The sequence below is a fragment of the Aedes aegypti genome, chromosome 2, assembly GCF_002204515.2.
Source record: "Aedes aegypti strain LVP_AGWG chromosome 2, AaegL5.0 Primary Assembly, whole genome shotgun sequence".
Classification (NCBI taxonomy): domain Eukaryota; kingdom Metazoa; phylum Arthropoda; class Insecta; order Diptera; family Culicidae; genus Aedes; species Aedes aegypti.
This window is the reverse complement of record NC_035108.1, coordinates 225,336,700-225,391,113: the sequence shown is the minus strand read 5'-3', so window position 1 is coordinate 225,391,113 and position 54,414 is coordinate 225,336,700. Positions and strand designations below refer to the sequence as shown.

At 36.8% G+C, this 54,414-nt stretch overlaps 1 protein-coding gene across 1 annotated transcript; it reads right to left on the bottom strand.

Annotated features, from left to right (window-relative positions):
- Positions 1-11,348: 11,348 nt before the first annotated feature.
- On the bottom strand, positions 11,349-38,892 carry LOC5574830 (cilia- and flagella-associated protein 45). Its single transcript, XM_001661606.2, has 7 exons — positions 38,589-38,892; positions 38,328-38,523; positions 32,580-33,101; positions 30,709-31,140; positions 30,453-30,588; positions 12,374-12,479; positions 11,349-11,539 (listed from the first exon to the last, which is right to left on the bottom strand). The coding sequence occupies exons 1-7, from the start codon at positions 38,696-38,698 to the stop codon at positions 11,425-11,427; spliced, it is 1,617 nt and encodes a 538-aa protein (XP_001661656.2). The 5' UTR covers positions 38,699-38,892; the 3' UTR covers positions 11,349-11,424.
- Positions 38,893-54,414: the final 15,522 nt, after the last annotated feature.

The window sequence follows — 54,414 nt, the reverse complement described above, 5'->3', positions numbered from 1 at the left end:
CGGCGGTATTTTCTCAAATTCGTCACTTTTCGGAAAAAACACTATACTTACGCCGAGGTGTAAAATTCACTATTGAAATGCACGCACTTACTGGAAACTGTTACAATTCACTAAAAATCACTATTCCATTTGGATACCAAATTATCCTCGTCACCACTGTAACGTTTAGCTTATGGGGAATCAGACTACTTTCAGTCAGCGTAATAAAGAACACGTCTTATCTTCTTGCTAGTCCAGACCAAACTCTTTATTCCATCAATCTCCGAATACCATCCAGCTTCGAACTTCTCTTTTTCCTACTCTTCCTCTCTTATTCTCATTTCAGTTCTTCTTCATTCAGATCTCGCTCTCGCTCGACTGTATCTATAATTTAACCCTTACGTGGACATCACAGTTAGCACTTAGCAAGAATATTCTTAAGAAAATGTAGAACAATATGAGTGTGTGCAGAAACCCGAAGAACTGAGAAGAGTGAAAAGTGCATTGTTTTAATTTAGGTTTTATCAATGACTTGTTAAAACATTATAAAACTTTGAAACTTGATTGATTTAATAGTTTATTCTCGTGATTTCCATAATAAACTTCAAAGTGAAACCTTTTCAATCCTACAGGTTTGTTCACAAAAAATTGCATCGTCAAAACTACGTTTCTAGAAAAAGCGCTTGAGAAAAATTTGCTTAAATAAGATTGAATTGTTTAAAACAAAGTGATTTAAAATTGAACTGTTTTTTTTTTTAATTGAAAATTAATAGTAAGTTGATCGTATATCAGTAAACTCAAGAAAATAGCTCCTTTGAATTCATGAGGATTTGCACATATATTGCTCAAATTTCCAAAATCATTAGTTTTATTTGTGCCACATACTCACTATGATACTATTAAATACCTTCTATTTGCAGCACATATAAGTCATTTGAAACATTTTCAAATTATGTGCAAGTTATACATTCTTCTGAAGCACATTGTGCAAACAAATATGGCATCCGTTAAAAGTTTCGTGGTAGTGATCTTGATAAACTGCATTTTTATTTTGTATCTGAAGGTAATATTGCAAAACAAAATCAATACTGTAATATGGTTTTGACTTATATTTACTTCTATACAGATGGAGATAATGGATTTCATCAGATTAATGATACATCATGGATAATTACCGATCGATGAACCGTCAACCTCGCTGATCACAGAGATGAAATGCATACCAATATTGCCCAAAGAGATGGTAATTTCTGGATCATTTGCTTCTACTGCTTTCTCTGATTCATTGTTTTATCCTACCACAAATAAATATTGAGTAATGTCTATATGCATCTGTAAAATAAACTTTTCTTTATTTTCACTCATTATTGGATTTGAAAACAAGGAAATCCAAAAAGTTCATTAAAACGATTTGTTCGATCAATATACTCCATTTAAGGCGCCCATGTAAAGTATGTGTCTGGTTTATGGATAGGATAAGAAGTAATCATACATTCAATGGAAATAAAGATTGGCGACAGTCAATACTTTCCATTTGTAAACCCACATTGCAAAAATCCATATGGGTTGGCACATGAATCAAATGAGGACATTATCTTGAGTGTAGTTTTATCATTTACTGTGTTGAGTGAGGTAACTGATCGTGTCTATTCGATTCAGCCAGTTTTTGTCGAAAATCGGTGAATTATTTGTGTTATCCTGGGAAAAAGGTTGATCTGGTTTCTTCAACAGGTTATTTGATTTGTCGATTATCGTCAGTAATAACTGAAAAAGAGTGCACTTCAGCCTGTTTAGCAAAAATGAATAGTACACAATTTTTTAAAGCAAAATGAGTACTTGTACTCTAAAAAGAGAACGTCTGCACGGAAAAAAATCTGTTGCCGGATTCATGAACAAAAAGTCATGATTTCATAAAATTGTATGTTTCATGATATCATGACTAAAAGTCATGAAATCGTGACTATTATGCAAGAATTCGTATGCTCAGGGCGTTACACAAATCAAACTGTCACTTTCTTCACCTTAGTTAACGTGTCTCATGGCGATCGGTGATCTATTCTTGTGAAATAATAAAAAAAAGTTTTGTTTTTGAAAAAGTTTCAATTCTTCGGAACCTTGTCATCATATCGATGGCATTCTTGGTGAAATTCTCGTGAGTTCCCACATTGTTTCACGACACAATCAATGTACTTACTTAATCTTGACTTTGCAGAACCGGGCAATGTTTGACTTTGAGCGAAGATTTTGCTTGACAATCTCGTCGGCGATTTTTACTGTTCGGAAGCGATGCATTCCCGACGTCCTATAATAGAGCAGGTCACAAAAGGCCTTCGGCAGCCGGATGTTCCAGTTCTGCTTTCCACATCCGCAGAGTTGTTAAGGAGTGTTCCATGACTCAGGCAATCCACCAGCCCAGGGACCATTTACCAATTCAATGGATCATTGAATGTAATTTTTGTCAGTGCTCACCGCATCAAAACAAAGGAGCCACTGTATATGGGATTTAACATTGTGACAGCATTGCTGTTCTGTCAAACACACAAGGCTACGGTGGCGCTATCTATGCTTTCCATAGCGGCCGTTTTGGTTATTTTAATGATCCATTGATGCTCGAAACAACATTTTGCGTACAAACCTAGCCACCGAATGTTCGTGTTCCAGCTAAAGATGTCACACTCGTTAGGTTGACATTTGTGGAAAGTTTTCACGGTTTATTACGAAATTATCGGCACAAAAGCAGTAACAATTTTAATCTTCATTTTATTTGTTTACCAATGGCAAATATAAACTGGGATCTTAATTGACGTATAATGTTTCGTTTTCATGAACTGAGTTCATGATTCAGGGATCCTGCTTCATGATTTCTTGACTCAACTTGCCACTTTTCGGCACCAAAATTGGAATCATAAATGACAGGCATCTGAAAACATGGAAAGTGCTTATGTTTTCATGACCTGTGTTCATGATATCAGATTCTGCTTCATGATTTCATGACCGAAATTGTCACTTTTCGTATCAAAAATAGGAATCATAAATGACAGATGACTAAATCCATGAATAGTGCTTATGTTTCCATGAATTTTATTCATGGTTCCAGCATACATGCTTCATGGTTTGAGGATTTTAATGGCCATTTTTCTTCGCTAAAAATTGAAATCGTAACGTACAGCCGGCGTTACGGTAAAATGCTTCATGATTTCATGACTTTAGGTCATGGTGTATTTTCATAACATGAAAACACACTTTCCTCCCGAAATCATGACTCTTTCTCCTGTTTTAGAGTGCCGCATTTTTACCCGTGTGGTAACCCTAAATCCAATGCTTAAAATTGCACATGTGGGAGCACATGAATGCTGACGACACTCGCGTAGATGAATGCTTTTTTATCATTAACGAATTTCCTGCTTTGGTTCGAAGCATAAACAATCATTGAACTGCAAAAGCAGTCCTGAGCATGGCAGCAGTACCATGCAAAAGACGTGCCATGCTCAGAGCTAGCAAACTCAGCGTGAAAGGCACTCACAACCATGAGCCAAACGATCTGAAGGCAGAAGTCTCGGAGTTTCGGTCTAAGCTATACACAAGAGCAGCTGAGAGCAACGAAAAGCCGCAAAAGGTTATCCGGGCTGTATCCGCAGAAACATCAGCTGAGGTAATTTGGTTTTATGTAGTTTCGTTATTTTTTTCGATATCGACTGTTTTTTACCGCACTGAAAAACGATGTAGAAGCGTTGCCGTATCATCTGTTCTTCCGAACTAACTAGAATGTTTTTACACTACTTCTAGGTGCAATCTACAATATCAAGAAACGCGTAGCAAAGAACTGTACAACGATCTCGGAAAGGCGATACGCCAAAAGAACCTCAGGACTGCGAGGACTTTGATGCTATTGAAGAAAAATTCAAGCAAACGTTTGACTGAGAGTATTTTCCTCAACAAAACTATGCAACCGAAAATGGTCGCATCATGTTGTTCACGACAAACGCACATATGAAGGTTTTGTCGATGGCAAAAATGTGGATCATGGATGGGACGTTTTCGACAGCACCAAAACACTTTGCCCAAATATTTTCTATCCATGGGAATATTGGCGATGGTGCTTGTTGTACCTGGCGACTGGTTCTTCCTTTTGGGTAGCCTTTGGAGTGGACTGTAGACTCCTTCCTTGGATAGTGATGGGCAACGCTCCTTGGGTTTTCTTCGGTTCGGGTAAGTAATAAGGCTTCCTTTTTGGCACAACACGACACAATACAAGTTTATTACACTTATCACATTATTTTTAAGACATTAAACACTTTATTGAAACACACTACACTACATTTTTTCTATTAACCCTCTAATACCCAACCCCGCCTTTAGACGGGGTACACTTTGGAATTTTGTGTATTTTTTCGTAGCTCGGAAATCAAAATGATTTTATTTTTGGCTTATAGCTTGACTCATAACACGCATATAAGAAAAGTTTTTTATGACTTTTGAAACTTATTTGTATTTTTAGAAATTGTTTGAAAAATTGCATTCTTATATAACCTACAAATGCCTGAGCTTCATTTAACGTGTAATATAAAAAATCGTACCTTTTATATTTTTCTACGATCAACCTATCACAAAAGAAGAGCCTGGTGGTATTAAAATCATTTCAAACCTCTTTTTCCGTTAGTTACACGGAAAATAAAATACGCTCCGAAAAAAAATTAAAAATTTAATATTTTTAAAAATACCGTAACAATTTAAATTTTTATTATTGCCAAAAAACAACAACTAGAAGACGCTTCAAGAAAAAATGAAAAAAGCTAGGGATGTTCAAAAAAAAAAATTATAAAAATCAAAAACCAAAATTTAAAAATTTGAGAATAAAAATAAATATATGCCCAAAACGTGTTTAGAACGATTTTAGATAACGAAAAATAATACTTAAATCGAAAATAAAAAATTGGGTATTAGAGGGTTAAAACTAAATTACAATTTTGGTCCCTGACCACCTATCGATCTGCCTGTTGATCGTCTTCTCACTATACTAAACTAAAGTTTACATTGGCACATTGTAAACAAAGTTTACAAAAAATGCATTTCTCCTGCTAGTTCTACACTATTCGTCGCTGTCTTCAGTATTGGTGCTGATGAGCTATCATTGGTGTGGTTGATAACCATATCACACCGTGGTAGCAGAACATGATCCACAGCTCCAAATAATATCAACGGGGGATAGTGGATGGGGATTATGATTCATTCCTCGACAGTGCTGTTCGACGATACGTTCCACTGGTATATACGTTGCTTCCTAAGAAAACCGAAGGCACTTACGAGTCTGCGTTCAGTAGCCTTACTACAATAGCAAACAAACTAAACTGCCAGCTTGACCCAGACATGATTTTGATAGATTTCGAATTAGCTTCCATGAACGCTGCTCGAAGAATGTTTCTTAAGGTGACCAGACGTCCCGCGTTTCGCGGGACAGCGCAATATTCAACATGATATTACGGAGTCAAATCTAAATGTTTGACATAACTGACGATTATGTCGATGGTTTGGGCCCAACATGAATCCAGTATGCATGTATAATAAAAGTAATGTTTGAGAGGAAGCGAGATCTGACCAGGTGTCCCGCTTTTTGCGGGACATATATGGTCGCTTCCAGATGCTAGTTTCCATCCATTCCACTTAACGCAAAATTGGTTTAAAAAACTGAAGCAAATTGGGCTACAGGCGGAGTATGGAAATAGCTATCGATTGCAACTATTTCACAAGAAAGTTGTTGCAATGGCATTTCTTCTGGCTAATGATATACCGGAAGCTTTCCAAGAGCTCAAGAAAAACAGTCCAAAGTCCATGAACGAATTCATGGACTACGTTTCTGAATTCTACGTGATCGGACGTAGAGTGCACCGTGCACCCATATTTCCACCAAAGCTGTGGACATTGTCAAACACAGGTTTGACAATGTCAAAAATAATCTGCCTCGGACTTCGAATAATATCGAAGGCTGGCATTCGAAATGAAATTCGCTCTTGAAATGCGGCAATCCACCGTGTTATTCCGTTCTTAAACATTTCCGCTAGAAGAGAGAAACGCAAGTACAGAAATCCTTCGTACTGTACAGGGACTGCCAGTTTCTAAAAAAGTAAGAATTAATGTAGAAAAAGATGCGAAGTTGGCTAATATGATAGTGCCAATAAGATGGATTTCATCACTGGAATTGCTTTAGCACGGATAACAGATGTTTATGCTAGAACAAAAATGTTCTGAAAACCTGTGTAAATATTCAAACATAAACTCCTTGCAATCACTAGCGCCGCCACACAACGAATTGCGTCAATCAGTGATGAATATCAGTATCTTGAAATATTTCATATTCACCACTGACATCGTCATGGGAACTCAGCGATGACAGCGCCACAACGATGTTGCTACTTGTGTTGCCATTCAAAATGACCGTTAATTGTCTTACACAGTTTAACAATCGGACTTCAACATCTGTTATCTGTGGCTTTAGTATTGATTAACACATAATTTGGTTGTATTTTTAATATAAAATGTATACGTAATGTGAAATGAACAGGCATTGCAGAATTCGTTCTCATTTGAGTATGAAGCACGATCAAAGCAAGCAAAGAAAAACATCTCATATGTTGCGGTCCACGATCGTCATTGTATCGCAAGGTGTAACAAGTCTGATAAATGGAAGCAGCGAGCGGGAGCCCCAAAGAGAGAGCGATGATAAAATCCATTTTTCTCGCTTGTTTACCGTTGGGGATAGGTGTTTTTCTTTACTGGCACGATAAACAATCCACGAACTTCCAATAGCAATAGTGTCCCCCAGGCTTGGAGCATGTTTAGAGGGGTTTTATCATGCACTACTATCCCCCCAATCTGATCAAAGTTGTAGCAGTATACAATAAACAGTCTCTCATAATGTGCAGCATGTTATGATAGTTACAGAGAGCGATACGTGAGAGATTCTCTCAATTTTCTCAGGATTCAATCCCTGGAAATGAATTCTAATTGAAAACTAATAAAAATGAGTTGGAATTGAAATTAATATATCTTCTATTTTTTAGAAAAACAAATTTATGCTATACTACCTACTATCAATTACAACTGGTTGTTTCGGCACACAGTTTTTACACTAAGGGCCCTATTTTATAAGTCGAGTCGATCAAAAACGACTCGACTGGAGTCACTGTCGACTAAAAATTTCGCTCGACTTGGCTCTGTCATTCGAGTTTATCGACAGTTGTCACTCGATGTGACTATAGGAGTCGACGGGTGACATCTAAAATACTTTGATCGACAATGACTACAGACGAGTCACGTGAATTCGCTCGAATTACAAAATAGACCCCTAAATATGCTATTTTTGAACATCGGACTACTTTTCAAGTTTGTGGTTTTTACGATTATTGAAATTGATGGACTAATTTTCATCAGTGTTTTTTATCATAGGCTGTTCTTTAAATAATTATACATAACTAGTTATCACCCGGCAAACATAGTTATTCTTGCTCAGATGTTTTAATATGATTCAATGTGTTGGAATTCGAGCATTCCCGAATTACCTATATTTATGTAGAATTCATCATGATTTTTATCTCATAAACCTTCCTTGCATGAAAACTAAGCATACGAAACAGACCCAGTGCAAATCGGATGATCCCTCCAAAGATATATAAGCTGTTTTTTTAAGCTTGCACTGTTTAAATTGATTTTCAGCATTGTAACTGTGTAATATTTAAATTAAATCATTGATTTTTCCTTCTTTCTTCAAAGGCTGTTCTTCTTCAGAGTTGGTTTTTAGATTTCTTTTTTTTTTCAAGCAAAGCCTTTTATTTCAGCATCAATTGGATGAATGAAAATCCTATGTTTAAAAGAAGGTAAAATCTTCAATGAATATAAATATTAGGGGAAAAAAACATATGTTTACTATAACATACAGACTCGTGTTAGTTGGGTCTACAGAGAAATAAAAATATTTAAATAAACTGTCGTTGTTAACTATAGAAAGGCAAAATCAATTCCTGGTACTTTTGATTTATTTTGCTTTAAATTTTAGACAATTTGTGCAAGGATAACATCCATTCCATGGCGATCAGGTTTATGAGGGTGAACGGTGGTGCTTTACCATTTCTTGTATGAACAATTTGATGTCAATTTTTTGAATCATCATTTTGGGGTAAAAGCCTATTCGGGGAAATTAAATTCGGGGTAACAGACTATTCGGGGTAATTGTTTTCGGGGTACATGTTTTCGGGGTAGTAGAAGGCGGATCGCAGCAGGCTGTGCGCGCGGATGGCTGCTTTTGTTTTTTGCTGTCGCGTGTATATCGGTTCCCCGTAATACTCAATTCCGCTGGTGAAGTGCTTAAACGGCTGTTGGTGCTATGCCACCCGGAAGATAATTCGAAGAAAGATGTTATATGTGAAGTGATTTTTTCTGTAGTTTGGCTGGTGATACACAATTTAAATTATAGCCCACAAGTGAAATATGAAGCTTCTGTAATCGCGTGGGTGTGGCTGTGTTGTTGTGTGTGTTGTAACGGGTTTTACGACTCATTTCAATCAGCGAGTATTATAATTGTCTGGTGGTACTATGCCACCAGATATATATTGAAGAAAAAGTTGTTTTGTGAAATGAGATTTGCGTATGCTTTCCATCACAATGTTGAGAAAATGAACCGTGTTGTTTTACGTTAGCTGAATACTTGCATGCCATAGATGAAAAAAGAGCAGTGAGGCGCTTGGAAAGAGGTTGCCATGGTGATGACGGTGTCACGGCTGACTTGGATGAATTCGGTGAGAATGTTCTGATTATGATTGCTGCTTTGATAAACTAAATACGAGCCAATTCTAAAAAGCATATTTTAGAATTTGGAAGTGTGTTTGTATTATCATTATCCATTTGATAACGGTAATGCATACATGCGGGGCTTATTGTAAGTGAAGGTGACTTCTGAATGGACGTGTCTCTCCAGCCATTCTGAAATGGGTCACTGGATCTGCAATAGAGCTATCACCTTCTAACTCCTGGACTAAAGCTATCTGCAAAAGCAAAGTAGCATTGCAGATAGATTTTTTCCATAATATCACTGCCGGACAGTGGGTGTTAGATGGAATACACACACACACATGTTTTCGGGGTAGTAGACCATTCGGGGTTTTGGTTTTCGGGGTAATGGTATTCGGGGAAATGTTATAGGATCAGCGTTGATATGTTGTATTTTGAGTACTCACTACATAGCAATTTCTGATTACCGACCCCAGGAAAATTTTAATGAATTTTTGAACTACGGATTTTTCGGTAATTTTTACAATTACCGAAAAAGCTAGTAAACCAAAATATGTTTTGATTGATGGAAACTACTGACTTAGTCAGTTAAGTTGTAGGGGGAGATCCCCCAGTCCCGGACAGCACCCAATACCGGACAAAGTAGAAAAATTAGGAAATCATGATCCAATCAAGATGGTGTATTAGAAGAAAAGAAAGCTTTTATAGAGAGTAATGTTTGCACAAAATAACACATCCTTGAAATATGCAGGGAAGGTGTACCAGTTATGGACATAGTGTTTCCCAATTTCGCCATACGTGGTAATTTGATTATCTTAAAATTTTTGATCATTCTATGTGTTTAAGTAGTTTGATATCAAATATATCCTAATGTTGGAACATTCAAAAATATTCAAAATGTGAAAGTTTTCCAGAAAACACATATGGTCAAATAGGGAACCACTATAGCCATAACTGGTACACTTTCCCCAGGCCATTTTAAAAATGTTGAGATGTTTGAAAATTGTTGAAAATGTGACGTATGGCCCTAAATTGGAACCTAATCAGTAGTTATTTTGAATATTGCAGAATAATTTGGATCACGCAAGCATGATCGAATATAATCATAATTTGCAAGTATGAATGTATTTTGTACCATGTTTGAACTAAATATGGTCAAACTACAATTTTGGTCCAGCACATCCTATCCCCCAGTTTCGGACAACTTGATTTGTTACATTATATCTTTATAATTTTTGCACCAGTGTCTCAAAATACATTAATTTTTAATGGATTTCATTGATCACGGTATCAAAAATGCAATAAAAATCAGAAGAATGAAAATTCAGATCAACACGTAAAATGTAATGTTTTTCATCGTTTATGAAAGAGGTTTTTTGATGACCAGCTTGCAGACTAAGTAAAACTTAAATTACTCTTGTGAATATTGCAAATGCATTGAATTGGCATTGGAAAACTTTTCATTGAGTTAAAACGTTCAATGATATACAAATTTACAGGCATTTCTAGATCGTGTCCTTTTATGACAGGCCAATTTGGTTGTTTTAGTACCATCATCAAAATGCAATGTCAAAATTCATATTTATATTTTCAAATTTATTTTTGTACGCTACAAAAATGGTAATATTTGTCATAAATGGGCACCAAGACTGCATAAAACCAATAGTTTTTGAATAATGAATTTAGCGGCTTAAGTGTCCGGTACAGGGGGATCTCCCCCTAGAGCGTTTTACTGAATTTTCCAGTTTCCCATGATTCACCGTTTGCTCTTCCGGATTCTGATTATTTCAAAAATAATACTAATAAAAACCCAATCGACATGGGCATGTCCCTTATCAAGCATTTTTAGTGAAAATAAATATCTACCATAAGCTCTTATCTCAATGGAAGTAATCGAAAAATGTGTGACAAAATCATAATTATTTCGTTGGTTTGCATACAAGAGGCAAACTTAATGGCGGTGACGAATTTGCCTCTTGTATGGAAACCAACCAAATTTACCAGTGTAAACGGTTGAAATCATGCTGAGCCGATTTAGTTGTTTGAAATGGTTAACTTTGTCACTATATTTCGACTACTTACCACAAGAAAGCGCGAAATATATGCAGGAAAAGTTTGGTCGCCACAGACGTGTCTCCTGATGTCAGATGATTCTACAGCAGGAGATTTGACACATTCCCCCATGCGCAGCGCATCAGTTTGTTTTAATTTGATATCGACGTAAAGTTAGTAAAATACATTAACTACTGAAAAGTCGGCAATTATTTTTACTGAGTTTCAGCCTGTTCGGTACTTTTGCAATATAAGGGTTGAAATGAGCCTGACAGCTACCATAGCTCGGTAAAAAGTAAAAATTATTACTGAACTTCAGAAGTTTTCAATCAAATAACATTCAGTACAGTATTTTTTTATGATTAACAAATCATACCCAGTATAAAAAAGTACCGGACAAGCAAAACGTGATTGAGTGTGTAGCTTGAGTTAAAATCCAGTTGTTCTTCTGTTGTCGCCGTTACCTTCCAAACACAACGTAGGCCCCCTTCCTTGGACAAAACAGTATATAATACTTGAAAAAACACGAAAGGTTATACTACAGATTTTTTTTCATATAAAACACATAAAAATATATTTACATTATAAATATGAGAACACACGTGATTAAATTTACGCATCAGTTTTGATAGAGTTAAGTTGTCTTTCAACATCCTTTATGAACCGATCAGGAACCTTGCTCTCCTTCATCATTTTGATTTTATTGGATATAGTGGATTTGATAGCCCTGAAAAATAAATTTAAATTTTTAAAAGTGATATCAATTCAAAAATAGATTAAATGATCGTGATCATTTTTCTTTTCAGATCAGTGATTTTATGTTGTAATTTGGGTCCCAAACGACAGTACAATTGTATATGCACATTTTACAACTGTGGCGATATTTCAATCTGTGGTGGCATCATGGCATATTCTATTAATCCTGCAATCTTCACTTTTACATTTAACTACTGGTTTGAGACAGTTTTTTGAAATCAAAAAGTTTTGATTCCACTTAATATGATCAACTCTGCTGCATTATTTGTTCAGAAAAAAATGAATTTAACAAAGGTTGACCCATTTCTCGATAAATAAAGTTTAAGCAGATGTTTCCAAAATTTATGACTTTTCATTCGACTTGTATCATAGCTTATTAGAGGAAAATAACCATCATCGTTGTCAAAATTATCAAAATCAATTTTTTTTAAATTAGAATTGAAGCATCGTTCAAAAAAAATCTATCATTGCCTGGCATGTACCATCTGTAATACGATAATAGATTTTCATGACGATTTGTTTAAATTTGAGCGAAAAAACTGGTTTTTAATTTATGATGATTGAATGATGGATTCTTGAGCCTTAATGTATTAAAAGTTCCAGGAAGAAAAGAGCTCAATTTAATTTGTATATGCTCAGATATGGGGTTCCTTTCCTTAGGTGACCCATCTTGCCCATCGTTACCCTACTTCTAATGTCTGTTCTACAGTAGAACTATCATAAAGTCTAATGCAATGGTTTTTATATCGTGCTCCCCGGAGCACTTGGTGCTCTATATACCATTATGAATTAAAAATGAACTTACATTTCACGGTTTTTCATTGCCTCTTGCATTGCAGCATGTTCTTTTTTAGAGCACCGTTCGAGTTCACGGCGTTCCTGCTCTTTCAGATTTATTTGCTGGATTATTTCTGTAAAATAGATAAATGAAGTTTATCAATTTTCAACTATGGATAGATAATTGAAGGCTATACACTCCCGTGCATAAGTTTGGGTTCACCCACTAAAAACATACAAAAGTGTTCAGTCCATATCTCTGGGATTACACGTCCAACTGAAACTCTCTAAGCCGCATTCGAAACGCAAGTTATTCTTACTTTGTATGTATTTTTCCAAAAACATTTTCTGAATTTTGTATTCTAATTTTTTACTTAAAGTTGTGAAATTTTTCAAAAAACACACTGAAGAAACATAGCTAATTTCCTCAGCATTGAATCGACCAAAATTTTTTATTAAAATTGGTTGAAAAATGGCAGAGATATTGACAAAAATGATTTGCGTACGGCTCAGGTGAACCCAAACATTTGCACGATTTGCATCATATTGAGGGGTGAACCCAAAATTTTGCACGATGACTTGAATTAATGTTTCATTGATTTTGAATAGTTTTCAGAGTTTCCCGCAAAAATTTCGTGAGCGCCCTTTAAAGAATTTAAGATTACGATTCTAATGACACCTTGTTTTAAAATTTTGGTCGATCCAATGCTAAGGGAATTAGCTATGTTTTTTTCAGCGTGTTTTTTTGAAAAATGTCACAACTTTAGGTAAAAAATTAGCATACAAAATTCATTTTTTTTTTTTTTGAAAACTACATACAAAGTAAGAATAACTCTTTGCCTTTCGAATGCGGCTTAGAGAGTTTCAATTGGACTTGTAATCCCAGAGATGTGGACTGAAAACTTTTGTATGTTTTTAGGGGGTGAACCCAAACTTATGCACGGGAGTGTATGTTATTGAAGATACAGTATGGCCCATAAAAAAATGCGAAAATTGTTTGAACGTGAATTTAGCATCCACATGCGTTATTTTCATTGTTTTTGATAGTGAATTTAATTTCTTTTTATTGTAGTATATTCTGACACAACTTCGCTATCCAGGACTATTTTTGTCATATTTTTCTTACTATCCTAAATACTGTAATAAAGCAAATAAATTCAAAGGTTTTGTCCACTCAAAGCTAGAAACAGCGTCTGATTGTCGTATACTCTGGTGATGAACTTCCCACCTTCAAAAATCACACTTTATTGTTGAAAATGTTAGTGTGTTTGTTATCAGAGGATGGATGAGTTCTTAGAGAACGTGTTTTTCATGATCACAATAAAATATTTTGCCAGAGTCATAGTTGTAAGGGCATTTGCGCCTTATAGGTTTGATATGCCTTTATTTTGTGTTAAAGTTGAATAAAAATTAAATATGGAGGCCTATAACAGATTTTTGAGGATGAAATTTGTTCCTTCGGTTAGAGACAACTTATATCAATACTAGCTCATAGGTTTTGAGCAAAACGGAGCCGCTTATCACACTTATACGAAGGTCCAATCAAAGCTCTCCAAAATGAGCCGTTTTTTTCGAAAATATGTTTAAGTCTCCAAATACTCAGGTATAAACCAATTCTATCAATTGATATGGGCGTATGCTGGAGACAAGACTTGTGAAGAATCTCATGCTATCGTTGATATTTTAGAAGCTTTCATCACACAGATATTGAACTCGACGTCCGCATGATAACATTTGAAGGTATGCTTCCAATTCCTCTCTGGTAAGGTGAAAGTAACAGATAAAAATCATGTCCAAAGCAAAAAACTAAAGTCTAAATGGATTGAACAATCTTCTTCTTCTTCTTTCTGGCGTTACGTCCCCACTGGGACAAAGCCTGCTTCTCAGCTTAGTGTTCTTATGAGCACTTCCACAGTTATTAACTGAGAGCTTTCTTTGCCGATTGACCATTTTTGCATATGTATATCGTGTGGCAGGTACGAAGATACTCTATGCCCTGGGAATCGAGAAAATTTCCTTTACGAAAAGATCCTCGACCAGCGGGATTCGAACCCACGACCCTCAGCATGGTCATGCTGAATAGCTGCGCGTTTACCGCTACGGCTATCTGGGCCCCTGGATTGAACAATACAAGTGATGAATAATATTTATGTTTCATTCACATTTTCTATGTAAAAACTACCATAAAACATGATATGACGATTTTCGCATTTTTTATGGGCCATACTGTAGATACATATAATATATACCAATTTCAAATAAGCTCCCACATATACGATAATCCCTATAACAGTTTTAGAAATATCAAAACCGACCAAATTATAATAGCAATTAAATAACAGAAAAGTAACATTTAAATAGCAACCTTATAAGTAGGGACAATGGAAATTCTCGACAAAGTTCTTGAAACTTCGCGTGTGGCCGAGGCGATGAATTCAAATTTCGCGGCTTCATCGCGGTCGCTATAATAAAAATACACATTAGAGTGGTTCAAAAAATCGTTTTTGCTCCACACCGCTCGTTCGATTCAAAATCAAATTCTGAGTGTCCTCCCAAATTTTGAGCTCATTCGGATGAAAATTGAGACTGCACAAGCCCTTCAAAGTTTATATGGGAATTACTATTGGAAAAGCAAGCAAATCATTCAATCGGTCATAGTATTTGCCCATGTGCTGAGGATTAGAGCTACATTGATAATGAAAGATGCATTCATCAGCTACAACTTAGCCGAAGACCGTTTCCAAATCGAATGCCTCAGTAATTAGTTATTGATTTTTATATGAGTTGTAAAACTTTGGCTATAATATAAGAGCAGATCTGCAGGCATCACTGGATATATGCTGTAAAACATAGTACCGTAATCCGGGGTATCATTGATCAGAGGGGTAACATTGATCGGAATGACTCATCTCGTAAAAAGTTCGTATCATCAATTATTGCCGGGACATTTCCAAATCATGAAATATTCATAAGCTAATGAAAGTGAACATTTTTGCCAAAATTGCGTTTACATTACGCGTAAATTTGTTAACTTTTCAAAACAATGATTTCAATGGGTAAGGATGACACTACCGAAGATTCATGTCTCACATACGTTCTGCAAACGATATGAGCAAGGAAAATGTGATTCTTACAAAAAATGACATCACCAAAAACGATTCCGTTGTCAAAACTTTCATAAGTATGCTAAATTAGGCAACATTAACAAATTACTGTTAAGAACAAAGAATTACCTTAGGAAATTGCCTATCTTTAGGCGTATTCCGTGGTTCGAGGTGTTTTTAATTTTGAAATAACTCAAAAAGTAAAGGACTTGTAAGCGTTTTGCCTTCATATTCGGCTTCGGGGGCCATGATTTAAGTAAGTAACGACATTTTCAATATTACCGAACGTTGTTCACATAGGTGATCAATGTTACCCCATATCAGCTACGTCAAAAAATCGTTTAAAACATTTTTTTAAACATCCTTAAATCTTTCAAAAAACAAAATACAATATATAGTCACGAGCTATGGGTGGCAGTACTTGTTTTAAAAATATAAAATTTGCAACATTTGCATTTTCAAACGAAATATTCAAGAAATATACAAAAAAATGATCAATGTTACCCCGGATTACGGTAGCCATGATTTATGCGTGCTCTTTCGCGCCAGATGCAGCAATGTTGCCTGTTCAGAAGATGAATGAGCACTGTAGTAGAATTTGCGATTGAACTTAAATCAATAACTAATTACTGAGACGTTTAATTTAAAAACGGTCTTCAGCAAAGTTGTAGCTGATAAAAACATCTGTCATAATCAACGTAGCTCTAATCCTCAAGAGCACATGGGCAAATACAATGACCGATTGAATGATTTGCTTGCTTTTCCCATACTAATTCCCATATAAACTTTGAAGGGCTTGTGTAGTCTCAATTTTCATCCGAATGAGGCCAAAATTTGGGAGGACACTCAGAATTTGATCTTGAATCGAATGAGCGGTGTGGAGCAAAAACGTTTTTTTGAACCACTCTAATACACATCCATCCATAACAAAAATACACATTTTAAGTGAAAATATCCATTACAAATCCAGATGATAAGTTTCATATCAGAGTAGACATGTCAAATTTAAAACGAAAGTAGCAATCAAAAAAGACGTTTAAGTTAAAACTAAATGGTTGATGGAACTTCAAGATGAATAAACCATTTTCATAAGTAAAAACTGAAATTCGCTGTGATTTTCATATAAATTTTCAAATTTTTAATAATTTCGCGAAATTTTCTATATTTGCCAAATTTCCATTGTCCCTACTTATAATTTAATCTGTATTGAGTTTATGTATCAGGTATCAGAAGGCCGGCTCCAAAGGCACGTTCCCCACCAGTTGGGAGATTTGTGCCATCGCCATATTTGAGCCTATTTCATCATCTACCCGATGGGAGAGGAAAGGGAAGGGAAAGATGGGAGGAAATAGGAGTGGGTCCCTTGAAGAGGGAAGATCGCATAAGCGAAATGAGAGCATGTAGCTCCATACCACAATGGGTTCGAACAGCGCCCTAAAAAGGGCACTGCAAAACGCGTGAGCGTAAAGAGAGCCTATAGCTCATTACCACAGCGGGTTAAGAATAACAGGATGTCCTGAAGATTCAGGCTTCTGTATTCAGTTTCACTTAATAAGTGTTTACCAAGTAATTGGAATCGCATTTGCGCAAAAACTGGACAGTTACATATCAGGTGATACGAAGTTCCATAATCGGAGTCACAACTATCACACACAAATGAGTCAGCACGCTGAATATTTGCCATGTGATAGTTGAGTCGGCAGTGGCCTGTCAACGCTCTGACCAAGAGACTGCAATTCTGCTTTGACAGATTTGTTAAATACTTCGCCACCTTTGGAGATGGCTCAGTAATATACAATTTTGTTTGACGACACGACTCCAAACTATTCCAATATTGCTTGTGCTGAGTTGCCGCCCAAGAGTTTATCTGAAGCTTCACCCAGCACTTCGAAATTGGAATAGCCGGCTCAGGGCCAATGAAGTCATGCGATGCTCCATCGCGAGCTAGCTCATCAGCCAATTCATTTCCAGCGATGGAAGAATGGCCAGGTACCCATACAAGGTTTACAGAGTTGACTGAATTCAGTTCCTCAATTTGAGTTCGACATGCGATAACAAGCTTCGACCTTGAGTTGGCCGAAGCGAGAGCTTTTATAGCAGCCTGACTATCTGAACAGAAGTATATGACTTTACCCATTACGCGCTGTTGAAGTGCTGATTGCACTCCACACATAAGAGCAAATATTTCCGCCTGAAAAACGGTGCAGTTTCTACCAAGTGAGTAAAACTGATTCAGCCTTAGCTCACGAGAATATACTCCTGCACCAGCTCTACCTTCAAGAAGGGAGCCATCAGTGTAACATACTATATTGTTTGATATACTTCTTTCCAAATAGCCAGACGTCCACTCTTCCCGTGAAGGGAATTGTGTGGTAAATGTCCTGTAAGGAAAGTTACAAGCAATTGTGAGATCACTTGGAGCAAGGACAATTTTGTCCCAATTCACCAAAAGTGGAAACAACGAAGTGTGTGTAGATCTACGATTCACTGGATTTTTCTCCAGTAGATCCAGTACCCATAAACGGTAAGAGCAAGAAAGTGCTTCTTGTTTAAGATATATGTGTAGTGGCGCAACGTCGAAAAGGGCCTCGAGCGCTGCTGTGGGAGTTGTAGAGAACGCACCAGACATCGCCATCAAGCACATCCTTTGGAGATGGCCCAATTTTGATTGGATTGTTCTCACTTCGCCCTTTTGCCACCACACAAGACATCCATATGCCAATATTGGTCGAACAACTGTTGTGTAAATCCATTTGATATATTTGGGTTTGAGGCCCCAAGTTTTACCAAAGGTTCGCCGGCATTGACCGAAGGCCATGCAAGCTTTTTTGACTCTGAAATCAATGTGAGGTGTCCATGAAAGTTTGGAATCTAGAATGACTCCGACATACTTTACTTGATCAGTCACATTAATCTCAGTGCCAAAAAGACGTAAAGGTCGAATTCCATCGCGGTTTCGTCTTTCCGTAAAAAGAACAATAGATGTTTTATTCGGGTTAACCGAAAGGCCATATTGGCGACACCAACTCTCGACTACCTGAAGAGCACTTTGCATCAGGTCGAATAGGGTGCTTATGCACATACCAACTATCAGAGCTAGATAGTCGTCGGCAAATCCATAAGTTGGAAAACCGCAATTATTGAGTTGCCTCAATAGCGTATCTGCTACGAGATTCCACAAAAGTGGTGACAAGACTCCCCCTTGGGGGCATCCGCAAACACTCAATTTTCGAATCGCTGATTGACGCAATGTCGAGAAGAGATGTCGGTTTTTGAGCATTTGATGAATCCAATTGGTAATCATTGTAGGTAGCCCATGGTTTCGTGCGGCTTCCAATATGGCATCGAAAGACACGTTATCAAAGGCACCCTCAATATCCAAGAAAACACCCAAGCACGATTGCTTCTGAGCGAATGCTTTCTCGATATCGTATACAACTTTGTGTAAAAGAGTCACAGTGGACTTTCCAGATTGGTAAGCATGTTGATTCACATGAAGAGGCATGTTTGCCAAATAAACATCACGGATGTGATGATCGATAATCCGTTCCAGACATTTCAGAAGAAAAGAGGTCAGACTGATTGGTCTAAAACTCTTCGCTTCCTCATACGACGCACGTCCTCCTTTTGGGATAAACTTTACAGTAATATCACGCCAGGATTTGGGAATGTACCCGGTAGCAAAACTGCTTACAAGTAGCTTTTTCAAAACATGTTTGATAAACTCAAATCCCTTTTGGAGCAGAACAGGATAAATCCCATCCGCTCCTGGAGATTTGAAAGGAGCAAAACTATTAAGTGCCCATTGAATCGATTCAGTAGTTACGATACTGCGAGCCGAGGCCAGAGACTCGTAACTACATGAAAAGACATTTGATTCATCCGTAGATGCTATGTCCACACATCCGGGGAAGTGTGTATTGAATAAACATTCTAAAACTTCTTCATCGGAAGAAGTAAAGTCACCATTAGGTAAGCGAATTTCGTTCACTTGGAAATCCTTAGATTTTGCAAGAATTTTGTTCAACCGACTGACTTCACTCAAACTGGAAACATTTGTACAAAGGTTTTTCCAGCCGGATCGTTCAGCAGAACGAAGAGCCTTCTTGTAAGCCTTGCGAGCTGACTTGAACGACTCTGATCCAGCTGAACGGCGTCTGTTCCAACTCCTTCTACATTGTTTCCTGAGTCTAGTCAGATCGGAATTCCACCATGGGGTCCCTCTTGTAGTCTTTACAGACCGCAGAGGACATGCTTCTTCAAAAGCTTCCATAATGTAGGATGTTGTAGTATCAACGGCATCATCCAGATCACTTGGATTTTCAATGGACGGAGAATATCCATGAAATTTGGTCGCAACCAATTCAATGTAGAGTTCCCAGTTTGTTGACCGGGGATTCCTAAAACGCAAAGTCTGCGCAGTTACATTTGAATGTTCAAAGAAGATGTAGCGATGATCAGATAATGATTCCTCATCTGATACATGCCAATTCGTCAACTCGTGACTGATTCTATTCGAGCAGAGCGTTATGTCTAACACTTCTTCTCTATTAGAAACCATGAAGGTTGGGCGATTGCCTATGTTAAGTAATCCAAGGTCTGTACTACTTAAGTATTCCATCAGACTGGAGCCTCTCAAATTGATATCCGAGCTGCCCCAGATGATGTGATGAGCATTGGCATCACTGCCCACAATCAGCGGAAGGCCTTTTGTTACGCAGTGTACGACAACTCGTTTGAAGTCATCCGTTGGGGATGGTTCATCATGTGGTAAATATACCGAACAATAGACGTATTTCCTGTTGAGGTCACCAACAGAAACATCGATTGTGACAGCACATACATCTCTGGTAGTTAACTCAGAAATGAGTGTAGCAACGATTGCTTTATTAACGAGCACGCATGCGCGGGGCATGGAGCGCGAGTTTGCCATTTCAAGCTTGCTAAAAGTAGCAAAAACTGGGTCCACAAGGTTACCTAGATAGAAGTTCCCTCTACGAAAGTAGGGTTCTTGAACTAGCGCCACTTGGGCTGCACCATTTTGCATGAGTCTGCAAAGATTGATCGTTGCTGTTCTTTTATGCTGAAGATTGATCTGAGCTAACCTAACCGTAGCCACTACCCAAACTAGGCAGGATTAAGCTTTTTGCAATCTCAGCACGAAAAAGACCAGCAACGAAAAAACCAGATCGGTATCTATTTAAAGTCGCCAAAGGCGAAAGAGCACAGAATACACTGTGTAAAACGCATAATGCGAATCCATATAGGTGATAATTTAAATTAAATGTCAACATATTCATAATCCCACCCTTATTAAGCCTCAAGATAGAGACTGAAGAAGGGCAGCCGATTATCTCGGAGAAACACAAGGTCACCTGCACCATTGCTCCGGGTAGCACAGGAAGGACTCAATACTGTGGAGGGCGCCCTGGTACCCCACAGGCTCCGTTTGCGGTTAGGTTTTATTTAGACCCCCCTAACCATTCATTCTTAGGCACGGTACGCATCACACCATAAATTAGGGGTCACCTGTGAGGTGGACTTTTACCACCGGAACAGGCAATCCGTAGTGTTAATTCTTAGCCAGTTGAAACAACCGCTACCGACACTACGCGGCTATCTAGGCTGCTCGGGAAAAGGAGGTTAATATTGATGATTAACTCCTGACGTGCCCAAGCAGCCACTAAAATTTCATATAAATTTTCAAATTTTTAATAATTTCGCGAAATTTTCTACATTTGCCAAATTTCCATTGTCCCTACTTATAATTTAATCTGTATTGAGTTTATGTAAATAAGCATTATATTAGCATTAGGCTGGTGCATCACCATATTGAAAGAATTAGAGAGGTAACGAGATACAGAACACATATTTCTCTATTTTTCAACATTATTTAGGTATATTGATAACTAGTTTGCCCGGCAAACGTTGTATTGCCTCCCAGTAGGCCGTTTGATAAAGCTGAGGGATATGAGATTCACAAATGGACAGTTTAATTTCCATTAGGTTTTCCATACTTTTCCGGTGATTTTCTTAAACTATTTCTGCGCACGAGCTCGTAGGAACACCTGACATACAAAACGGAGAAAGAAGCATTCAAATTGGGTCATCTCAAGCCATTTCGTGACATACAAACACCATTTCATTTTTATTATATAGAATAAATCTCCGAGCTGTGAGTATTTTTTTTTTCATATATTCATTTAAATTTATATTATTTAAATAATAATAATTTGAACGTAAAATGTTGCAACACATTTTACCAACGTAACAAACAAAAATATCGCTCGAAATGGGACTATCTTTTATTTTATTTCCATCAAATCAAAATATTCAAACTTATGGAATTTATCAACACATGCATAATATTTGAACCATTTTAAGAAAATATCAAGGCAGGGAGTGAAACAAAAAAACATCATTTAAAATGTAACTATTTACACGAATCAAGAATCTTTTCATGCGTTTTACAATAAAACATATGACCCTTATGAAATCTAAATCGACCGATAACATCTTTACTTGAACTTTCAACAAAAACACGCGTTTTCAGAGATCTTTCAACTTTGTAGAACACATAAAAATGTTAAGTGTTAACACATAAAAATGCTTTTTAAGGACTCATTTGTTTTATAGTAGAAATGCATAAAAATACTCTTAGAGACAAAAGTTTAGATCACCTGCCAGAAGGAAAGATATGGTACTTTCATAATATGCAAGGTTTGTCTGCGCCATTTTGCGCCGGAAGCAGGTATTAGGTCCTAAACTCCCAACTAACATTTAGCGCAAATGTAAACATTCCCAAAGCTTTCTTTATACGGCTTAATGCTGAGTAAATGCGCTGTACATACGAACGAAATTCCAAAATTTGCCTTACGTTTCAAATGGACCGCCCCTATAAAGACTGGCTAGGCTGTCTTGGTAATGTTACTCGAACAACACGTCAAGCCATTCCCATAGGGGACGTTAGCCACAAGGAAAGACGTTTCAAGTAATACTGTTTCATATGGTATGCCCTCTTCAACATCTAATCCAATTTCTCTCGCCGTTCCCTTACGGTACCTATCCATCTAGTATTCATTGCTTTCTTCTTAATGCTCCCTTTTACTTCGAGCAAAATAGTCTGATATACCGCTAAACAAATTAAATATAAAAACTGACAACTACCGAAAAGCTAAACATTAGGGTAGGTGTACCAGTTATGGACATAATGGTTCCCTATTTCGCCATACCTGATTACTTTCATTTCATCGAATTTTGAAAATGTGTGTGTTGTAGTAGTTAGATTTAAGATAGATCTTGATGTTAAAACATTCAAAAAGATTTAAAATGTGAAAGTTGTCAAAATTTCACATATGGCCAAATAGGGACCCACTATGGCCATAACTGGTACACTTTCCCTACATATACTTTGCAATTGGATTAAATGGACAAATTGAGGTGTTAACCTGAATTCGATTTCAGCTCAATAATCACATGGTTCTTTTTCGCAAAGTGCACCTCTTTCGGAAGAATTAGATGCCCATCCAAACACAACGCTTTCTATTTATATCCAATGGCTAGCCCGAGAGCGCATTCCCAAGTAGCACGCGAAACATCTTCCAAAGAGATGCTTTTCAAAAATGGTTTCAATCGCGTATCAATAAAAGCATCTGTAACTTATCTGGTTCTAGTTCGGTTGCATATCAATATCAAGGTTCATAAAGTTTCATTGTCGTACCAATGAACATGCGTTTCACTCTTTGTTTGACGTTCAACATTTGAAACGACAAGATTTGCTGCAAATGTCCCCTGCAAAAAGCAATGAAGTCAAATTTATCAAGATGTTTTCAGCAACTTTTCAAACAAACTCTTGAAACTTCTCCCAAAATGCCGGTTTTAATGTTATGTTTCAAATTACTTTCATTAAAAGTATCCGCAACTTGCATTCAATGTTCGTTCCTATACCCACAACTCAAGAACATTCCTCCCAGTTGCGAGAAAGTTGCACTAAACTACGTGTATGACAGCTAGAAGTTTGCTTGTTTCAATCGAGTTGCAATATGATTGAGTTGCACCTTACGTACCATCTAACACGAAAACATGATCTAGCAACAGTTTGTTTGTTTAAATGGTGTTTCTCATGTGCTACGCGGAAGTTTCTGCGAAAAGTTCAGATTATTTCAGGCGTTGCCTAACTTCGCCAGTACTGAACTTGTATTCCGAAGGATGCAGTAAAGTTATAAGCAACGAGCTTTGATTAATGGGCCATGTGGTCGCTTTTATAGTGCATTGGCGAAGCAATTGTTCGAAGAGCTGGTGGAGTAGTGAGTATAGGAGAAGATTGATGATCTTGAGATTGGAAGTTTGAATCTCGTTAATATTTTTCTGTTCATTTTTATTCTCTCAAGTATTTTGCAACAAATAAGCGATTTCGATACAACTTAAATATGTTGCAAACAGACTCCGCCTCTTGCGCTTTTTGCGTTGCTATTCAGTGCAATTGTAAGTCATATTTTCAACCATTGAAACCTGGGATTAGTTGCAAGAGATAATTTTATTCTTGAGTTGAAACAAACTGTGCTGCTTGGGTTATTTTTTAGGTATTGATATAGCACACACCACACTACTAGCCAGCAACTGTGCTGGCTGAGGTTTCTATTGTGTGGGCTTCCAATGGGTCGCGACGTTCTCAAACGACCGGTTACGGAACATGAGTCCGTTGCTCGATAAATACTTGTTTTTTTTTTTAATTATGAATCGTGGTTTACGGCTAATCAGCCGAGTAGATGTTTAACAACTACCGAAAGAGGTGCACTTTGCGAAAAAGGACCACGTGATTATTGAGCTGAAATCGAATTCAGGTTAACTTATGCGTTCATGAGTCCTCTCATGGCGTAGGGGTAACGCGCCCTAACTAGAAATCAGGGAGTCGTGAGTTCGATTGTCACTGAGAAGACGTGTAACTTTTTCGCAAAACTTCACATCAATTTGTCCATTTAATCCGATTGCAAAGTATATGTAATGTTTAGCTTTTCGGTAGTTGTTAAACTTCCACTCGGCTGGTTAGCCGTAAACCACGATTCATAATTAAAAAAAAAAACAAGTAGGGTGCCGGTACCAATGGTTGTAATGTACCAGTAGATTGGACTATGGAATAAAACGAACATTTTTCGATAAAAACGACATGTGCTATTTTTGGTGGATAGATCGTCTCTAGTTTAGTCGATTTGCCAAATTTCAGCTTTTTATTTTATCAAAAAGTCATAAAAATAATTAAGTTTATGCAAAAAATTTGCTCCCCTCCGCCAGTAGTTGCTGTCGTGTTACAGTAGTGGATCAACGGATGGAAGCAGTTTTTTAAAGGGAGGTATAAAAATAAAGAAAAGCCCTAGAGATTATCTTTATGCTTCATTCGAAAGATGTTAATTGCTGTTCCGAGGGAAAAATGTTAAACCTATGTAAAAATTTACCATTTTGTTTAAAATTCCTTGTATCATTCCCGAACATCTACTACTGGATCACTAGCGCAACTACTGGAACACGTGTACCAATAGTGGCTCAAGCGATTTTATGTTAAAAAAACATTTGCAACTTTTTCGATTTTCCATACAAAATGACCAACTTTGATAAACTATATCTCAGTTATTTGTGGACCGATTTGAATGAAATTTTCACAGAATAATAGACATAACTTGTATTTTAACATATATTTTTGAGTGATTTTTCCGATCACAAGTTGAAAAGCAGTAACGGTTTGACTAAAGTGAATTTTTTGACGATTTTTTATAATTGACATAACTAAACATATTGAAGGAATAGCTTCATAGTATCTTCAGCAAAGTTGTAGATTTTGACGAGATGAATAAATTTGCTGAAGACAGTTTTTGTGTAGGGCTATCTGATTTTGAGATAAAAAGTTTTTAATTTTTTGTCGAAAATTACACTTTAGTCAAACCGTTACTACTTATAAACTCGAGATTGGAGAAATTATTCAAAAATATATGTTAAAATTCAAGTTATATCTGATGTTCTGTGAAAGTTTCATTCGAATCGGTCCATAAATAACTGAGATCTAGCTTACCAAAGTTGGTCATTTTGTATGGAAAATCGAAAAAGTTGCAAATACTGTATATATCATTGATAAAATAAGACTGAGGGTTCTTCACTATATTGTGCAGAATTATACATATCGTTTGTCCATATCGTTAGTGAATTTACTGAAAGGTGAATGAATCATTATAACATGCAAAATAATCATGAATAACAACGTATTTGTTTGGACTTTAGCATGTCATATCAGTGACACACGCAAAGGAAAAATAAAAAAATGTGATACATATAGCTTTCTGGGTAATGATTTTCTGGGGATATCCGTCTCATAATTTTTTTGTGGGCTGTTCAACAAAGACTTAACCATTCAAAAACTATATTAGAAAACATTCAAACCTTACAAATCTGGACTCGCTCATTATGCCCCACTGGGGTGCTCACTTTGCCCGCCTAAAATCTTCGGTAAGGGAAGACATGTTTCGGTAAATATGAAATTTCACAATGTCAAACAAAAGTTCTTACCATTTCATTTAATAGTAAGCAATATATGAATATCGTACAAGAATTTTGCGATGAAAATATACACACTTAGATTTTTTCTCGTTGTTCGGTAATTTATTTTACCGGAAACGTACGGTAAATAAATATTTTACTGATGTTTCGGTATTACAGACAAGATTTACCGAACAACCTTAAAAAAATTAAAATATCAAAACAAATTTTACCGAAATCGTCGTTTTATGTACCGAAAAACGGTAAATCGTTTAGAGTCGCCGTAGACTGTAATTTTTTACCGTACTTCAGTTCATAGTGCTACAATGCTTTACCGAACGAATGGTAACTTGAAATGTCTGAGGCCGCCATATTTGTTTCGAAGTGCTTGTCAACACGATTTTATTGCATCCGATACGATTTCTGTTTTTGAGGCCGTGAACACTGTTTTTGAAAAAAAAAAACTACAGCAGTAGGGGATGAGCGTCTGGTACTTCTTTTCCGTAAGTACAACCTGAGTGTTCCAATTAAAAGCTAATTTTTAACATGTAATAAAATGTTTTCGTTGTAGTATCACCGATTTTGTTCGTGAGCGGTGAATAGCTGCAAATGAACCAGGATTGTTTTCTTATAGGTTAAGCGCGCGTTCGAGTTGTTGGTGATGTTTCTGATGGTGTTCAATGTCCCACCTTCACCAACAGACATGCAGTTACGTACTTCTCAAACATGTCTTATCGATTAAAAAATGGAAACACTAAATACATCGATTAATTTGATATCAAGATAAGATTCATTGTTTATTTTAGATCATCTTATTCTATTCCGACTGCCTGCTGTTACGAACAATGCGTTCGGTAACTTATTGAACAATTCGCTCGGTAATAATTCACGAACATATTGTAATTTTTTGACAGCTGCCTTTTGGTTTTAATTACAGACTGTTTGGTAATTCTTAACATTACCGAAAGCATTACCGAGCGCTCATATTTCGGTAAAGCGTTTATATTTCGGTAAAAAAATTACCGGAGTCGGTGATATTTTCTAAGTGTGTACATTAACCCTGAAAAGGCGTGGGCGGCATTGTTACACTTTTTTGCTCATATCTTTTGACTCAATAGACCAATTCGCAAAATTTTAACGTTTTTTTTACAGGGAGATTGCACCTCCTTATGCCACAAGGATTTGGATACCGATGGTTAATCCAGATACATGGTCGGAAATCTAGTGTACACCTCCTATTCCACGTGTGATTCTTGGTAAAATTTCAAAATATTTCGAATGTATTTATGGGGTCGTATATGAATACAGTATGTATTGAGACTAGCGATTGTATGTGGACACTTTTTGAACCACAATAATTATTGATCATCTTATGTTTTTTTAGAGTCCGGCGGCGGTCGTACGCCCGCAGCCGTTACAGCGAACTGACAGCCGCAGGGTGAAATGAATGGAAAAACTTTCCCGCCCAAATTGAAAGCACGTGGTTTTCGCAGAATGACAGAAGTGTATCTATGTATTAGTGATGAATATCAGGAGCAACTGAACACGATGAGTGTGCTTGCTGTCTAGTGCATGTACTGTGTTTGGCAGTTGGAGGTTCTGTATGATCAGTGACCGCGGCGCTTATATTTGGAGACATGGGCAGATAATCGCCATAATTGGATTTATCTTGAGACAGACAATACTTGATCGTTTCATTACGCGATTTTTTTTCAAATTGCGGATTTCAATACCGGAGCTACTGAACAAAACCTAAAATGGCATCTATACGTCCAGAATGATTTAAATTCACCTACAACAGTTTTAATTTTCTGAACAGTGGTTTTCTTAAATTTCGAATAATGATTAGTTTCTAATGGTCACAAATATTCAATATGACCAGTTTTGCTTCCAATGGTCATATTGTGTCGAGTAAATCTTGTTTCTATGGAAAACAAAATTAGATTTCGGTCGGTTCTCCAAAATCGCATAATGAGAGTTTGGGCCTCCTATATCTGGACATGTCAAACGGTCAAGTGATTATTGTGATTCAAAAATGACATTGTGAAATGATTTAGCAACACGGCCTACTTTGCCCTAACTGCTATTCATGAACAATTGATTGATATGCCCACTATACTGCCGTGAATCGCAAGTCAATCTCATCTGTAAAAAGTAGGCATTGAGAAATAGGGTGTAAAGTTTCCAAACTGGACTTCCATACGAATATGAAAACAATTCCATAGGATTGAAACTTGTACAAATTTTAATGAAACTTTCACAATTTGCTTTTGATTACGTTGTGTTTCTGAGAAAAATATAAAGATGCTCAAAGCACGGTTCATGTTTGTGTAACTCGGTACGGAAATCTGTAGTGGGACTGATATCCGGTTACTTTTCATTATGGGACAACTTGACTTGCTGTTTTTTCCTACTTTTTCCGAATAAATCTTATTATCTCAGTAATGCCGCTGAAATAGCATTGGAAGATATGTTGAAAACTGAACTTAACTCAATTTTGATGAAAATGCATATGGGACTGCCTTGCGATTCACGACAGTATATCTCTTCTGAAAAAATACGTATTCCGGTGAAATTTCACAGTAATCTGAACAGCTGAATGTACGGTGCAAAATCACCTAACAATCTGTTGAACTCATTGAACAAAATCATAAAGAAAAATTCAAAAATGATCCGATCGAAAATTGAACTTTCGACATACCGATTAGGAAGCAGGCTTGGGCGACATCCACAAATTACGTTACGCTCTAGGGGGAAAGGGGGAGTAGTTAACAAGCGTTACGGCTCATACAAAAGTTTGAAATTTTACATACAAAAGGGTTACGGAGGGGGGAGGGGGTCAAAAACTTGCAATTTTAGCGTTACGTAATAAATGGACGGTGCCTTGCTACCACTAAGCCAGCTTTCACTATTGTCTGTCTCAAGATAAATCCAATTATGGCGATTATCTGCCCATGTCTCCAAATATAAGCGCCGCGGTCACTGATCATACAGAACCTCCAAATGCCAAACACAGTACATGCACTAGACAGCAAGCACACTCATCGTGTTCAGTTGCTCCTGATATTCATCACTAATACATAGATACACTTCTGTCATTCTGCGAAAACCACGTGCTTTCAATTTGGGCGGGAAAGTTTTTCCATTCATTTCACCCTGCGGCTGTCAGTTCGCTGTAACGGCTGCGGGCGTACGACCGCCGCCGGACTCTAAAAAAACATAAGATGATCAATACTAGTATTGCGCAGTTCCCACCTTATTGGACCCCACACTTCAGAAGTGCGGGCGGGTTCATAAGTGCGGAAACGTCAAACCCTTTGTTTTCGCCGTTGGCGGGCAAGAAAAGGCAGTGAATCGGTTTCGCGCCAACGAAAATTGTTTAAGTTTTATCAAAAGCATGTGCTCTCAGCAGGGTTGCTAGTTTGTTTGTTTCATTTGTTTCACGAAAACTTGCTTGTAAAACATTTGTAATAGTATGTCAGCCATTTGAAATAGGCTTGTTTGATTATAATTAATTGTGACAATGATGCAGTCAAGTGCAAATCTGCATTTGGATAGCAAAACCAGTGTAATTTGTCGCGTAAATGTACATTTGAAGAATTTTCCATTTGCTTAGAAACATATTGGAACCACTGCTTGGTGACCTTCGAAGTGCGATACACAACTTTCCCAATAATCCATTTATCAAAGCAAAGCACAATAAGTGGTGTGCAAAACCTGGAACAAAAGGAGCTCATGCCTGCCAGAGCGGTTGTCAAATGATTTCACAGAAGTTTGGTGAAAATAATGCTGTTATCGAAATGAAATCGTTATGAAAATAATGCTGCTCCGGTAAAATATTAAATTTCGTGGAATTTTTCCGGTAAAATAGTAGATTTCACGGATTTTAATGGTAGAATAGTAGATTTCACAAGAAAATCTGTATTTTTGTTTTGCTGAAAAATCTCAGGAATATCTTTCCTTTCGTAATGTTCTGAATAGCCTCAATGGTTTATGCATGAGTTTAAAACGTCGTCACATATTCAGTAAACTATACAAATTATTTTTACTTACCCCATTTACCCACTTGCCCTGCGGTACCTTACTTCAAACTTTGATCAGCTTCACAGGAAAAACATTCCATGTAAAATTTAGCGTTAAATCATGTACATAAAGGGAATACCAGAACTGTTGCAAATTTACATTACACATCGTGTATAACTACATCAACATCATGTAAATTTATGCTAATTGTCGCGTAATCGGTTAGAGTGGAAATTTACATGATGGTGATGTAAATGGTGGTGTTAATTTGCGACAAATCTGACATTCCCTTTATGTGCATGATTTTAAGCTGAAATTTACATGTATTTTTCTGTCTGTGTTGTTTTCAATTTTTCAATATGAAACGGTTATGCTATTATGGGCAGTATACAAGTAATACGACTGGAAAGCTATGATATAGCCTCTGCTAAACAAAAATTGTATGTATTAAAATACCGTCACGATAGTTTTCACGCAGACGAAGTTGTTTTTTCCTCCCTTCTGTTTCTTTAGTTTCGTCTTGTTTGAGTTTCTCCACCGCTTTTTTGTGATCCAGCTCATCGCGTGCTATCTGCATTGCTCGTTCTGTTTTCTGGAAATAAAATTAAATTTAGGTGCTTACATCAAACCCGCATTGAGTGAGATTTAAAGCTGAATGTGTGATTGAATTTGTCCCGCAAGTTAAATACTTTATAAGAAAAATATCACATACAACTGCTTCCAATTGGGCTGCCCGAGCAACTGCAATTTGTTGTTCTAGTTCACGTTTCCTTATAGCAGCTTCCTTTTCCCTTCGACGGAATTCACGTTCAACATGCTCTTGCCCTCGACGTAGATCCATATCATTTTTTGATGATTTCGTAGTGAGTAACTTTTGTTGTATTTTCAGCATTCGATCTTGTTCACGTTCTTTGGCCTCAGCTGCAATTTTCTTCTCGAATTCCAATTTTGCTTGGCGTTCATTTCTTAGTCTCGTGTACTCTTGTACCTTAAGTTCGGCTAAGCGCTGTTCTTCAAATTCCAATTGCTTATAGTATGCGGACAGTTCGTACGCTTTCTTCAAATCATTGCGTACTGCATTGATTCGATCAATGCGTTCTTTTTCCTTGCGCTTTTCATCTGCAATAATCGCTTGTTGCGCTTGCTGAAACAATGAAAACCATATTTAAAGAAACGCCAATCATGATGAAGACCAAATTCTGAGACATGACGATGTCTTGAATTCAGTAGTAAATTTAGCGTTTTCCTGATTGCAACAACTTGAATTTAAAAAGACAATTTTATTAAGATTGATTTTGTAGGGTAAAAGCTCCGGTTTTGAACAGCCTAAGAGAAAATGTCAATAAAAATTATAAATAAAATGTACAATATGGAAACTGAGCTAAAAACATTTTTTCACTTTGAAAATCTCGTTGGTCAATATAGGCTACCAGAACCAGTTTCGGCCAGAGATTTAACATCAGTTCCAAAATTGGCCAATTACATTGATTTCTAAGAGTGAGCCAAATTAGGTGTATGGGAGTTAAAATTATAAGTAAAATGAATTGTTTTCTTATGTTTCGAATCAATTCGGGTGAGTAAATGAATGTAGCTCTTTCATGTGAATGTAATCTTATGAACACAAAATGTTTCATGCTGATTGGCTATGTAAAACGGTGTATAATCTACTATGGCTACAACTGGCGTATGGCCAAAACCGGTGCTCCTACCCTATCATTTTTTTTTAGCTGAAGATGGTGTATCCATACAAAAGATATTATGGATATCTTTCCTGAAGAATTTCCAAGAGGTTTCGATAAATTAACACCAGATATTTTATGGAATCCTTCAAATTGAGCACGTCTTCTCTTGGTCGTTGGAAAATTTTGTCGATGAATTTACCTCAAACACATGACAAAGGGAATCTGAAGTTTTGGTAATAGAAAACTTCTCCTCAGTAGAACAAAGTATTCTCAACTTCAAATATACTTTACTCAATGGTTTTACAAAAACGATACTAGCCAGAAAACCACTAACTTGAATATAACATACTACCGTAGAGTACCCATATATCGCGCGTGCTCCTATTTTCGCTTACTGTCATCATAAACATGTTCTGCAAACGATTTTTTTTGTCGATTAGTGTTTTGAATAATCCTGCTTCAGTCCTGAAAAACTGGCAGTGAGCGAAATTAGGTGTTTGCGCAAAATATGGGCGCATCACAGTACTTGATTTGTATCTGAACAAAAGTTTCTGTTATCAAAGATTAATCACTCAAGAAAACAGCCCCTGGAATACATGTGCAGTTGCACATACCTAGTTCGATTTTTCAATTTCATTGATTCTATTTGCTAACTTAATAGATGATTACTCTCATTATTTAAATTCCAAATTCTGCCATAATTCTAAATTAATATGATCTTTAAAAACTTATGTAAATACGTTGTCGGGAGCCAAATTGTGGCATTTAAACAACATTCCAAATTTATCTAAATATAAGATAGATGTAATAATTAAATACAAAGACCATTGAGAAAACTTATGAGTTATGCACACTATCAAAAGAACAGCGGTGCATTGGTCCTTAAAAGTGATAATCATACCTTCAGAACTCGAGCTTCCTCTTCAATTCTTTCAGCCTCCTTCAAGCGCATTTTTTCCTTCTGCAAAAGCTGATTGCGGATTTCTTCAGAATGCTGTGTTGTTAATATTTTATTCAGGTCTCGTTTCCTTTCTTCTTCTTGAAGTGCTTTTTCGTTTTCGTTTAACATCATTTTTTCCAGCCTAAGCTCTTCTGATCGTAATTCACGCTCAATTTCTTGTTTCTCAGCTATTTGGGCATCCCGAATGATGTGACATTTTGCAGCCAGTATGATTCTGTTTGCCCTCTTGACTTCTTCTTCCTGTTCTTGTTTGGCATTAAACGCTCTATCGATTATCTTTCTTGCCGTCGTGCCGGAATCTTCGTCTTTATGTTCATCCAGGATATTACCGGTACCTTTCACTTGACGCTCACGATCAATTTCCTGTAAACGCTTTTTGCGTTTCTCTGACTCTTCCAGCATGTTTCGTTTCTCTATTTCATTGAGTTTAAATTCAGTGAGCTTATCATCCATCGTTTTCAACTGAAATAGAAAACAAAAACTATTATTATGCAGTTGGATTTTTTTTTAAAACAGTGGTTTAATTCTCATTAGCCTAGTTCCAGTCCAACTTAACTTCAGCTCATTCATTTATTTAGTTAACATCTAAACATATAACACTGAATCAACAAATTCACGCCACAATACTCGGTTCGTGGCTGCATCTCTCCATCCTCGGTTCTTCCCCACACCGCCAAAGATCGTCCTAAGCACCCGACGTTCGAGGACTCCAAGTGCTTGCAGGTCATCCTCGAGCATCGTCCTCGTTTCATGCCCGTAGAGGACTACCGGCCCTTCGAGCGTTTTGTACATGGTACATTTGGTGCGGACGTGAATCTTTTTTGACCGCAGCTTCTTCTGGAGGTCATAGTAGGCCCGACTTCCACTGATGATGCGCCTCCGTATTTCACGGCTAACGTTATTGTCAGCCGTCAGCAAGGATCCAAGGTAGACGAATTCGTCGACCACCTCGAACGTATCCCCGTCTATCGTAACACCTAGGCGAGCCCTGTCGCGCTTTGCCCCACCAGATAGCATGTACTTTGTCTTGGTCGCATTCACCACCAGTCCAACTTTTGCTGCCTCGCGTTTCAGGCGGGTGTACAGGTCTGCCACCTTTTCAAATATTCGACCGATGAGGTCCATATCATCCGCGAAGCAAATAAATTGCCTGGATCTCGTAAAAATCGCAACCCTGCTGTTAAGCCCGGCTCTCCACATAACACCTTCTAGCGCAATATTGAACAACAAGCACGAAAGTCCATCACCTTGTCGTAGTCCTCGGTGGGATCTAAACGAACTGGAGTGTTCGCCTGAAACCTTCACACAATTTTGCACACCTTCCATCGTCGCTCTTATCAGTCTCGTGAGCTTCCCGGGAAAGCTGTTCTCGTACACGATTCTCCATTGCTCTACGCGGTCAATACTGTTGTATGCCGCCTTGAAATCGATGAAAAGGTGATGCGTTGGGACCTGGTATTCACGACATTTTTGGAGAATTTGCCGTACAGTAAAGATCTGGTCCGTTGTCGATCGGCCGTCAACGAAGCCGGCTTGATAACTTCCCACGAACTCGTTTACTACAGGTGACAGACGACGGAAGATGATCTGGGATAATACTTTGTAGGCCGCATTTAGAGTGGTGATCGCTCGAAAGTTCTCACAATCTAACTTGTCGCCTTTCTTGTAGATGGGGCATATTACCCCTTCCTTCCACTCCTCCGGTAGCTGTTCTGTTTCCCAGATTGTACCTATCAGCCGGTGCAGACAAATGGCCAGCCTCTCCGGGTCCATCTTTATTAGTTCAGCTCCGATACCATCCTTACCAGCAGCTTTATTGTTCTTGAGCTGGTGAGTGGCATCCTTAACTTAAGTTAACCATTTCATATTTTTTACATATTTTTCTTTGTTGAGCTTGAAGACGCAAATCGATGGCGATCGTCTTGGAATCATGAATAAATTTTACTATGCATAGAGTGTCAGTCTTTCAAGATCAATGTGGACAATGAATGCGGAGAAAAAAATAGTATTCGTAATCATTTTTCCATGAAAACCAACAATGTTTAAAAGTTGTTTTGGAGATAACTATTAATAACTATAAATTAGAGATGAATAGAGACATAGTATTGTCGGTTTCAGAAAGGGTACCACTTCTAGTACTGCATTTAATCCCTTGGTACTGTAAAAAAAACCCAAGTTCAACAGATTGCAGTACACTTTTCACGGCATTTTAGATTTTGCTCTATTACTTTATGTGCCATAAATTTTTAGGTAACTTGAAGTATCATGGAGGTCTTCATTTCGTCTCTGAAATAACTATATTGTATAGTTTCTAGCAACTTTATTTTCGATTTATTTCACAAACATAAAACGTCAAAATTGAACTATATTTTAATTGACTCAAAATATTGTTTATTGAGCGAACAATATTTTGCAATGTCTCCTCAGCAGTTTGTTCTGCCGGTATATCAACGAATGTGAAATACAGTGCGTATTGTACCTTCGTGCTGCGCGTACATGAATTCTCTCTGCTTATGGAAGTTTCTAAAAAACTACATAAAGCAACAAAATAGTACACAGTACTACTAGTGGTAGTAGTACACAGTACTTCCCAGTGTTAAAAAACAGTACTTTTCAGTACTACAGTTAAGCCTCCATGAGTCGATGTTCCATTACTCGATATCGACTCATGGAACCAAACTTAAAATCAAATTTCATGGTTACTATGATGGTCCCCTCAAACATCTTTCCATAGCATTGCTGTTCCATGACTCGATATTTCCATGTGTCGATGGTCCGTTCAATATCGACTCATGGAGGGTTGACTGTAGAATAAAAAATGGCACTTTTCAGTACTATTTTTTTTCTAAATAGGGATACCGGGGGCAGTATGAACACCCGGGGCAGAATGGACCCCGCTGTATCTTTGCATATGCGAATAATTTTACACTTTAGATGCAAACAATATTTTAGGTGCCTGCCAAAAAAATGAACTATCCACTAAAATTTCAGAAAAAATGTTTAAAACATTGATTTTGAACCGAAAAATTGAGCATGATTTTATTGGGTTCGAAAATTATAATCATAACACCTCACCAAATAAAGTTTCAGAGGCAAATCACTACAAGTTGGCCGATAATGTAGCTCTTAATTGAATCTTCAATTATTTATGCTATATTCAAAAATATAGAAGTTTTTTTTCTGCTACTTTAAGACATTAAAAAACTTATATGAAAATTTCTTATACTGTTGGGGCAATATGGACACCGGGTGACAAAGTAGAGTTGATACTTTTAAAGATAAAGATATATAACTTCTGCTATATTGAGATGGACGAAATTGTTCTTTAGTGTTGACGAACTTGTCAACTGTAATGTTGAGCAGTATGAATCCAATGATTTGTATGTTTTGATGTAGCCATGAAATAAAAGAAATGCGCTTTGAAAATATATCCACAAAATTCTACAATTATATCTTCAAAGCCGCTGGAGGCGAATGACTTTGTAGTTAAAACCTCCTTAATAAATAATAATAAAAAAAATATCTTCAAAGCACATTTCATTTATTTCATGGCTACAACAAAACATACAAATCATTGCATTCATATTGCTCAACATTACAATTGACAAGTTCGTCAACACTAAAGAACAATTTCGTCCATCTCAATACAAGAATCGATTCACAAAAGAACAACTATGTTCACAAATAAACGACAATTTCGTCAGCTCTAAAGAACAATGGTTCAACTCAAATTGGCAAATTTCACCACACTCTTCACAAAAAAAATAAACTTGACAGTTCGCCACCCCAACGAAAAACAAACGACCATCTCAAACGCACGTTTCCATGATCCTCGTCGCCATTTTTGTATACTGAAAACAAAGAATAAAATAATATGTTAACAGTCCACAGTCCGGGAAATCTCTTTATCTCTGCTCTAGTCGGCAGCCAATATTTATAACACAGAAATTTCGTAGGAACGTAAAAGGTACCTTGAGATAGGTAGACTTAACAACTTCAAACACAAAATTATCCAAAAATATTTAGCATTTAATGCAATGATTATGATGTAGAACCACAAATCAGTTGAAAATCGTAAGTTTTTTGGATTAAAACTAACCTGGAGGAAATATTGGAAGCATCTCTACGAAAAATGTCGTAAACTGGTTTTAATCATGTTTTCAGGGGCACAGTGACCTGTCACTATGGTTTCCTGAATACAGTAATGTCCCGATTTTGTCAGCCCCATGCTGAGGGTTGACAAAATCGGAAAAAGCTAAAATCGGGATAAAATGTTTCGACTGATTTTAAGTTTTATTTTAAATTAAGGACTTAGTTTTATGATTTTATTAATATAAACATTATTTTTTACTTCCATTTTCTATATACCGTAATCCAAGGTAACATTTACAAGTATCTCGGATAATTATTAAGAATTTCAAATTTTAAAAATTCAATCTTTAGATGATTGTATAGACGTGGCCAAGGTCATAATTGACTTTATGTACCCAATGCCAGTATGTACGAGTTTAGCCTAATTAAAATAATAATAAATTTTAGGCTGACAAAATCGGGTCAAAAAAAGTGTTAAAATCGGGGTAGACAAAACCGGGGGCTGACAAAATCGGGACATTACTGTATATACTTCATTTTTCGAGGTTCTGGGAATGATCGCATGACTATAAATTTTCCACTTTGCCCCGCTAGCTTGATGGTGACTACCAAATATAGGCTGTTTTAAACCTTTTTTGGAAACAAAATATTTTTTTCAAAATTATGCAACAATGTTCAACAAATGCTTAAGAACTCTAAAAAGCATACTGCACATGAAAAACAGTGAAATATTCATGTCTTTACAGTAAAAATTGGCAAATTCCTTAGGGAGTCCATACTGCCCCGTGTCCCCCTACTATTGATTCCTTTACGATCCTTGATTGGACCCGTTCCTTAGATTTTTCGTTGGACCCGTTAGCGAAAGCTAGCGGTGGTAATCCTTCTTGAAAAAAAAAACCTCTCAAAGACCACGTCTTCTTTCGTTTATTCATTAAACATGGTTGCAACTACAAACAAAGGGTAAATCGGTAAATCTTTGAATTCACAACTTCCTTCCAAAAAAGTGGGGTTTAAAACTGTCACTAAACGTGGCAAGAATGGAAGAAAAGACGTTTCTTCGGAATGCGCGCATTCATCCAAGGGTGAAATGGATAATGTTGATAATTGCATCGAAATGAGCAATCAGTTCGATGCCCTAGACAAATTTTCTGAACACCAAATCGAAGCACTCTCTAGCCCAGGCTCTTTGATTCAAGTGAGGCAGCAAAGAGTGCCGCCTATCGTGGTCAGTTGTTCCGAATTTGCGGGATTTAGGCAGGAGATCTTGAACTCCATTAGGGGAATCAAGGTTTCCTTCCAAATCGCAAAGAAAGGAGACTGTCGCGTTTTGCCGGATCGCGATCGCCAACCATTTGAGAAAAAAAAAACTACCGAAATGTCAAATTGTAACTCATATTTAAACGAATCGGTGAAACGGTTCACAGCTTTAATAACACAAATTAAAATATCTTCAGTTCGACACTTTTTGTCTCTCGGTATGAAAAAAAAATCATAATTTCATTTTACTTGAAACATGTGAACAGTTTTAAATTCCCAACCGTACAGCATCAAATATTTTCAATGTCACTGTTCGTTTTGAAATCCAAATATTCTTACCTTTGCCTTGTTCTGCAATTTGTAATATTCTTTTTTATGCCAAATTACCGGATAAACGGACATGTTCTGACTAGGGATCAGTAAATTCCGGATGCTATCCTTTGAAACAAGCTGCTCCGTTTCCTTCCCTTCGTAAGGATTGTCATGTTTCATATGGATTGGACGAAAACGCAGCAAATGACTACATTCCCTAGGGCTGAGAAAGAAAAAAAAACACGTTGCATCAATGACGAAATATCACAGATAGCAGATTTCATTTACTGATGTCTGGTGTATACTCCTGGCATCAGAGGACGTGGATCAACAGAATTTTGGTAAGTTAATTTAGATTGATCCTTAACAAAGTTTTTCCTTGTGTTTTGCAGAGCCATAATTCCATTCAGATTAAAATTAATCAAAAATTGTTAAAATTGCGTCTTCTACCGGTAGCACTTGGCAGTTTGTTTGATACACAAATATAGTCGCTATGGCGGGAAGTTAATCGTTGCTATGGAATTCAAAATCACAATGGATAGGGTATTTGCGCGGCATTTTATGATTGGGCTGGTATGGATTTTACGTCCTGGGATTTTACAAAGGGATCATCCATAAATAACAAAGCATTTTGGGGGGAGGTAGGTTTTGCGAATTTGTGACGATGAGTGATGATAGGGACGATGAAAATTCGCGGAAGTCACAAAATCCGCGAAATTCGACCTTCGACGTGAAATGCCGCGAAGTTGGAGAATTCACATGAAAATCGTAGTAAATTCCAGTTTTTTTGCTTACCGTCGATGAGGGTAACAAAGGGATAGAGGAGTGAGAATGAATCAAAACATAATTTGAAACATCTCAGCAAATATTGTGTATTTCTTTCCCTACTGGACTGCGAAGTGCGGTTTCATAAGTACGAAAATGCGAAAAAAAAGTGCGGGATTGCATCGAATCATGTTGGTGTCTTTAGAGCACTTATTCTTTGGACTGCGATGAATAACCCCGCTGAAAACACCGACTCGATTTGATGCAATCGCGCATAGACCTGTGCGCCGCAGCCGATTCATTATGCATTATGCCGACGCCGATCGATGCATCGGCGGCGCGCCATACGCTGATCAACAACACGTCGCCTATTTCGGGTTTTCAAGCCGATAAATATTTTAGCTCAAAGAATTTGTTAATATTTGAAAAATATCCTAGGAAATATTTAGACATTGCTATAAAATATCTTAAAGGAAATCGTACATCAATGCGTCAAGTGATTTAAAAAAAAAACTCCAAGGGGCTATCCGGTACTCTCTTGAAATTAACTAAGGTTTTTTTTTTCAAGAATCTGTTCAAGTATTTGTCCAGTAATTTCTGCATAAGTTGCACAAGTTTAATCCAAGAATTCCTAAGAGTTTGTAACCAAAAACTGTTTAAAGGAAATCTCTTGAAGTATGTCTTGGATATGTTTTTCATCGGTTTCTTCATTAATTACTTCAATATTTTTTAAAACCGTTTTTCCTGGAATTCAAGGATTACTAAGAATTCCAATGTGAAATCTTTGATGAACTCCTCGTAGGCTTTCTACATTTTTTTCCGGGACTTTTGCATTTTTTCGGATATCTCTTCATATTTTATTTTTGATATATATTCATGCATTCTTTCTAAAACATGTAAAAATTATTCATTGCATTTCTCAAATAAAAAAAGAGTTTCAATACTTCCAAACATTATCCAAGGGTCTCTTCAGAGATATGTTAGGATTTTGTGCATGCAAATATCTTATAATCGCTCTACGAATTCCTCAAGATATACGTGCCTCCCCAGAAATTACACAAAGTAATCCTCACAGAATCCATCCTGAGATTTTTTCAGTGATTCTTCTAGAGTTTTCCATTATTTTTTTTTTATTTGCCAAAAGATTTTTCGATGGATTACCTGAATATAGGATACTTGATATTCATGTGGAAGGAAATCCTCCAGAAATGGAGGGAGATCCCTCAGTACCGGATAGCACCCGATACCGGACAAAGTCGAAAAAATAATGCGGAGTCCCTTGAGTTTAAAGACATATTAAGATAATCGTATACCGTAGATTTTTATAGCAGAGCACAATACAGGGTGATTACTAATTCCTGTCAGTAAAGTAAATGATTGTAGGTAAAAGATGTATGTATGAATTTTAATTTCCGGTGTACATCCTGTTTTGCACATCTATAAAGTTTGTTTTGACAAAGTAAAGATTAAGTCTTTTTTCATTTACCTTACACAGTTAAAAATAATGAAGATTACACGTCATGTAAACTTCATTTATGCGATGTAAACAGGCGAAGATAGAATCAATTGAAAAAAAAATCAATCTTGCCAGTAATACTATTTCTCAGTTTTAGGCTGAGTTGATGTTCACATATATCGTGACTTTAACCAAAGAGATATTATGTTTATTGCTGACGGTGACAACGAGTCATTTTTGATACCTATTGTATGTAATTAAAATAACATATTTTTTTTTAATATGATTGCAAACCCATTCACAGCTGAGAAATACTGATGAATACATCTGCTTTTCTTTAAAGTGTGATCATACAAAAAAATTAAAGATCTATGTGAAAAAAAAACTGTAAAACAAGCGTGTTTCGTCTGCTGACGGGCCCTACGTTGTGTTTGGTGGTAGCGGAGACGACGAGAATAACAACTCAAACTACTTTCAACTGATTGGATTTTATTGCCACCGAGAGGCTGCGTGCCTACTCGGTGGGGACGAGAGAAACTGTATACAAAATACATTTGGAGCGTGCCTTATATAGGCAACGCACAAAATGTAACACAATGTTATATATTTCAAATTACGCGCGCTGCATTTTCTATACTTTGGCTCATTACGCGTGGTAAAGATGGACAAATTATGGGTGAAATTATGAAAAAAATCCACGTGCTCGGCTGGGATTTGAACCCAGGGCTCTTGTATGCTAGACGAGCGCTTTACCAACTAAGCTACCGAGCCACTTGGTGACCCAATAACTGAGTTGGTTACAAGTTTAGAATTCAAATCCCTACAGACCACGCGGACCCCTTTCATTCCCACCGGAAGTGAACTCAGAATCTGGATATTGTCTGGTTTTAAGGCAAAAGTATCGCTGAGATTGTTTCATGAAGTTTGAGTAGTCGCATATCTAGTTTTACCTTTTATTCTATTCATGTTTGTTCCCTGAATCACCAGAATGACATCAGAAACAATCAGAAACATTGTCTGTTCATCAGGCCGAAATGTCAATGCAAACAAAAGCACGTTCTTATTGCAATGCTGAGGTTACTTCATGAAATTTGTGCGGTCACATGCTTTGTTTTGCCAATTATATATGTTTGTTTCTAATTCATCGGAAGTGACCTCAAAATCCGGTCATTGTCTGATTATCTGTGCGAAGTGTCCATACAGGCAAGAAGCATGTTCTTACTTAGTCACGCTGGGGTTAGTTCATGAAGTCTTAACGGTCGCATGTCTAGTTTTACCTGTTGTTTGTGTTTGTCTCCAGATTCACCGGAAGTGACCTCAGAATCCCGACAACGTTTGACAATCTGGTGGAAGTATCCATATAGGAAAGAAGCATGTTCTTAGAACAATGCTGAGGCTATTTCATGAAGTTTGAGCAGTCGCATGCCTAGTTTTGAGCTTCATCCATATTTGTTCACCGGAAGTGACCCTACAGCCCAGACTTGGCCATATGATAAAATTGAGAATATTGAGAGTTGATGTCTTGCATTGGCTTTCTGAGTTAATTTCATGGCGTTCAAGTAGCCGCATATGTTGCTTCGGGTCAAATTCATATGTATTCATTGGCCTCGGCTCCTACCCGGAGAGTACTTCCGGAACCAAGTTCCTGCTTTCGTCTCATGCAAAAAAAATAAACCAAATAGTGTATTCTTTTGGTCCGTTACATAATGCCTAAAAGTAGCTTAAACTTATCGTTAAACATTGGTTTCGTTGATAAAGTTGTAAAATATATGACTAGGGAACACTTATTTCCGGTTGAAAAACATGTCCAGATCTGAACTTCCGGTTTGGAAACCCCACTAGCAAGAAGTCTAACTCATCCCATCGATCATAGTAAAAACCGCATTTCATTAAACTTATTTGTTTCTGAGCACCAGTCGATTCAAAATATAAGGTCTGTCCCGGGGCTTTGAGGGTTAATCGAAAAAAAAACAACGATTTTCGGAACATTGATTCAAAATGGCCCAACGCTAGAGCCAACCCTTTTCCAGTAGAGAAGCTAGGCAAAATACAGGACGCTTCAATACTTACTGACTTTAAAATGGCTTGCTCAATTTTCACCACCTAATTAAATTTCAATCTTGTCGCTCCCTTGCGACGCCTATGCACCTATTCGTTTCCATCATTTGCTTCTATAGACTCCCTTTACCTTTGAGTCGCATGACCGCTACAGCCATAAAACAAAAATAATACAAAACAATCACGGTCGAAACCTTCTCCTATGATAATGACTAGGATTATGAATCACGATGTGAATTTGAATTTTTTGGAGCTATAACTAAAATCTAATTTAATAATGAAAAGTTAAGACATAAAGTTTCTTTCTAAAGACTGGTTTGCTACTGGCAAGAAAAGGAATCGCCTATCTCGATGCGTGGAAAATTTCTTCCAAGAAATTATCCAGAAAATCATATTTTTCTGATCGCAGTACGAAGTTGAGAAGGAATGTCATTTCAAAGGGGGCTCTCTGTAGAAAATGTCTTGACCCATTCAGTCAAGGAATTTCTTGACTTTTCTTGAGCGAAACAGCATACTTAGCTTAAGAGAGAAGAGCTGTGGTATACACATTTAAAGTGTAAGCAAATGGGCGAATTATCGAGCAAAAACCGTCTAACGGAGAACAACGTATCCGGCAGTCGATCGGTCATAGATAAATAATGTGAAAATACAACCAGGCAGTCAGTCTTTGCTAAAACTTCAATCTATCAACATCTTTATTTGAAACCAATGAGAATATATACTAAGGTGTGGAAGAAGAAGCAATGGTTATCTATTAGTAACGAGAAAAAACGTAAACAAAAATAACTACGTCACTAATATACACGGCTGCTTATGGGAGCTTGCTTGCTTGTAGTTGTGAGACATTTTGCACCGTACATGAATGTCACGCACACTAAATGTCTATTTCCTCACCTCGGTATATATTCTCATTGATTTGAAACCCTTACCACAAGTGGCCATTCCCTGAAGTTCTGGTGTGTTCTCATCGTCAAACCCAAAATAGAATAATGCTGAAAGCATCGTGATGCGATTTCTGATACCCTCAAGCGGTCTTCTACGAAATTGCAAAAAATGTTGTACGCAGCTCGTTGCAAAACTCGATTTTTACAGCACTCGTACTGCTGTAAAAACCATCTTTCTGCAAATTATTATTACATATCAAACATAAATCTTAGGGGGGTCCGTAGCCTTGAGGTAACGCTTTCGCTTCATAAGCGGAAGGTCATGGATTCAATTCCCAGCCTCTCCAAAAAAATAACCCGTCCAGCCACCAGAAGACGCTGCACGGAGGACCGTGCTTAGGGGAACACATCCATCCTCCGTCAGTATCAGATGGTGACTGAGACAAACTGACCCACTTCGCAGGCAGCTAGCCTCAAACGACTCAGGAACACGGCAAAAACGAACCACCGCAAGAGCAATTGACTATGGCTTATGGAAATCGATTGGACCAACAGCAGAGCACTCTCCTACCTGCTCGGTGTGAGAGCAAAAGAGCAGAAGAGAGTGAAAGCAGATGTAAATATAGATTAGCTAAAAATAGAACTGTATCGGTAAGGAAGATACTGATAAACTGATTCCGGCACAGTAGTGGCCACAAGCACGGAGTGCCTTAAAAAAAAAAAAAAAAATAAAAAATAAATCTTGTAAATGCTTCGAAAACTGTTCCTTGATTGAGGAAACATGACGTAGATTTAATTTACAAAAGTAATATTCTACATGATGTTTTAATAACTAATAAGAAATAATACCCCGTATATTATATAACAAAATTGCTGCAACAACATTTTTTAGTGCTCGTACAGTGTTCCTATACAGGGTGACAACACCTAATTTCTAAGCAATTTAGAGATCTATAAGAGTGGAATGTTTTTTTTGTAGGTCTACTAGGGTAATTTACGGCTTCGGCACCATTCGACTATTACCGGTAACCAATTTTTAAACGTCAAATACACATTACTATTCTCTCAAAACACACAAATCAAAACATTCAGATGATTCTTTGTTCTGTCAGCTTTCCGCTGACGAGATTTCGGAGACTGAAACAACAATATCGCCAGAGATGTCATCAATTCAAATGAATTCAAATCAGCCACAAAATGCGACTGATTTAGAGCTGCCGAACAGATTCGCCTGCAGTTCTTATGGGCAGTGTTTGGTTTTGATCCGAATAAGCCGATCGAATCATATTCGGAGAGTGTAACAGTTTGCGAACCATAACAGTTCGTGGCACATCGCATTCGGAGAGCCACCACTCTCTCGTTTGGTACGTGGTACGAGTGCGTTCAAGAGCAGCAACTCTCACAGACTGCAACAGTATCGAGTCATTCTGGTGATTTATGTTTTGCATAAAATTGGTAATATCTTTCATATTTTCTGGTAATGCAGCATTTAACAACCTAATTATAATCTATTGGATCATTGAACACCCCTTAGGTTGCAAACATAGCACAGAAAATGGAAAATATTCGCCTCTGTTCCTTGATCAGAATGAGAGTGGGTCAGCGAATGTTACAAGTGTTGACACAAAGTGATCGGCGCCAAACAGTGGGTGGTGTGTGTCTGTCTTGTTTTCGTTCATGACCTGTTATTCTCCACGAACGATAAATGTCATGCGTATTGTATGATTGCAGGCGAATAAATCGGATGAAATTATGGCTCGTGTGCCAATGATCGTTAAATTTTCCAAAGCCTGCTTATGGGAAAGCTGCCGAAGAGAATGAGGCAATAGTCACACTAACAAGAGATGTTCGAAACGTTATAAAACCGTTTCCAAAAAGCTTTTCACAAGTCTGGCGGTGCGAATCGTTAGAGGATTGAGCCGCGCATAAATAAAAACGTAGTTTGTCTGCTAGTGTTCGATAAAATTAAAAAAGAAGCGCGGCATCGACTTATACTGTCGAGAATACGTAAATTCCCCTATATAACAAAAGAGTAATAATTTATCTATCAACTAACACCCGGTTAAATTATTGTTCAGGTTATTTATGGGGCTTAGTGAATTAATACCACATTTTCCCACATATATAAATATTGTCTTTTTCATTGACGACAAAGCGCGCCGCTAACTTTCAAACACACTGACAAGATCGTCACCAGCAAACGAATCAAAGGAGATGATTTACCGTTTGTGTTGGTAAGACTGGAAAACGTCAAATTCGCAGCGGCAAGTTGGCTGGCGACGATTACTAACCGTCGCGTCCGATAAGATGCAAAATTTACAATATTAATTAGTTTCTTACAAATAAATAATTCAAATACTCTTGTACCGGCTCGAATGCTTTGCATACATAAATAACAATGCTTGAAAAGTGCGATTTATGGAATATATCTAAATTTCGTTGGAAAAAAACTAAATTAGAATTGAGGGTTTCAAGTCCCCCGCACAAGCACAATTAAAAAAAACCCAAGCAATCACTAACCCGCTAATTCGCCATTTTGGTTTTACATGGCTATTATACAGCTAATATAGGGCATGTTAGCTCTGTAATAGCACTATATTAGCACGGAGGGCAAATTAAAGCGCTATTTAATTACTAGGGAATTTTACCTTCTTTACGATTTTTGGTTTAATAAAATATTTCGATTCAATTTTTTGTCATTTCATACTGCAGCCGGGTCGGCAATTAAAAGTTCAAAAAGGAATATAACTTTTTAGTTTAAGTTGGTCTGTTATTGGCTTTGCGCCTGTAGAAATCAAAAGCGGATTCGATACAATGCCCAACGTTTCGATGTGTTCAACACCTTTGGGGCTGTCCATTAATTACGTAAGGGTTTATGAGGGGAGGGGGGGTCTGAGAATTCTTACGCGCCATACAATTCATTTTTAATTTTCATACAAAAAATCTTATCATGGGGGGAGGGGGGGCATTGGCGTAGCTAGGATTTTTTTCTGGAGGGGGCCTAGGGGGGGCCTAGCAAATACTTGTTTTACAGAAGTAATGTCGGTCGCAATAATCACGATTTTCACAAATTTTATAGTTTTTACAGATTTGTATCGATTTCATTCATTTATAATTTTGTCTCATTTCGTGGCATATCAGTGCATGCTATGTCTAAACCAGACGATTATAAAAATCGAATGTACATCGGATTTTTTCTCGCTAGAGATCAGTATTTGATCTATATTTTCATAATCGGAAGGTTTTAAAATATTCTATCGGTGAAATTTTTTCCATACATTTTGTATGGGCCGAAATGCGCCGAAAAACGAGGTTTTCATGGGTTTTAGTATGAAAAATAGCTGAAAAGTGTAAAAAATCAAAATTTCACCGATAGAATATTTCGAAACCTTTCGATTATGAAAATATGGATCAAATACTGATTTCTAGTGTAGTAGCGTGTTGATCTAGTACGTTGTTTATTTTCATTTCTGTTAAAGTAGGCTAGAGATTGTGAAGTTAGGAATACCTTTGTCAAATAAATTATTCTGTACCGAACCATCAACCACTGCAGTCATCCTTACTACACTAGCGAGAAAAAATCCGATGTACATTCGATTTTTATAATCGTCTGGTTCAGACATAGCGTGCAGTGATATTTGTAAATTTCAATCATCGCTACGGAACAGATTCATTTATGTTGTAACCAGTCAAAAATCTTTTAAGAATTCTAGCAAAAAGCTCACAAGGATTATCTTTTGTGTTTCTCCTTTGATTATTTTAAGGAATTAAATCATGTGCTTTGAAGAGTTTCCTCTGAGAATCCCTACGAGAATTTATTCATGAATTATGTTCGCACTTTTAAGTGCTTTTTTTCAAGAACTCCTTTACTAGTTTTCATTGAGTTCGTCCTGGGATTCCCCAAGAGAATCATTCTCAGACTTTTTGATCTCATCAGAAAATTTCTCGAAGAATCTCTATCGAACTGCTTAAAAAATCGTTTGAAGAATTCCGCATTACAAATTCTTTTAATACTTTCTCCTCGAAGGTCCTCTAGGTACACATTACACAGAACAAAAATATATAGGATTCTCACCAAAAATGACTTCACAATCAACAAGCAAGGATTCGTTCCACGAATTCTTCAGAGAGTTCACCAACAGTTTTTCCAACTTTGCTTTTGTATTTCCTTCTAAGGTTTCTCTATAGAATTGTTTGAAGAAATCGTAGCAAAATTATCCAGACATCATGCAAAAATATTAATTGGCTCTTCCAGGTGTTATTTTAAGGATTCCTAGCAATATTCCACAAAAATTTCCTCAGCAATTTAAAAGAATTCAATTGGGAAATTTTATTCATGATTGCTCAGAGAAGCTCTCCGCAAGAAATCTGTATTTTTTCACAGATAATTATTTTTTTGATTTATCTAAAATCAAGGTGCAACATCTCTTCCGTGAAAATAATCAAAGATTCCCGAGTAATTTGTACAGAGATTTATTAGAGCATTATATTATTGTTTCTTGTAGATTCTTCTGAAAAATTACCAAAGATTCATCTTAGCATTTTCCAGAGCTTTTTTTTCATAAAACCGCACTAATTTTAATTGAACATTTTTTTCACCAGATTCACTAAACACTTGCAATTCATTCTTAATCTTAAAAAAAAATCTCCAGAAGTTCCATCAAGTATTCTTTCAGGTTCTAGAAATAACTCATTTTTTTTGCGAATATAAATCTCAGGAATCTTCCATAAAAAAGACATATAAAAATTTAAACACTCTCCATTTTTTGGGTCTAAAACTACTCCTGGAAAAACTTAATATTTTTTAGGGATTGCTTTATAAATTCCTCTATGAATCACTCCATATCAGATTTCTAAAGTAACGAAAGGTTTGAAATAACCTTGTTGATAAGTAATTGAATAATTGCAGCTTAAACATACTTTGGAAAATATCACTGAATTCCTGTCGTAAAATTTAAGAATTTCTGAAACATGTTAACAATGTATTTCACAGAAAAGCTTAAGTGGTTCTTGTAGGATTTACTACATAAAATCGTTTTCTTTTTCGACGTTTTCTAGAATAGAAAATGATCCATGTTGAAACGTATGAAATTTTTACTGAAAGTATTTGTAACTAGAGTCTTATATGATATTTAGTATGAACTCTGAAGATTCATGATACTATGGTGAACATATCGATATAGAACCCATTTTTTCCTACCTCTAGAAATTCCAAACAAACTTTTTTGAAGGTTTTATTATCGACTATTTTGTAGTACTGTAGAAGTTTAACGTGAAAATGTTAGATTCTAATTTAACCCTTTCTTTCCCACAGCTTTGTTTGACAATTTAACTATCAAAATGGCGTTTCAAAAAACAAAAAGTTTTTACAAATAAGGTATATTATTCAAAATCGCAATATTTTTTTTATTATTTTTCAATAGTTAGTTGATTGTTTTCCAATAGTTTGACCCTAAGGTCACTTATTTCGATGTCTGATAAGACAAATGAGCGAATAAATTTATTCCAATCATTATTGAGCTACTCGTACCAATTCGGTTTAGCTACCGTTCGTTGAAAATCGGTGGCACCTGTGCTACCATGGAAAAGAGAGAGTTAAATCTTAGTGAAAACTTCTGCATTACTTTGAAATTTTGTTGAGGAATTCCTGATGGATTTTTAGGAATTAGAAACCATACGCATAAGAATTCTGTAATTTTTCACAATTTGTATAATTAGATTTAGATTCTTTAAAACGATGCTTTTTGGAGTATGGAAAGATTTGTACGAGGTTCCTCAAAGCGGTTTGCGAAGGAAGAAGAAACATTAAAATGTTGAAGCAAGTCGAACAATAGGTGGGCAATGGTACAATGAAAGATAATTTATAATATCTTCTCTACAGGTAAATTACAGGATAGTAAAATATTCTCTAATGAATTATCAAATAAAAAAAATTTCTCAAGGTCCATCAGAATCTTTTTTATTCTCAAAAGCTATCCTTCCTTGATTTCTGGTTTTCCAGAAACTTCTAACGAAGTGTTTTAAGGAAAAACAATAGAAAATTCTTTATGAATATCTTAATAAATTTTCTCCTTCCCAGTTATTTTGCTACAGACTCCTCTACCGCTATGCTTATTTCGAAAGCAAAATTTTCCTGGGGGTTTTCAACAAATTTTCTCTAAAGATTCGAGGGTAAGAGACATTTTGGAAATTTTTTTTTTACAATTCTTGAATGATCCGGGGATTTGAACCAAAATTTCTAAAAAAGAAAACATAGAAAACTTTTTGACGCAATTTGTGAAATATTTTAGAAATATTTCTTAACGACTTTTGATGAAATTTGCGGAAGAATTTGTAATAAAATTTTTGGGAAAACTATTATAAGCAATTCAAAGAAGAATTTATAATAGAACTTCCAGCGAAATACCTCTGAATTAGATTTAACAGAATTAATGATTTTTTGGAGGAATTGCGAGCGAAAACTTTTTGAAAGATGAAGTAACATTTTTAAGGTAAATCTGGGAACATTTTCCGAAACCAATTCGATAATAAGTTGACATAGGAGTGGATGTCCACAAGGATGAATTCGCTTTGAAAGTATGAACAAGTCCAACAATATTATTTGACTTATTTCAAAAAGATTTGCAAAAGTTCTGGAGCCCCCCTTAAATATTCCTTGAGGTATTTGATTAAACTAAAATTTTATAATGCATATCGAAAAGCTTTTTAAAAAATTGTGCTACAAATTTGTTGAATATTAATCAAATAATCAAATAATTTTGGAATTAAAAATTTTTATTGAAAAAATTTTGTTCAAGCAATAAATTTATTCATGAAAAACTACTTAAAAAATTGAATCAAAATCAAAGAGAGCTAAGGTCACTATGGTCGATTTTGTTACATTTTTTTCACGCCATGTTAAATTTTTACCATTCATTTGAAAAAAAAAACTTGGCCATGCCGAAATTCCTTGAAAAATTCTTATTTTTCGACAAGAATTCCCGCTATGTATTGTCTGAGAAATTCCTACAGTAACTTTGTCTATTTTTTCAATTATTTTTTTCGGACATCATACGAGTTGAAGTTAAATGGATTTCTTTAGTGGATTCTCATAAGGGTAATCATCATCACCACACACCTCGAGCAGGGCATCCTCCAAAAACATTAGAAATCAGACTGCAGTGCTGAAACAGAATTAATTGGATTGTTCAGAAAACAAAACTAATTTTTGGGATCAAACTTCCACTTTTTCATACCACGATATTTTTGGTGATGGAAATGTCAGAAAAATTGTGCTTACCGCATACAATATGAAGCTAGTTCTAACAGTAACCAATCGATCGGCAGCCGGACGGATAAGCTTTCGGTTGTCGCGTGATTCACCAAAGTCAGAACTATCACGCTGATGCTGTATAAGAAAGGCGAGGTTTTCTCCCTATAGTGTTCTACAACATAAAATAACGTAACTACTGAAGAAATTTTTGTCAATAACAGGAGTCATGTACCTAGATTGATTCAGAAGACTTTGCTGCAAGTTAAATTGTTTGTTTGTTTTTTTTTTAATTTTTTAATTTTATTATCATCAAAAATTCTGAGGGGGGCCGAAATGGTTCTGGAGGGGGCCAGGCCCCCCTGGCCCCCCCTGTTCCTACGCCAATGAGGGGGGGTTTAAAAAACCCTAAATTTGTCTTACGTAATTAATGGACCGCCCCTTTTTCAAGGATCAGACAACAATAGCTTACTCGTCAGGTGGCTCTATTGTGCATCTTGATAAAATTCAGAAAGAGAACTTCGCTCAATTTCCTCTTCTTTATCAACGAACTTAAGGTAACACACGATAAACTCATCGTGGCATTCATGAACAATCTATGTTCAAACTATCGTTGAAAAGAAAATATTTTTGTTTTATATTATATCGCTCATTCGTTGATCTATCGGATTATATGCTTGCTTGCAACAGGTATGTTGATACACTTTCAGTTCATCTCTATCCGGTAGAACGGGATTCATATCCCATAAACTACAACATTGATCATCATTTATGGATAGAAGAGTGCATGGTGACGTCACGAGCAATTCTCCTTCTTTGTCCCTCTTTCATCACGCTCAATTGACTGTCCTGCTCTTTGACACTCACTGCTGGAATTGTTTAGATTTTTTTTATATGGGGTTGACATTCACTGCTGGAATTGTTGACATTTTTTTATATGGACTTTCGAGGTTAGGTCAGGCGTGCAACGATCTATAGCAAAAAGTTGCACCTAAAGCACCGCCAACACAATTTCCAATCGGAAGGATTTTTGCGCGCTCGAACTGACAAATCCTCCGTTGTGGTGAAACTTCTTCCGTCATCACATCAAAAACAGTCGAGATAAAAGCCGAGCCGGCAGAGCAATGACAGTTAGTTCGTTCAAAACTTCGCTTCGGAAGTCCAACCGGCGAACTTCAGATTGTTGCTGCTAAGTCAATAACTGTCGAGCAATAGTCACACATATAAACATCCAAACAAACTTCTGACACAAAAACACTTAGTTTAAAAACTGATTCTAATTTAGTTTTCTTTATCGTAAATCTGCTTGTCCAACTGTCGCCAAGAGCCTGACCTGACGAAGAAGCTATTGTTTTGTAATCCTTGAAAAAGGTGTAAAATACATCGAAACGTCGGACATTGAAACGAATCAGCTTTTGATTTGTACAGACTGCAACGCCAATAACAGATCTTCGTTAGTTCCCTCAGTCGAATTTTGAGTCGAAGTTCATGGTTTTGGTTATTTGAAGTTGAAAAGTGTTGCAAGTCACCCTGTTTGACGGGGTTCCTCCGAGCTGATTTTTGAAATTGGACACTTTATTCAGTAAAAAATATTGCTTCCGGAATGGTTTTCGCTCAAGTTACGCTAATGAACAAATTGCTCGCCCCAAATATGGCACTACAACACCATAAGACATCATACATTTATTAATCATAGAACGGCTGTTTGTTGTATTATTTAACGTTGATGATATGGATTTCCCTTTCTTCCTGAAAAGATGATATGTACAGACAGGGCGCTCTGGAAAAACCTCGTAGAAGCAATTTACAAACCGACAATGGCATTGCCCAACAACCCCCAAAACCCCCCCCCCCCCTTGGTTGCGCCACTGATATGAACAATGTACAATACAAATATAGGGGTAGTCACGGCGATTTCACCAATGAGATGGAACGAGCACCCCTTGAAAACTGCATAAATTCTTGAAATTTTATCTGAAATACCATGCAACCCATGTTATAAGTCAGTGCTCTAAACTCAATGAAAAAAAAATTATGTTCGAAAAAACTGCCCATATTGCCTCGGATGCCTCTTACAAATTACATTATTCTAGAATGTTGATGTTTGACTGTTACAATGATCTTTACAATTTAATCTTTTTGCACATATTGTTTCTAAATACTAATAACTTTCCTGTTTAGTGAACAAAATATTTAATTTTTAGATTCTATGAGATAATTTCACAACCTAAAATAGATGAGCGCTCATATCACCCCATCGATAGAAAATCGACACGAAAAATGACTTATTTTTATTTTAATGGATCTGGAAGTACCGACTCATGTGATTGATAGAGTTCTTCTCTGTGTCAAGGAAGATAGAGCTATGATTAAATAGCAAGGGCAGTACTCGGAATCAGTTAAGCGGGGAAAAGGTATGAAACATGGGTGTCCGTTATCGCCCTTCTTGTTCAATCTCGTCATACAATACAAATTGAAGAGAGTAGCTGAGAAAGCCTCAAACCTAAAACTTTTGGAGGTTGGAGTGTTCGCCTCACCAATTATACTCGCTTTTGCAATAGAAGCAATAAACCATAGAAGAAGAATGTCGCTATCGTCGCAGTAGGAACATCTTTTGCTGGCGGAGATAGGCGGGGCTATAAATGTCAACTCGAAAATGTATGCAGTTTGACACTTATGTACCCAACATGTTTCTGAGCGAGAACAAAGGGAACACCAGCGACATTATTCTTCTATGGTATATTATTTCTATTGCTTTTGCAGACGATATTCTTATGTTGACGGAGGATCAGGATGAGTTGGAGAAAATCATTGCAGCGTTAGAGGACTGTTTGTGTGAAGTAGGTCTAGAAATAAATAGTAAGTAAAGTCAGGTTCTTATAAGAATACCGAATGCCGAGAAAACCTCCGTCTGAAAAAAATTATGTTGAATGGGACGGAATATAAGACGTGCAAATCGCTTAAGTACAGTCGAATTTCGTACGTTGCACTACGTTTAATTGCACTTCGTTTTAATTGGGCTCCCGTTAAGTGGGCTATAGCCCACCTAAAACGAAGGCAAGTGTCACTTTCTGACATAAACCGCAATTTGTTAATGTTGGTAGCCCTGAATTTCTATTGTAATCGGTGTTTTGACAGCTCAAATCTTAGCCCGATTAGTGAAAGTCTTTCACTAATCGGGCCACGGGTTTAATGCAACGAACGAAAGTTGACTGTACTTGAGAGTCACTTTAACTAGTGATTTAAATCGACCAGCAACTACCAGACAACGATCAATAAACGCGATAAAATCGGGTAAGAACATAGTACAATTTTGCAAAACGTTCAAACCGTCATGGGATATTGGGAAACTAATATACAAAACTGTTATTGCTCCAGCTATACAATACGGTACAAAAGTATCGATACTTACAAAACGTAGTAGATTATGATTAGCCAAATATGAGGAACTAATTTTGAAAGATATATGGAATAACTGTAGGGTAGTAAAGAGAAAATCCAATGTGAAGCGGAAAAAACAATCAATAGAAGAGTTAGAGTTGCTAGGTTGAATTACTATGGGCACATTATCAGGAGGCCAAATAAGCATCTACTGAAATCTACTTTTAAATTTAAGTTCTGTTTTAAAAAGGAGGGAAGACCTAGTTTCACATGGAAAGATAGGTTACAGTAAGATTTTTCAAGATATCGAGACATAACAAA

Excerpts from the sequence above, each read along its gene's own strand:
- LOC5574830 (XM_001661606.2), bottom strand. The coding sequence starts at position 38,698 with ATGGCTCTGCAAAACACAAGGAAAAACTTTGTTAAGGATCAATCTAAA. Across the intron at positions 33,102-38,327 it reads AATTGCAGAACAAGGCAAAG|TTGAAAACGATGGATGATAA; the intron begins GTAAGAATATTT and ends TTTCTATTTCAG. Across the intron at positions 31,141-32,579 it reads AGGAAGCTCGAGTTCTGAAG|CAAGCGCAACAAGCGATTAT; the intron begins GTATGATTATCA and ends TCATTGTTTCAG.